This window comes from Tasmannia lanceolata, unplaced genomic scaffold, assembly GCF_043159265.1.
Source record: "Tasmannia lanceolata isolate RefF3 unplaced genomic scaffold, GAP_Taslan_0.1 ptg000005l, whole genome shotgun sequence".
Taxonomy (NCBI): Eukaryota; Viridiplantae; Streptophyta; class Magnoliopsida; order Canellales; family Winteraceae; genus Tasmannia; species Tasmannia lanceolata.
In genome coordinates this window covers 2,394,670-2,447,724 of record NW_027518682.1, presented here as the reverse complement: position 1 = coordinate 2,447,724, position 53,055 = coordinate 2,394,670, and the positions used below count along the sequence as shown (strand labels likewise).

The 53,055-nt window shown below is 38.9% G+C and overlaps 5 protein-coding genes and 1 pseudogene across 8 annotated transcripts; 2 read left to right on the top strand and 4 right to left on the bottom strand.

The window, feature by feature from the left end:
• Positions 1-3,605: 3,605 nt before the first annotated feature.
• On the bottom strand, positions 3,606-4,926 carry LOC143877078 (uncharacterized). The gene is made up of 3 exons (XM_077378826.1): positions 4,622-4,926; positions 4,445-4,489; positions 3,606-4,350 (listed from the first exon to the last, which is right to left on the bottom strand). Exons 1-3 carry the CDS (start codon positions 4,854-4,856, stop codon positions 4,199-4,201), a joined length of 432 nt encoding a protein of 143 aa, XP_077234941.1. The 5' UTR covers positions 4,857-4,926; the 3' UTR covers positions 3,606-4,198.
• A 9,594-nt stretch (positions 4,927-14,520) lies between these two features.
• On the top strand, positions 14,521-18,719 carry LOC143876891 (uncharacterized). Its single transcript, XM_077378571.1, has 5 exons — positions 14,521-14,576; positions 15,552-15,648; positions 15,760-15,880; positions 16,436-16,766; positions 17,857-18,719. The coding sequence occupies exons 1-5, from the start codon at positions 14,521-14,523 to the stop codon at positions 17,993-17,995; spliced, it is 744 nt and encodes a 247-aa protein (XP_077234686.1). The 3' UTR covers positions 17,996-18,719.
• A 1,478-nt stretch (positions 18,720-20,197) lies between these two features.
• Positions 20,198-21,276, bottom strand: LOC143876470 (putative calcium-binding protein CML18 pseudogene; annotated as a pseudogene).
• A 2,570-nt stretch (positions 21,277-23,846) lies between these two features.
• Positions 23,847-25,035, bottom strand: LOC143876469 (norbelladine synthase-like). Its single transcript, XM_077378178.1, has 2 exons — positions 24,581-25,035; positions 23,847-24,323 (listed from the first exon to the last, which is right to left on the bottom strand). Exons 1-2 carry the CDS (start codon positions 24,762-24,764, stop codon positions 24,031-24,033), a joined length of 477 nt encoding a protein of 158 aa, XP_077234293.1. The 5' UTR covers positions 24,765-25,035; the 3' UTR covers positions 23,847-24,030.
• A 3,485-nt stretch (positions 25,036-28,520) lies between these two features.
• On the bottom strand, positions 28,521-29,989 carry LOC143876468 (norbelladine synthase-like). The gene is made up of 2 exons (XM_077378177.1): positions 29,744-29,989; positions 28,521-28,985 (listed from the first exon to the last, which is right to left on the bottom strand). Exons 1-2 carry the CDS (start codon positions 29,967-29,969, stop codon positions 28,693-28,695), a joined length of 519 nt encoding a protein of 172 aa, XP_077234292.1. The 5' UTR covers positions 29,970-29,989; the 3' UTR covers positions 28,521-28,692.
• A 13,607-nt stretch (positions 29,990-43,596) lies between these two features.
• HB-7 (homeobox-7) lies at positions 43,597-51,744 on the top strand. Of its 4 annotated transcripts, none has more exons than XM_077378174.1 (12): positions 43,597-43,734; positions 44,357-44,506; positions 44,607-44,772; positions 44,871-44,988; positions 45,332-45,520; positions 45,979-46,443; positions 46,867-46,968; positions 47,114-47,326; positions 47,673-47,841; positions 48,617-48,885; positions 49,019-49,114; positions 50,556-51,744. In XM_077378174.1, the coding sequence occupies exons 2-12, from the start codon at positions 44,377-44,379 to the stop codon at positions 50,988-50,990; spliced, it is 2,352 nt and encodes a 783-aa protein (XP_077234289.1). In that variant the 5' UTR covers positions 43,597-43,734; positions 44,357-44,376; the 3' UTR covers positions 50,991-51,744. The 4 variants fall into 4 exon arrangements, with proteins under 4 accessions (XP_077234289.1, XP_077234291.1, XP_077234288.1 ...); XM_077378176.1 differs by having other exon boundaries at positions 43,661-43,734; positions 44,354-44,506; XM_077378173.1 differs by lacking the exon at positions 43,597-43,734 and adding an exon at positions 43,790-43,893.
• Positions 51,745-53,055: the final 1,311 nt, after the last annotated feature.

Below are 53,055 nucleotides of genomic sequence, written 5' to 3'. Positions count from 1 at the left end.
TGGCACCCCGTATTGTCGTTTTGCTTGGTTTGGGTCTGGTTTTTTGTTTGCGGTTTGCAACTTCGATAGGAATGTTAAGCTGTTTTAGTAAAATCATTGGGAAAGGTAAATGCGTAGAAGAAAGTCACTTTTAGGTTCCTATAAAGGCACTTGACTAGAATGATATCAGTAGGGGAAGCATGTTACGGTTCTGAGTGGGGGTGACTAGGTATGGGACTTGGTTAGGGACCCAGCCTGGTATGGGACAGGTTTAAAGGGTCTTGCCTAACGTGTTCCATTAGCTCTGGAGCATTTGGCTTATTGGTAAGATACCTAACATTTGGTATCAGAGCTGACGTGTTTGAGTCACGGAAGGGGTGATATGTGGAAAGGATTACCTGGAAAAAAAGGCCAGAGTGAAAGCCATCACAGAGTGGGCCGCCGAGGACTGCAGATGCGGAAGCGTGGTGGTTTGTTACGGTCCTGAGTTGTGGCCCGCCTAGTTATGGGACAGTTTTAAAGGGCCTTGCCTAACATGTTCCATCAGCTCTAGAGCTTTTAGCATATTGGTAAGGTACCAAATGCCGTTGAGAATACCTTGATCGGACGATCTTTTGGCTCAATCACGTCTCTGTCAAGAACAGGTAAGCCATTGATTTCTCTATTCTTTGATTTTATGTATGGAATGTCTGTTCTGAATCAGAGCAGGAACATATGGATCTCCTGATGATGTTTTACAAGATCAGAAGTCAGGATTTCCCGTACCTCCCTTCAAGGACCCAAAAATTGCCTTTTTTAATTGACCATAAAAGTGACTTTCTGAGCAAATACTGAGATTGAGAAAGTTATGCGTGGTGGGCATCGCATTTACTCATTAATTAGCTTGATCATGGCTCGGATAGTGATGGATCAGATTGGCTAACCAAATTATTATTGAATTTTTTACCTGTTTGGATGTTGCTATTGCTGTTAGATTTACCCTTAAAATGTAATCTTACTGGAGTTGGAGCTTGATTGCGGAGTCTGGATCGTCCAATCAAATCATCAAAAAATTATTTTTACTTGTACACAATCAAATATCCTAATAAAATATCAGCATATACTAACACGGCCCAAAGATATTTTATTTTTCTACCAAAAAATGTAAAAAACGAGAAAACGAAATTCTTATTACAGCCAGCTACCGGACTTAATATAATTTAATGTACTTACGACAAAAGGAAGGTAATTGCATGTGACTGGGGGGAGGGGCCCACTAGTGAATATGGAGCCCCACTTGGCAAATGCACCATTCAACTTGCACACATCCTTTTCCGGACTCAGATTATTCTTCATTTCTTTCTCAGACAAAGAAAAGTGAATTGATTAAAGCATTCTTTTTAAGATAAACGGAAGGTAGCTAGCTGTCTCCCCATGTAGTTCCACTTGGATGACACGTGTCGTGAGCCCTATAGAATAGTAGTGTTTGGTTGTCAATCTTGTAGAGTAGTGGTAGATATCATTACCAATACAATTAGAGAAAGAGAAAAATAATGAGGAGACAAGGAGTATTCAATGAGGAGAAATCCCTGGTGGGGATTTCATTCGTCTAATAACAACAAAAGTAAAACTAAAAAACCCAAGTAAAACCCTTGCAAAAGTTGGGTTTCTGTGCAATCAAACAGACCTAATTAATTGAGAGAATGGCTATGTAGTAAAATGCAAACAACCAATGCCAAAAGATAACTTTTTGAGTCCCTATGCTCTGTTTGGTTGCCGGGTTTTTTTTGTTCCTGGGAGTTATGTGGGAGAAAAAAATACCCTGGGAGATAGGTGGGAAAAAAAAGAAGTCCTAGAAGTATCCTGGTAAAATAAAAATCCCATGTTTGGTTGACCGGATTACGGTGGGAAAAAAAAAACCTTTGTTTGGTTGCTTGAACGGTTGGGTAGAAAAAAATTCTTCTCAAGCTTATTTTTGGTTCCTGAGTTTATTTTTGTTCCTGGGGTTATCTTGGGATGGGATGAAAAGGCAATCATTACAAAAGTGGTATTAAAAAATTCACCCCACAAGTAATCATTACAAGGGTGGAATTAAAATAAACCTAGTGCTAAAAGGCAACCAAACATGAGATGGGACCAAAATTTAACTAACTCTCCCACATAACTCCAACTCCCAGGAACAAAAAAAAAACCCGGCAACCAAACATAGCAATAATACCGGGTAGAAATAAAATTAAGACCCCTTTATCTTGTAGAATGTCATGAAGCGAGCCACATTGTCATGGTCTTATTGCAAAACATACATCCCGTGAAAAAAGTAACGGTTTTGCTTTTCTAAATTTTTTTGTTGGTATTCTAAAAGAGAATTGATGGTTCAAGGGCCTTGGATGATCAGATCAAGGAGTTCCAACGGCATTCAAGGATAAGGTTTGTCCTTGGGATCAATGGGGCTTGATCATGTGAACCAAGCAAAGGTGGACCCCAATAAGTGTCTTTTGGGAGGGTGATTGATGGATGATGACCTAGGATCATGGTTTTGTAAAAAAAAATATTGTCACAAAATTTTGGCCGAAATTTCAGAATTTCGGTCTGAAATGTGTAAGGTGATGATTAGGCGAATGAAGAGTTGAAAAGCGGTCCTCAATCAATGCACATAAGTCCACTAATTAGGGCACCAGATTGCGTAATTTTTGGACCACGGGTGACCACCTCACAAGATGAACTTTGTAGGGCACATGTAATCGCAATTATTATATAACCCAAATCATAGCCTGCCTGTTGGTCTTGCTATGGATGGGTCATGACTCATGACCCCAAAATCTCTCCCTGTCTCCCTTTCGGCCATGCCATTTATCTTAACCCACTAATCTGCCTAGACTCTACCCCGGCAAATGTGGAACCCTGCTTCCACGCATCTAAACTCTAAAGGGCATTGATCTGAGATTAGGATAATCGAGATGTACAGGAATTGTAGGTCCCGGATCATCCATATTAAGGGCGAATAGATGAACGGCTAGGAATATCCAACCATTGGCATCCCCACCTCTACTTTCTGCCCTCTAATGTATCCGGTAAGAATATAGCACAGCTCTTTTATGAAAGATGAAAAAAAGGTTTGTCGAATCGAAAACAAGGATCAAATTACACCTGTAAATCAAAAGATAACATTTATTTTCCTAACATCGAAACTATTTTAACGTTTAGTGCCATTCCAATGAGCTCCACTTTTTAATAGTTTAATGTAAACAAGCCATCTCCATGAAATTGCAGATTGACACAAGATTCACGGACCGATCAACATACACGTGGCAGTGGGCCCATGGGTTACATCTGATGAACTGTAGTTTGAGAGGGGAATTCGCTTACAGCTGTAATTTCTGAGGAACGGGGACGTGGCCCAGTCACAACCACGCATTTAGTGACTTGCTTCTCAAATATAGCTCCCCCTCTAATTATAAATACACTTAAGTGGGTAGCCCCGGGGAGAAATGCATCATTTCACCAAATTAATTTGTAATGACTTGCTAGGCAATTTTGCAGAGAGCCGGCTCACATTGTCAGGAGACTCAGGACGACCAGCCGCCTTATAGCAGATTTTGTCTTTTTGATTAATTCACTGACACATGTGACATGGCCACTCGCACCTGAAAAATTGAACCACGAAAATGGCTTTCTAGTTTCTGCGCAATTGCCTAACAAATCCCTCTATTACATTTACATAAAACCATGAAATTACAATTTAACAAAGAATTACCAGCGTCATTTTTTTTTTCACTCGATGCTAATTTTACTGAAAACATGCAGAAGGAAAAAAACAAAATCAGTAGCAGTTCGGACGGTGGAGTAAAAAATGTAAGGAGAAAACGGGAAGCAAACCGATACTCGTACGATTGCACTGACTAACCTGGCGCAATCATAATATCGCCAGCTGGCACACAACCACAATACTTTAAACCCTACTTTAAACCGTAACGGTCAGATCCAGCTGGATCGCAGACGAATGACGAATGGCGTCACTTACTAAAAAGCACTGACGGTGAGAATTAATGATCGTTTACTCCGCCGCGGAACGGCACCATCGTCTCTGTACTCTGTAGACGGAATTTCTTAATTTTCCAACGGAAAAGAAAGGACAAAAGATACATACCGAAAAATCGAATGTATAGTTTTTTTTTTTACACGTGCGGCCAAGATCCGCACGATTGGAGCAGGGAAAAAGCTTTCAATGCGGTCTAAGACTCTAGATATCCCCAAATTTTCTGTGAAGATTACTATTCCAAGGACGAGATTTCCGACCTCTCATTCCGACTACCTCCTGCAAGCTCCGGTGACCGTGAATCGCCAAAACCTCACTCTTTTCCAGCTCGAAGAATCGTCCGATTTCACTCGAGTCTGTTAAAAAAGCGAATACAGTAAAAATCAGCAACAAACGAGCTAAATATCACAAACAGACATCGGAATTTCGATCCTTTGACCTGCATTGTACCTTTTGTATGGAAAAACCGTTCGTGATCTCTGGCATATCCCGAATCTGGAAGAAAAACAGGAAAAAAAAAGGTAAAATTCGTTCAGAAGTTTTTATAAAAAAGGAAAGGCAGAGAGAAACAGAGCTACAGAGAGCGAAACAGAGAAATTCATATTTTTCGTTGATTAGTCTGTCTACCTTTTTGAGACGGATCATAGGAGGCGAGGTAAAGAATGAGGAAGCAGAGAATCATGAGAACCGGTATCAGATGTATGAATTTCTCTGGTCGAGAACTCGATCGGAGGAGCTTCTCCGTCTTCTTTTCCTCCTCTTGTTCGTTTTCTTTTCGCTTCTCTTCCTCTTCGAGCTTTTCATCTTTTCCGCCATGGATTTGGAGCTTCGAAGAAGGAGAACCTAGCGATTGCCTCTGCATGCTGTCCGAGAGAGAGAGAGAGAGAGGGTTTTTTTTTTCTTTTTTCTTTCTATTTCTATTAGCCACATTCCGCTTTATAACCCGGATATTTATCTTACACATTTATGGTATTGGCACCCACTTTTAGGTACTTGCCACCCATATCCATATCTTCTAAGAGAAGATATAACTTTTTTTTTGCCCAGCATATGCCACGTGGACTTGATCGAGTCAGTTTGTTCTAGTCGGCCAAAGTCAGTTGGATTAACCTTAAAAGGCCTTCGTTTTCAATAAAGGTTATTATTATTCTTTGGAGTTTGGAGGCTTAATGTAGTGGTTTAGGGAAGTGATATATTCGCCCCCTCTTTTCCCGGGCCAGCCCCCTCTAGTGTATCTATGACTAACATTTTACACTTCAAGCGATGTGGGGCGCCTCATGATGGTCCATCAGATTGATGTTCCCAACCCCATAATAGTTAAAAAAAAGATCGATGGTCCCATAATTACACGCATGTACCATTTGGGCCCCAATGAATTCAAATCCTAACAAGGGAATTATCTTCTCCAAAGTTAGACTAGAAATCTTAATATGTATAGTGCGAGAGAAGCTTTAGTTAGGCCCACCATTAAGCTTTAAATTATCGTCGGGAAATTTTAATTAATATTGGGATAAGGATTCGTAAATGGTATGCCTTTCCTTTAATAGCTGGATCTTTCTTTCTTTCTTGGAAAATCTCCAGCAAGCTCTTGCTTATGAATAGCCCCTGTGAAGCTCGACTTTGGTCAACCCAGATTATGTGACCAGTCAATGTGATGTTGATCCTTCATTTTTGGGCCCGTGACTTTTAGATGAGGTCATGTTACCCCAATTTTATGGCCCAGAGATGAAGGGTTCCGATCACTGGAATGTCATGTGAGGGGGCCCAGATTAGTCTCCAATCTAAATTTCAACTCTTTTTTTGTTAGTCTTAATTTTGCCGGTATTTTCGTGATGAATTTAAATTTCCCAATAACCAGTCTGATTTACGGGGAACTGTCGGTGGTGCATGTGTTGCTATTTTTTCGTTGTTAGGATGTGGACGGACCTTTTTTATTATGGATAAACATGCAGATATTTTACTTGTGGGTCCTACGTTGATTGAGCTATAAAAAAACAGGAAATGATATATTCGCCCTTTTATAACTTCGGACAACCCCTCTAATGCAAAAGAGTAGTTATAGCCATGGTTTTAAATTTCGACCGAAATCTGAAATTGACCGACACCGAAACCACCCAAAACCGAAATGGTCATTTATTTCGGCCGAAATTTTGGTTTTTCCAAAATTTGACCAAAAAAATCTGTTTTTTTTAAGAGGAAAAGGATTGTACGCTCGAGCGTACCAAGCTTATGGTAAGCTCGAGTGCCCAATCACATGGGTCCCACATTTTTTGTGGTGATCTAAAGCATTCATTTGCAAGGCCCTATCATAGATAGAGTGTGTACCAAAAATCAGCTCCATTGAATAATCCTAATCCCTCCAAAAGTGGAGGGCAAAAATGAGCAGATTTGTGGACACATTCTGTCCATTTTGACCTCAACAAATGGATGGGTTAGGATGATCATATGGAGCTGATTTTTGGTTCACACCCCATCTATGTAAGGGCCTTTCAAATGAATGCTTTGGATCATCCTAACAGAGTAGGCCACATGTGATTGCGCACTCGAGCGTACCATAAGCATCATTTTCCTCTTTTTTTAATTAATTTAATATTTCATCAAAATTTCGACCGAAATTTAATAATGAATAAAATATTAGTTTCGATTTTTGTACCAGATTTGGACCGAAAATTTGAAATTTCAAGGTCCGAAGCCGGTACAGAAACCGAAAATTTAAACCTTAGTTACCGCACCATTTTTTAACTTGGGACAATCCCCTCTAAGTGTAAAAGAGTAAACATAAATACACTGGACTACTGGTGCTGTCCCGACAAAAAAAAAACACGTGTCGAATATATCACTTCCCACATAAATACAAGGACTGCATGTCCCCCATCATGTACTCGCCTATTGACATGGGGGGACTATATGATTCTCATAGGCTGTGGTTCAGAAGGGAGTCACATTAATCGCACAATCTCATAATGGCCTGAAACAAATGTTCGAAATAGAAAATGCTTAGCTGTTAAATGTATATTAAATGAAACAACTAGGAACAACTAATCTATATATTTTTCTTCTTTCCTCTTTTATTTCGGGAAAAATACAGATACACCCCTTTAGTTTCTGACACATTCAACTCTAATACTGTCTTTCAAAATGTGACAAGTACACCCACTAAAGTTTTTTAACGTGATAGAGTAAACGGCAAGGCGGAAATGGCCAAAATGCCCTCGTCTTCCCCAACTGAAAAATTAGGGTTTTGAGACTTGAAAACTGAAAAATAGGATTTGAATCAAACCATTGCTTATTTATTAACATAAACTCTCGATTTAGGAGTTTTATTTGTCTTCATTCACACCATTATCATGATTTACACATAAACCCTAATATTTTAGGACTTTTTTGTTTTTTGTTTTTATCAATGTTTTTTTTCTTGAAATATGGATTTGATGTAGCTATGGGGTGGGTTTTTATTGTCTGTGGTGGAGGTGACGGTGATGGCCGGAGGTGCGACAACGGCGGTGGGAAATAGCGTAACCCTAATCTCCCTCTGCAAATGAGGGTATTTCTATCATCAAAATATTAATCATAGTTAGTTTCAGTCTTTCCGTCATGTTAAACTGACGGACCGTTGACGGAGGGGGTGTACATGTCACATTTTGAAACCTCAGGAGGTGTACTTGTCACGTTTTGAAAGTCAGGGTTAGAGAAACTAGAGGGGGTGTAAATGTAATTTTCCCCTTTATGTTATTCTACCATTTTCTCTAGGTTTCTTTTCAATTTTTACCTTTACTAGTCCGAACCATGTTAAAATCTGGCTCCTATATTTTGTTTTCTCTTTATTTTTATAAAGAAATTATATAACAAAGGGCCGTATAGAACCGTAAAGGTATTACGATAAAAGGTACCACCCTTGATATTTAATCCAACAGAAGCTCCTCATAAAGTGAGCAGAGCTGATGCTGGATCAAATATTAAGGATGGGATGATGAGTACGTGTACATAAATCTTACGGCCTATCATCATATAATTTATCCATATTTTTATATATCTCCTGACTTAAGACAAAACTCCTAAAAGGCTATTATTTGATAAAATCCTTGCCGACAAGGAAATTTGTACAAGTGGTGGCGGGACCCTTCAACTGTGAGTCTTAGTCTTAGACTCGAATCAGAGCTTCACAAGTCACTGGTTTGTTCTCATTATCAAAACGTTTTGGTGCGGATATCAGTCAGCTATTACAATGTTTATTGCCACAGGACATCCACACATGCTAACCTTTTAGCAGATTTTGTCTTATTCATTTAATTCATATAAGAAGGTTTAATGTCTTTCTGCGAAATTGCGTAGCAAATCCCTTGTCACAAATGAAAAATATTTCTTGGTGCTGCTCTAAGACACGCCCCATTTCAGACGTAAGACAACCCTCAATATTATATCATGTGTGGGTGCAATATTACATCAATAACCCTTCCCTGGCCATTATTTAATAAAATGACAAAAATAAACTTTGGTATACGTGGGTACACTATGATGCTATTTCATCTTCTGTCAATTTTTTTTTATTTTTTTATTTTTGTGCGTACGATTGTGATAGCATCATTGATTCGCATAGAAACGATTTCACAATAGGTTTTCTAAAACACTAATGCCCTGTTCGTTTAAGATTGTTGCAACCGATTATGACTCCAATACCGATTTTCGGACACTAAAATTAAACATAAATTTGAGTCCAATGATCAATATTGGAGTCACAATTGTTTGTCAAAATCTTAAACGAACAGCGTGTGGGTGTGATGCCTTGTTCCTTTAAGATTTTGACTACCAATTTTGAGTCCAAAACCAATTATCGCCCACTAAATGTTTTTGGACTAACAACCGGCTGTCATAATCTTATACGAATAGGGCTTAATTGGTTTTGGACTCACAATTAGTTGTCAAAATCTAAAACGAACGAGGCCTGAACCCTTAAAATAGAAAGATAACGTAGCGTCTCAAAAAAGAGAATGAGGAATGAGACAAGATGACACACATTCTCCTTATCCGTATCATTAGAAATCCATAGAAGATAAGGTATTCTTCTCTTTTTCTCTATTTTTTCTATTCTTCAATCACATATGCCGAGCCTGCTTGGGCCCCTCACAAGCTTTTGCCCTTGGTGGTTCATGGCAAGTGTATGAGCTTTTAAATATTAATTTTGAGAGATATCTAAAGACAACTGGTGATTCTTTATAAATTGGACTGATATCTACCGTATTTTGATAATGGCACTACTCTTACACCTTTTTAATTAACTTTCCATTACAATATATTCATGATGCTATCAACATCCATTCATAAAAAAAAGTGTAAACAAAAAGTGGGCAGTGAAATTATCAAAGTACGGAGAATTAATGGATGCAATCAAGCAAGGTACTCTTGCAACATCGTGTGTGTTGGTATTCAACTGATTAGAAGGGTTAATTTGTTACTTTTAAAACTTATGAATTGGAGAATTTCGCTCCACGCCTCAGGCTAGGTGAAAACTCTACTGTCTATATACTGTTAATTTGTTTGAATAAATAGACTAGGTGAAAGGTACCGTACATTTTGTCTTTGTTTGAAAACAAATAGTATATGTACGATACCTTTTCATCTAGCCTATTTAGATGAAAGAAGTTTGGGTTAAAGACTGTTTTGAGCACAGTGCAGCAGAGATAAGGTGGAGAATTTGTTGGGAGAAACCCCTTTTTCGTTTTGATCGAACATGTGAGGAAACGATTGAATACAAACAATGAAAATATGTGAACCACAAATAAAGTATCAACAAACAACCACAATCAACGGAAGAGAATTTTTACGTGGAAAACTCCTTCAACATGAAGGATAAAAATCACAGGATCTTTCTTCGAGTCCACCAAAATCTCCACTATAATACTTTAGGTACAAAACCTAATTCTCAACATCAACAATGAGATAAACATCCCCAATTCCAACAACAATAGAATCCACAAACATGAGTAAAGATAGAGCAACAATATTAACTCCAACTAAGAAGAAAAAAATAGAAGAAAGTAGTGGAGATCTCATCCAAAATCTGGTGTCCTTAAAAGACACAGAAACTTGATTTAGAGAACTCCAAATTACAATCCAACCGTTCAGAATGTAGATCAAGAAGTCACGAACCTGCTGTCTAAAAATCAGCTCAATCGGACCACGGATCGACCTCCGATCGTTAGTTTGATCACTGCTGTGTAGAAATCCTTATTTCCTGTGAATTTCTCCTCTTTTTTCTTCTATTTTGTGTCGTTCTACGGTTGCCAAAAATTAGGGCTGCACTTGGTGATATGCTTTAAGTATAGAAAGACCATAGTGCGCCTCTAGTTTAAACAAATTCCAAGTAAGCCCTTATTGGGCTGGACTTAAACCCAACAGAATTAGCCTCAGAAGGAATTTGTTTGATAGGGAAATGGGTAGAGTGGCATGGCTAATTCAGGTCATAGTTGCATGTTTTATTAAGAGATCGAGTGAAGATAGGATTTGGATCCAGTGTTCATCGGGTGTGTTCAGTATTAAATATTTCTATAATCTACTTGCATCCAATCTTGCAGTCTCACCAGTGGCTAAAGAATGGACAATCCCTGCGCTTCCGAGAGTTTTTGCCTTCACTTGGAATGTGATAATATGGTTGACAGGGATCGCATCTCCTCCTTGGCGGTTTGCTCGTTGGGTTGATGAAATATCCAATCGCGTGGCGAACTCATCTATATCTTATCATCATGTAAGGAGGTCGGTAATTTCTGTGGCCAATTGGTTAGCGAGGGACGATTGCTCTAGGTCGGATTTGGAAGTCTTTGATTTCCTTCTCCCTCAAGGTGTTTTATTCTTGTGGTGTTGTTTATGGCTCTTGTATTGCTTAATCATCTCGATCATTGTGGTTTTTCAGTCTTCTTTCTGTCTTTTATTAATGTGATTCTTTGCCATTCAAAAAAATATAATGTTTGTTTAAGGAGAGTGATATCCCCCCCCCCCCGGTATGGCTATTTTCCCTCCCTTTAACAATTTTCGTTAACTTTTATGCTTTTGGAGTTAACGGTTGCTTCTCCACCCATTCATAGAAGTTAAGGGGGGGGGGTCATTGCCCTAAAAAAAACCTAGAGGTTGCGACGATCCACGTCACCCAACTCCATTCATAATTCATTTAGGCCATGTTTGGCTGTGCTGATGTTACGTGACTGAATGGGTCCCATGTGGGCTGAATTGTTGATACGGGGATTTCGTGCTTTTAAATAAAATAGGAGTCTTTGACGATGCCCGACCGTCAAGTCACGTGAAGGTGGTACTTCAAAAGTACCACGCTTGATATTTGATCCAACAGCAGCATCTTAAAAAGTGCGCTGCTGTTGGATCAAATATCGAGGGCGGTACCGTTTTGACGGTTGGCCACCATATAAAAACTCGTCTTTGATTTATCAAAATAACGATGTGTTAGTGTTAGGTAGGAGTCCTTTATGTTTAATGTTTAGGAGTCTTTTGAAATTATCTATATTAGTTGTAATATGAATAGTTGAGTAATCATAGGAGTGAATCGTGAGTTACTTATTTGTATTTAAGAAGATAACAATGAGTAAAAAGCATGAAGAAATTTATCCCCAAATTTGTGTTTTTGCACAGAAAGGAGGAATGACCCTTCCCTCGAAGTGGGTCAAGAGACTGATCTTCCCTATGAGAAGATCAAATCCATTACGAACCGATTTAGGTTCGTAATAGCTGGAATTTTTTCCTTGGAATACTAGCTTACGAAGATTGAGAGAGGCGTAGCTAGAGAACCTGGCAGACGGGTGGGCTGGGCCGAGGTTCACCCGACCCGTACGGGGCCGGGTCAAACGGGCTGGGTAAAAAATGACCCGCAAATTTACGGGTCACTAATTGGTTGACTCGGACCCACCCATACGGGCTGGGTGGACCTGCAGGTCACCCATTTTTTTAATGAATTTTGTTGTTTTTTCTGTTTTTTTTCTACTTCACGCCCATCCTGCATGTGATGATAGCAATTTATGTTGGCTTTTTGTCAGATTTGTCTTATTCATTAGCGTGTCTGTCATCACATGCAAAGGATGGGCGTAAGGAGCTTTCTGCAAAGGTGGCTAGCAAATCCCTTCATGATAATCATGGGGTAAGGCATACGAGAAAAATTACGGGAAAAATGCTTCAAATTAGAAAAATACCCATAAAACTAAGGAAAAAAGGTGCCTTTACGGAAAAACTACGGAAAAATGTATGAAACTCTAAAAACTACGGGAAAAAAAAGTTATTTCACTTTTCTACTACGGGAACCCTCGAGTCAACCCGGACCGGCCCAGTTTTTATGAGCTGGGTGGACCTGCGGGTCATTTTTAAACGGGTCACAAATGAGTGACATGGACACAGAAAATACAGGCGGGCCGGATCAACCCGCAGGTCCTGGTCACTTCTTGCTAGGTGAGGGTGTGATAATTGAGAAATAAGGACCCACCGTGTCCAAACAAATTGATGGCATTTGGAAAAGGGAGATGATTTTTTCACCCCCACTGTATGATGGCACAGGCCCCTGTTACGTGAATTCTGAGGAGACTTTAAAGCTTTTTTACGTCAAATCATGTTACTAGGGGGCATTATCCATCATACCGGGGTGAAAAAAATCATTTCCCTTGCAAAACTCACTCAAGTGTGATGACTCTATTTGGTAAATGGGTTTTGCTAGCCATCTAGTCATAAAGCCATTTCGCGCCGATCCTTTGCATGTGTTGACAGCCACATCAATGAATAAAACAGAATCTGCCAAAAAGTCAACATAGGTGGCTGTCATCACATGCAAAGGAAAGGCGAAAAATGGCTTTCCGCAAAGGTGGCTAGCAAATCCATCTGTAAATTGTCAAACTAACTAGCAAATCCCTTTGTAAATTGTCAAACTAAAGGACTACGTTTGCAAAACTAAAGGACTACGTTTGCAAATAAAGTAAAGTAGAAGACTTCTTTTGCCAAACCCTTTTTTTTATCTCTTAATTACCTTTGATATTTATCAAGGAAACAAGGACCCTTGTAATTATCTTTATTAAAAACAAGGGCAGTGATATTCTCTCTCCCCCCCCCCCATCTTTTACCCTTTTTACCATTTACCAATCAATTTGCCCTATCATCCCTGTTAGTCGTTGCCTCCAAAATATCTGTCGCTATAGAAATCGAGCCATTTCTATACGCAGTGAGGGCTTCGGGTCACACGATAAAAGATAATTCCTTTATCTTTTAAAGCACACGTCGTGGGGTTTGGTGTTTGGAAATGAGTGATAGAGGAGGGTCTCAAGCTCTTTTCTTGTGAAATTCACTTAGAACTCGTTTGGATACCTCCCATTTTGTATTTGGATTTGGAATTAAGTTTTGAATACAAAATGAATAGATCCGGCAGCCCATGTTGAGGGAGACAGTGAGGGAAGGGGGTACTTCCTAGTGGAGGGAAGAGGGTGAAGGAAACTGCCAGATCTGTGGATTTCCAATTTTTTATTTCCACGGCAAATTTAGAAATCTGATTTTTTTCACTGTCAGCTGTTGAATTAGAAATCCAATAATTTGATCCGATCCAAATTACAATGCAAAAAGGGTTGCAAATGTGACAAATCCAAATCAAAATCTTCTCGGCATCCCAATGGGCCCTTAGTTAATTGGGAACCATGACCATTTTTCTTTTTCTTTTTGTTCGACATACATATTGTATTTGTTTTGAATTTTGAACCTTGGTATCACCATAGTGAATTGGATTTTTGTGTTGATCACTAGCTTAGGTTCGTAACATTATATTTTATCTGGAGTCAATGTGATGAGTGCTATCGTAGGGCCCTACTTAATTTTTACGTGTGTTTTATGTGTTTTCTTAAGTTCCTTAAGTTATAGGAGGGGTACCACAGTATTTTTGCTCCAATATCACATGGTTTATTTGAGTTATGAGGGTTTTAAATAGCCCTCACACATTTATTTCGTGAATTTTAAGCTGTAGAGAGAGTTTTTAAGTCATTAGGGGGTAATTTAAGTCCCAAAGTGTTGGGTTTGTTTAGGGTTTTAGAACTTTTTAGTTCTCTTCTTTTTCTTATTTACTGTAAGCCTAATGACACTTTTCTTGGAGATATGATGGATTGATGAATGAATGAAAATCAATTTTTCTTGCTTTCTTGCAAATGTGAAAATCAAGTTTCTTGTACTGACAAAATCATGTGATCATTCTTTCAGAAAGGACTTTTGTGCTTTCAATTGTGTATTTTCCATGCATTGGGGAATGCTTCACATTGGATAATTGAGAAGAACTATTATTGATAATCAGTATATGGAGATTGAAGATTGGGAAAGTTCTGATGGACTAACAGATTTAGAGACCAATTTGCACAACTCTAATGATGAAGAAGACCCCTAGAAGTCTGGATCCATCACAAAGTTGCAATTTAGGTGAAATTGAAAATATCTGTTTAATCTGCCCTGATGAGTGGCTTCCTTTACCCTTTTGAAAATTTGATGTATAACATTGTTTTCCAAGAAGGATGACTACAGGAATTATTCGAAGTGGCAAGCTTTACTGCTTGATTGAGGAGATCTTGTAGGTAATAGTGTCTTCAGGATGCTCTTAGTTCCATTATATTGCTCCGGTTGCTTATAGTTATACATATATTTTGTTATTAGTTTACTACAACACTATTGACTTTTGAGATTTTAGGTTTGTGGGTAGTGTAGAATCTTACAAATTGGTACTATTTCACCATAATGTCTCTGCAAATGATACTTTGCATATTTCTTACTAGTCAAATTGTATTAACATTTGGGTGAAGCTAGTTGGATTCTTTGACCGACCAGGTATTCATATTGTACAAATTTAAATCTGAATGGGTTTAGTATAAACCGTGATTTGTAAGGGCTTCAGCTGCAATCGTGCTTCTTGTCAATGTGGTGGGTATCCAGTGTCCACAACATTCACCCATTTGATGATGTCTTGAAATTTTGCTTGGATAACAAATAACCTCTAGTAGTGTGTACCACTTCTTGACAGGTCTTTCGTAAATATGGTGCAACTAGATTACAATATGCACAAGTAATAAGACTGATAGTACAAATCTCCTTGCCTAAGGGGCCATCAATAGTTAGCACTTGGTTTTTATATGGAAACTTCAAAACTGAATATACTTAGAGGACTCATAGTTGAGAGTGTAACTCATTGAGATTTCATAGATTCTGAGGTGAGCCACACATTTATGTTCCTTTTACCCTTGGAAATTCCAACTCTAAAATCTCTGGAAAAAGTTTGTTTAACCTTCAGATTAAGGAGTCAGCACATCCATAGCAGCTCTTGTTGATTCTTAGGTGAATGCTAGTATAGAATTCTTCGAACTGCCCTTTTTTTCCCTACCGTGGATCAGTAAAATTTAACAGATCACAATAATACTGTGATGGGGGAATAGAACAGATGTAACTAGTCTGGATTTTTTATATTTCATGACTCCATTTTGAGGGTGAGCTTTCTTAGAGGTTTATGTAATCACTGATGCTCTATTCTTATTTTGGGATGTGCCTTCTGTAGATTTATTGGTGCAATGATAGAGCTTTATCGTATCCTGAATCACGATATGACTGTTGATAAATGGCGAAAGGTTGGAATTCAAACCGAGAGATTTCAGGTTCTGAAGTAACAATGGAGACTTTAGTTTGATTTTCAGTAATGGCAGCACATGATGGTTCCTTTTGGGTCTTCACCATGGGGATAATAGCGATAAAAGTTCACTGTGAAGGGTATTCATAGAAATGGGGAGTCATCAGTACAAGGATGTCCAAAGATGGGTTCACGGTTTCAAAGATATGAACCTGATTTGGATGAAAATAATGCTAATGCTTCAGGTGGTCTTGGCTCAGGTTACTCGGACTAGTCACTCTGTATGGACTGACACCACCTAGCTCAAATCACTTTGGTATATTTCGGGTTCTGACATGCTTCTTGCTTGAACTGATGAATGTTGTACTACCTTGTTGGGTTTAGTTGAGGATGCCTTGCTTATTAATCATCAAATATTTGGTGTTAATTTGCCACCCTGTTTTCATATGGAAAGCATCTTGAGATCTTGATATGGATATTTATCTTTTCTCTACTACTGTTGCTCTTACAGGATGACTAATCCCTGTAAATAACTCTTTATCAAGCCAAGAGAGAGTTCTCTTTAGTAAATGCCAAACAATCAAAATCAGCTTTATTCTGAACTTATTTGGATATATTAATTCTTAACATCGGCATATCAGTAACATGCCAAATTTCCAACAAGCTGTAAGTTATGGTTTCCTTAATTAGGCATGGGTTGGGTTGTTGATTGTTTATTATGTTTGGCATCCAACAATGAACATTAAAATTCCCATATCTCCCTTGCTACTGCAGATTCTCAGATTTTCTGGTACCGTTTGCATCTTTGGGTGTAGGTTTTTTGCTGAAGGTTGCAGATGAGAAGAATGGATGTTCTTGGGAGTCTTTTGAAGCTTATAGACACTTAAAATTGCCGGGCTACATTGTTCGTCGCCATGATCTCCCTTGGACCATGAAGAGTGACAAGAGTGGCTGCAATTCTAGTTCTCCTCAAGACGCATTAGATAGCGAACCAAACGAGGAAGCAAAAGAAAATATTTCTGTCATCTGTATGCTGAAAGATATGCAAATCAATCAAGCAAAGCTGACTTTTGATGTGTATCTGCCCAATAGCAAGTTCAGAAAGTCTTCTCCTGGAGATCCTGATTTAATTGTCTGTCTGCTCAGGTAAGTCCCAGCTGAAGGGATTTCCATGTGAAGCGGATGCATTCTGTTCTAGCTTGGAGCTGAAATATAATATGGTTACTGTCTCCCCCCATCTTCAAACTATAGTTAAAAAAAATAGCTATACATTTTCCCCAAACCATCATCTGTGATGTCCTTTGATGTGTCAATGGTGCACACAATGAGACTGCACTAGACACCCTTTTGATGCATTTGGCAAAGGATGGGTGAAGGATGGCTTTGGAGGTTAATACGACCATTGATAATGTCTATATGACTATCTATATGGGCAAAATGTATCTTTTATAGGACTGAATCTTTTAAAATTTGTTTTCAACATTTCTTTCCGGTTTCTTTTTTGGGTGGGTTTTTTCCTGTTTCTTTTTTGGGTGGGTTGGGTGTTCTTCGTGCATGGTCTTCATATTCTACTATGTAGAGAATGGCTGAACTGTTAGGGTGTGTTCGGCAAGGGCTGAACTGTTAGGGTGTGTTCGGCAAGGCTTCTCATTTTTAGGCGGAATAATTGGGGAGAAACGGATTGATGAGATCTGGGGAGCGACTCTGAGTCGCTCCACAGAATCCCATCCCTTTAGGGTAGAAAACGCGCAAAAGTGAGAATATTTAGAATTGGGCTTGTGGTGGGTCGGGTGAGCCGGACACAATTTTAGGGATTCCGATTTTTTCTCATCCACCACCCCTTAAAAATAGGCGGAATTCATTATCTAGATGGTTGCCGAACACACCCTTAGTATCTATTGCCATTTATGCATGCATGGGTGGGCAGAGATGGGATTGAGGCTCTCAGCACCAATAGGGTTGTACATTTGGTTTTGTTTAAGTAATGATCTGTGTTAACCATGGATTTACCGAGAAATAGAAATGCGATTTTTTCCTCTCATTTAAGGGTAATTTAGTATTTAGTGAAAAATCGCATGCTATTATATTTCCTGTTTTTAATATTTTGAATAGAAATTAGGTTTCATTTTTTGTCCTTTTCAAGCATCATTGGACCTTGTCTTGTAACTGTAAGGTTTAGAACTTCCTCGTTGTATCCTGCCTCTAAATTTAATTTCTCTTTGATGTTTATATGCAGGGATAACCCACGGTCAATAGCAGAAGTAGAAAATATTGAGAGGGAGTGCAAGGGCATTCCCATGAAGTTTTGTTATTTAGAGCACGGGCGAGTCAGTTTCTTTTCCTATGACAAAGCAGAGCTTCCAATTCTACCATGATGATGCCCAACACAATTAGAGTTCAGTAGAAAGGGATGGAGCTAGACATACAATGTCCCATGGTAGAGCACAATTGGGTTCAACAGGGTAAACAACAATCCCTTCTAAATGGTTCATTATATGATTGGATTATTTGTGCAGAAATATAAATACTAGGGTAGTCTCATCCCTTTCTGAAAACTAGAATCGTTAATGCTTCAAATCATTTAGCTAAAGTCAAGTTCTAGCTCTGGGAATACCATTCAGTAAAACAGAATGCGTTTGATCTCTGGCTCAGTGTCAAGCCTCAGGCCATTGTCCCAAATCCAGAGTTCGGTTGCCATAACGGGGTCACGATGTTGAAGGCGTAAAGTCAATTGCAGCTTACCAACAAAAAGTTTAATTGACGAGGACACGAGTTGCTCCATGGAAGGCACAGGTTTGAATCCAGCTTTAACAGTTTAACTTAGAGGGAATATGTCATCGAGTGTTTTCTTGCCTTGATGGAAGTCTACAACTGACAATTGAGGATTTGGATGAGCCCGTTGCTTAAACTATACAGAGAAGAACACATGTTCTTAAATTATAGAAAAAAGTTGTGCATTCTGATTATAACTGCAATGATTTGTTGGTTCAAATTATAGTTTTTTTTCCGAGAGCCTGTGAGGTTAGATTATGATTTTGGGGACTTCGGCTAAAATCTTATACTTTTGTTCAATACTTAAATTGATTATGAAACGATATTTCTGGCGTCTTTTATTGAATTGCTTCTGTGTGGTTATTTGTTTGAAGTGTGAAACATACTAATATAGGAATTGAGTTGAATGGCCTTTACAGTTTGGGTGGTGGCCCACTAGATCAACATCTCTGGTAACTACTTACGGTCAGTAAATGGCAACTATGAATTTTTTTTCCATGGAATATTAGCTTATCAAGCGGTGAAAGGAGTAAGGAGGAGCGGTGAGAGTCCGCCTGACTCTCTGACACCATTAAGGAACATGATTTCAATACCCCCAGGGAGGGCTGCACATGCCCTATGTAGGCACACAAGGAGAGACAGTCCGGATGATGTCGCCATACACGGTGTCCTGCTTATACTATTTTTATATAGGTCTTTTGTTGTAAAAGAGGATTAGGCCTCTTCTTTTAGGCCCTATTTGGATTGTAGGATTTTTTTCTGGAGAAGTTGGGAAATGAAATATTTTTCAGAATTTCCAGCTTTTCCATTGTTCATGCAAGGAAAAAAGTAACTTGAACCAGCATGGTTAAAATTCCATTAGAAGAACCTTTAATTTATGATAATATTCATCTAAATAAGCCGTGAAATTATATCATTTCCCTCTAAATCATAGAATGCAAAAAAATTCCAAACGGGGCTTTGGCTTTTCAGCTCTCAATTTCTGTCCTATTTTATTAACCCTTTATTTTATGTTTATGTTTCTGAGTTGATGGATTTCATAAAACAAAAATAGCTGAGTTGATTGACAACCCGTGAGGTGTGAGCAAAGAGGAACTGGATTAGAACATAATCAACCGGAAGCCTTGAGTTTCTAGACCATTTATCTAGCTTCAGCTTATGTCTGTAACAGCTGAGTTAGTTGTCAATAGGTAGGTAAATGCAGATGAAAATATAAATTGATGACAGAGATCTTCCTCTCAAGACAGGGCTCCTACCAGAAATCATTTGCAGAAGAGGAATCGCATGGGTGACACTTATAAGAAGCTGGAAGAAGAATCCACTTGTATATCTTCTAACCATGGCGATTTGATATGGACTGATGGACCATAGAGGTTGAAAAGATGGTTTAATTTGGAAGAGGGGATAAGATAAATAGGGGTTTAGGAACGAGAGAAAATCTGTAACCTTCTCAGTTAAGATGAGAATGATTGGTAGTGTGTTCTTTAATATAACATGGGAGCCATTGTCAGAAAGAAGACTACATTTGGATGTGTAAGAGATAAATCCTGTTCTTAGAAAGCCCAAAGAGATAGGATAACATAGTCATGGAATGAACTTGCAACTCATCATCAAAGCTCTCAAAATCAACGTTCAATCAAATTGGAACGTACAACCGAATTCTATAATTGTAAATACATTCCAAATTGTTAAACAACCAATTAGTCCAAGAGTTTAAGCTATCAGAGACGGTGTTATTTATCATTTATACTTCAACAAAAGTAGTGTTAAGCAAACAGTGTATTCCAGACGTAGAAGAGAAATCATGGGCAGTCAAAAAGAAAATCTGTTATGAAGTGTTGATCCATCTTTTGTTTTTCCAGTGGAAAAAACGTCTGGTTCTGGTATTCAGGCCAATACCTTCTTCTGCATATATATGTACACAAATACGAAAAGCAACACCAAATCACAGACACCACAGAAGAGCATCCTCTTTCAATCTCTTCCCTACTATGAAAACAGAAATAGACAAAAAGAAAGGGAAAACAAATGGGAGAGAAGAAAAGCGCACCAGAGAAATCTCATTCTCAGCTCCAGGAATTATCGAATGCCGCAGAGGTAATGGCCTGAGAAAACTCCGAGAAATTGATACGACCATCGCCATCAGTGTCGGCCTCTCTGATCATCCCTGTCAGTTCTTCCACAGTCAGTGCATGCCCAAGCTTGGCCATTGAATGTGCCAATTCTGCTGCTGTAATATAACCTTTGCCATCACGGTCGAATAGCCTGAAAATTCGCTGGAGCTGCTCTTCAGTGTAAGGGGATTTTTCCGGTAGGAGTTCTGGCTCCACCAAACTTACAAACTCGGAGAATTCAATGAGGCCATTGCTATTTGTATCAGCCTTCTGGATTAGGGCATCGAGTTGCTCTGTGCTTGGTTTGATACCAACTGATCTGAGAAGTAACCCTAGCTCCAGCTCCGTCAAGCTACCGTCATTGTTTAGGTCAAATGATCGGAAGATCTCACGAAGCTCGGCGATCTGCTCGTTGTCGAGCTTCACAGGTTCATCACCACCGCTCATTTCTTCTCTTTGTGTCGGATCTATGTCTTTCTTGATAGGATCGGCTGGACTCTTTATGCTCTCTGTGCTCTTATATCCTTTTTCTTCCATGAATTTTCTGGATTTTGACTTTTGAATATACAGAATTCTTTGAAAATCCTCCGAATATGTATCTAGTCTTCTACTTGATTTTCGAGCTTTCTGTCCTCCTTTACACGGATCTGAGAAATTAGGTAGGCTTCTTTCTGCTTTACCTTGGTAGATCTCTGCTAAGTCTTGCTTCTCTAATTTCCTAATTCTTCCTCTCGCTAGATCTAATGTTTCGGATCTGTAAGTCCTTCCTTTTAATTAATCTTTCGGATTCCAATGGCGTCACGGTGGGATCGGGGTCGGATAGAAGAAGACGAAGAAAGAGGCTTTGGGTTGGGGTCTTGGTTTCTCCAACTTTGAATATTATTCTCTTCTTCCTTTAAATGCGCGGGAGATCCCCTGTGTACTCGGTTTTTATGCGTTTTGCCACGTAAGGAGACGAGACAAAGAGGCATTGTACTCGTCTTTGGCGTATGCTGTCACCGGTCGGTCAATTCGGTTCGGTTCGGTTCCGATTCGGTTCTGACAACATGAAATTTCGGTTTCGGTTTGCAAAGGAAAAACATTCTGTTTAACCGAAAACCTAAATTTCACTGTGAAGGTTTATATATCGGTTTTCGGTGTCGGTTTCTGTTTTACAAACTGAACTTACGTTCCACCCCTCCTTTTCATTTGGTACAGCCCCCACTACACTAGTCTCACTAGAGACAGAAGCCAAGAGGTTGTCCCAATTAAAAGTAGTAGTGTAAAACTTGAAAAAAAAACAACAAAAGTCACAAACCCTATCTATTTTCGATTATTTCTTTTCATTCAACACAGCCAGCAACCGAAGCTAGGGGTTTTTTTTCTTCTCTACTTTCTACCCTAGAATCCTAGATCCGCCACCTCTCCGAGACTCCGACTCCGGCGAGTGGCTCGAGCCACAATTCCTCCATCCTATTTCACGGATTTGAGTTGGATTTGAGAATAGAACTCAACTCTCTGCAGATTTATCTCCACTTTCTCCAAAGTCCAAACCCTGAAAATTATTCCGAGGTAATATTTAGGGTTTTCGTTGTTAGTTTTGTCTTTTCTGGATTTCATGGCTTGAAATTTCCGGATGGAGATGTGGATCTCAAATCATGTCGAGGAGTGTTTTGGTTTTTATTTGTCATGTGGGTTTCCTTGCAAAGTTGTTTTTTTCTATATTTTACTGGGGATTAAGTTGGTTGTTGTGATTGACCATTTTCATTTTCTTTTTTGTTCAATCCAGGGCCATTTCTTTACTTTCTTTACTGAATTCGGTTTCGGTTCGGTGGCTAACCCCATCGGTTTCGGTTCAACAAATATAGTAACCGAAATATGTTCGGTTTTACAATTTCGGTTAGGTTTAAACCGAATAACCAGAGTTTTTAGAATGGCTAACTGGAAAGTACGTACTACTCAAAATTGAAAGGTTTCCCCTCTTCAAGAGATTTAGTAGGCAATTCCACCAAAAACCATTTCGCTGCTCACTTTTGCATTTGAGAACAGCCACCTCAGATGAATTAAATAGATAAGACAAAATGAGCATGCGTGGCTGTTCTCTCCTGCAAAAGTGAGCCGCAAGTGGCTGTGGGCTAAATTGCCGAAACTAATCCCTCTTTTCTTTTAGCTCATTTTCTTGTTCCTCGTTTCACTGGTTAGGATTTGCGCTTTGGGCAAGAGAAGATGGTGGAGGAATGAAACTCGAGGGATGGATAGATAGATAGATAGAGTTGACTTGAAACTTCTTTATTAGTTCAAAAAGCGAGAATGATTTGATTATGGATTTTATATGATAAATCAAAAATTCCTTTAATAAACACTTTCGTTTATTTTTGGTTTGTAAGCTGAGTTTGAACCTCAACCTCAAAGTTAACAAAGCCTTGACCAAATGAGCTAGCAACTCAACCCATCCATTTATATGGATCCAAATCAGGTCTAATGGATCTAGCCTCCACAGGATGATCCAAACCGTCGATTTCTTGGGATATAACGTAAAATAGGTCTATTTACCTTGAAAATCATTTTCATAGGATGATACTAACCCTCCGATCTATAGAGGTTTCCATAATGTGGAGTCCATCTATAGATCCGAGGGTTATGATCATCCTATGGAAATGATTTTTATTTTCGTTGAGTCCCAATAAATGGACGGTTTGGATCATCCCATGGAGTGGGCTGTACAGTACTTTTTGAAAAATACTGGACTATACGGCCACACACCTTATAAAATCTCAACTGAATTGTAAGAATGCATTGGAATTTAACTGTGAGAATGTGTTGAAGCCCAAAAAAATACGGTTTCTTTGTCAAGGAATGATCATCAAGGGACTAGGATCAGTGGGACCCATCCATTTTATGACGTTACCATCGTGTACTGCCTCTAGGTCCTCATGTTCGATGATCAACCCTGTTCGTTTGTTGGGACACAGATCCGATGGACTATGCTGTGAAATCTCCCTCGTTGGATCTAAGCCCTTCGATTGTGATCGATCAGTGAATGGGTGGTTAGATTTGAAAAGATAATGGCCCCCATTCCAGGGGAAAAAAAACTCACACACCCTTACTTGTTTTTTCTTTGATAGGCTTAATTCGTAACTAAATGGGCTTTTAGGATCCAATCTATCTTAGGCTGGACCATGTATTTCAAGACTAATACATGTGCATATTTCATCAATCGCGTGGAAATATGGTCCAATCACATTTTTAAGCCCAATGCATGTTGGGCCCGGTCAGTCATGCAACTCATGCCAACATTGGATGGGGTTGGGACATGAACTTGCATCTACTACCCATATCAGTTATTATTTACACAAATTCATTAATTTAGAAACATAACTTTATTTAATAGTAAGAGGCAAGAGCAATGAAGTCTACTTTATTGGGCCACATAAGCATCTACTGTTGTCTGTTGAGCCCATGAATGAGATGTAATCACCATACTTGTAAGGCACAACATCTTTTTAAGTGCCTGACACATAAATTACATAGAAATTGACTGGATTCTAGGCCTTAGCTTTCTTCTCCATGAGATGCTCCGAGATGACTTGGGCAATTGTTGCAACTGCCTGCGTATTAACAAGAGAAGCTTCGGCGGAATGTTCATCGTCAAGTTCATAGAAGATTGTGGATCGGATGATAGACGAATCTGCATCTTTCTCAACGATCTCAAGGCGATATCGAAACAGGTTGAAACCCAGATCCAGAAATCCTCCCTCAAACATATCTACGTCCTTCACACGCCTTTCATCATCGATCATCACAAATTTGTATTTGCAAGAAGTTAGACCAGGTATTCCTAACAGGATGATCACAATAATAATCATATCATTAAACTGGAAAATCTTACTTAAGTTTGTATGAGTACCCCCATAAAAGGCACTATATTTTCATTTTGGGAAGTGATATATTTGCCCCTTTTCTTCCCCTAGCCACATCCTCTAGTGCATTTATGACTACTCTTTTTACACTATAATGGGTCGGCCCGGCGAAGAAAAGGGACGAACATATCATTTCCTTTTCAATTTTTGCACGTTACATTCAAAGATGACTCACCTCTGGGGAAGTTAACGTGGAGGACTGTGCCAACCTCACCATCGCCTTCCACAAGTTCTATCTTCTCGACGATGTTTGGGAGTAGTTTGCCCATGAGATTCGCCAATTCAAGCGTCCCATAGACTTCCCACACCACGCCGGCGGGCAAACCTACCTCCAACTCGTGTAAAAGTTCTCCATGCATCTTCTTCTTCTTCTTTTCTTATCAAAACTTCCTAGTCAGGGTTTCTTGGCTCATTGGCCAAGTATGTTCATACATTTATATATGTATGTTTTGGGGGTTTGCTAGGTACTTTCGCAGAAAGACACATTTCGCAGCTAGCTGTTGCATGAGAGAGTAGCCACCTTAGAATTACATGAATAGGCCAAAATCAGCTGAAAAAGTGAGTCTATGTGGCTGCTCTCTCATGCAACAGCCAGCCGCCGTGAAATTCCTTTCTCCAAAGGCACCTACAGTGTCTCTCCATTGATGATTCTCAAGGATATGAACCTACTTCAAAAGTTATTTGTATATAATAATTGGAATAGTTTTGAAATTAATTAAATGTCACACACACATATATAGGCATTTGGTAGGCAATTTTGCGGAAAGCCATTTGGCTGCTTACTTTTGAAGGAAAGAACAGCCACACATGCTCACTATGTGGCTGTGTGGTATTTGGTAGGCAATTTTGCGGAAAGCCATTTGGCTGCTTACTAGTATATTTTCCGTGAAGTTGCCGAGAAATGACTTTAGAAAGTGGGCCGCCAAATGACTTTCCATGAAATTGCCTAGCAAATACCTAATCCATAAGTTTAGGGGTTTGCTAGGGATCATTGCACGAGGCATTTTGCGGAGGTGTTGTTGCATGTGAGAGGAGCCATACATGCTCACTTTTCAGCAGATTTTGTCTTATTCATTTAATTCATCTGAGGTGCTGTCACATGCAATGGACCATCCGCAAAGTACCTTCTGCAAAGGTCCCTAGCAAATCCCATAAGTTTATATCGACATTAGAATTCTCCAAACATGTCGCGTACGGTTTTACAAATTAACTATCCTACTAAAACATTTTTACGTGAACGTCGGTCATTGGTGACTTTTGAACACTATTAACACACACAAGGGTACATCCCCAACAAAGGCCACGAGGGAAAAAGTTGTCTTGTCCTTTTCTTCTTTGGAGATGATAAATTCTCCCCCTTTTTTTATATTTTCGCCCCTCTTATTATTTCTTTCACCGGTTACAACACTCCTTTCACCTGTTACAACAGGTAGTGTGCTCAAAAGAATTTAAAAGTCAGTAAAAAAGAGTTGACTCTACTTATTTTGGTTGGTGTGCCCTTACGTTATTTTGACGCTCAAAGTTGTGGAACAAATGGTTAACGGGATTAGCTAAGTTCAGTTTGTATATCGATTGTCCCTGAACCTGAATAATTTTTCAATCTGGCCCTAAACCTATTATTGGACTCAAATTTAAATGTAATGTTGAGTCCAATAATAAGTTTTGGACTTACCATAGTAGGTTGTCACACTCTAAAACTAATGGGGCCTAAGCAAGATAAGAGAGAGACCACAATTTCCTCACATTCAATATTAAAAGTGATTACTTGTAATTTGTGAAAACAGTGAGAGGGGCGAATATGTAAGAACAGAGGGTGAGTTTTCATCTCCCATTCATTTTAGAATAATGATATGATAACAGAGTTGGGAACCGAATATGGAACCAAACAAATAGCCTTTTCACACATTATCAATCTTAGTTCTCTCTTGGCTTTTTTCCTTAAAAATGCAAAACTACCTCTCCCATGCCATGTGGCATGGAGGGATTTGTTCAGTTCCACGCCCGATTTCCGTAGCAGGCAGTACTCTTCTTATCATCTTGAGATCAGGAGGAGGAGCAATTATATGATGAATGGGCGTACAAACTGGAATAAATAAATAATGTTGAATAATTTCAATCACCTATTCTATGTGCAATGCCTTATATAGAAGCTTAAAAATTAAAATATCTTTGTTGCTGCTGCTGTTGTTTTGTGGGTGTTTTTTGTTTTCCCTTGTCGCAGGAGGGGGGGGGAGCAGACAATGAACGGAGGTAGACTTGGGATGGATATTGATCTAAGGATTTAGCTTGGGATTGATATTGGTCTTCTTCCTATCTTCATTATTATGATATTGTACATAAAGAAGAGGTGGCAGAGCCAGGATCTATACATAAGGGGGGCAGGCTTTAAATTTTAAAGGGCGTTGGGCCCATTTGAGTTGGGCCTATTAAGGAGTTCTGCCCAACTCAACAGGGGCAGCTGCCCCCTTATGCTACATGTAGCTCCACCCCTTTAGAGAAGCATATTAGAAGATATTGGTAAAGTTGCCTTATTTCCCACCCACCGTGAGTGGCTTGGGTCTGAGGCAAACGCAAAAAGGAAACAAGACGATTTTTTTTACGTTTCGGAAACCAAGGTATAAAACTCCTCTAACACACAACAGTGGATGTGAGGCAAGTCGGCTGCCTTGGGGGGGGGGGGGGGGAGAGAGAGTTTCTTCTTGGGCTTTCTCTTTGTAATTTTCTCTGGGTTCTCTTGTGTGTGTTGGAGTTCCACGCAAAAGCAAATAGTCCCACATCGGGAAAGTGATGGGGATGGGGCTGGGTTATAAGGGAAGGGGCACCCTCCCTCTAACAGCTAGCTTTTAGGGGTGAGTTCTACCCGGTTAAATTCCCTACAAATGGTATCAAAGCTGGGGCGTGGTAACTCCCGGGAAGACCTCGGTAACCCTGGTGTGCCTCCGAGGACGGTGGAATTCCCTTAGAGAAGATCTCATGGTTCCCACATTGCCGCCGTGTGGAGGGGCGAGATGGTTCACGTTGCTTCCGCGTGGAGGGGGAGATTGTTGGAGTTCCACGCAAAAGCAAATAGTCCCACATCGGAAAAGTGATGAGGATGGGGCTGGGTTATAAGGGAATGGGCACCCTCCCTCTAACATCTAGCTTTTAGGGGTGAGTTCTACCCAGTTAAATTCCCTACAGTGTGTACGGTCTTGGATTTGAGAGAAGCAAGGAAAGGGTTGCGGGTTTTTTCAGTTTGGGTTTAATCCTTGTAATTCTTGTATATTGTTTTTTTTTTTCAATTAGTGGAAGATTGTGTTTCTCGCCCCGAATCATGTAAAAATCGTGGTGTTCATCTTGTGGCTTGTTTGTATATTTTACTTTTCAGTTAATTTGTGCAAGACCGGATCAGATTTGGCCGGCAGATTTTCTCAACGGAAGAGATGCTGATATCATTATTGTAAGATGAAACTGCCAGGAAAATTTAACTAATAAAACAGAGTTTTTATATGGTGTAAGCCCTTATAGTCCTGTATTTTTCAAAAAGTACTGTACGGACACATCGTAGAATAGGTTGTGCCCAAAAAATCATTTCTATAGAATGATCCGAACCCTCCGATCTATAGTGGAAATTCATATTATGGAAACTTCTATATAGATCGGGCTAGGATCATCCTATGGAAATGACTTTTGGGGCACAACCTCTTTACGTTGTGTTCCATCACATGGATGGTTTGGATCATCCTATGATGTGGTCCATACATTACTTTTTGAAAAGACTATAAAGCCTTACACCATATAAAATCTCAATTATATATACATATATACATTTATTGTTTTTACCGTTACAAAAATCCTTTACAAACCGATATTCTTTTCTTTTCTTATATTTCTTCAGGAAAAATGCCCTAAAAGCATTGGATAAAAATCGTTGACAAGTTTTTCTCGTACTGACAAATCATTTGATCATTCTTGCAGAAAGGGTCCATTCAAGGAGGGAAAACTCACACAGGCTTTTTGACAACCCTGCTTACATTTTCTTAGATAGGCCTAGTAACTAAATGGGCTTTTAGGGATTAATCTATATTGGGCTGGGCCACATATTTCAAGACTAATAGAATTGTATATATCATCAATCACGTAGAAACAAAACTTTATTTAATAGAACAAGGCAAGAGCAATGATTCTACTTTATTGGGCCACAAGCATCTACTGTTGAGCTCATGAATGACATGGAATCGCGATACCTGTAAGCGAGAACATCTTTTAAGTACCAAACACATAAATTACATACAAATTGACTGAATTCTACGCATTATCTTTCTTGTCTGTGAGATGCTTCGCGATGACTTGGGCTACTGTTGCCAGTGCCCCTATATTAACAAGAGAAGCATTGGAAGCATGTTCATCGTCAAGTTCATAGAAGATTGTTGATCGGATGATAGACGAATCAACATCTTTCTCAATGATCTCCAAGCGAATTTGAAACAGGCTGAAACCCAGATCCAGATATCCTCCTTCAACCACATCTACGTCCTTCACACGCTTTTCATTATCGATCATTACAAATTTCTCTTTGTAAGAAGTTAGACCAGGTGTTCCTAACATGATAATCACAATAATAATCCAATCATTAAACAGGAAATTCTTGCTTAAGCATACAGCTAATACAATGGGGCTCAGCTGAAATTGGTTTCTAATCACTATTTGTATTTATTTTTTATTAGAAACAGGACTGCAAATCTTAAACAGCTATGCTTGGAAGACATAACTATCCTCTTTAATTTCTTTTCTTTGAAGTTTTATTTTCAGCCACCTAATACAAGAGGGTTTTTTTTTTCAGGATCCGAGTCATCCGATCATGGAGAGCATCGAACACTTGATTAGCAACTTCTCACTCTCCTCTCAGTCTTGCCCCTCTACTCTCTCTCTCTCCCCCTCTACTCTCTCAACTCTCTCTCTCTCCCCCTCTACTCTCTCGACTTTTTCCTGATTTTTAGCCACTTCTCGCTCTCCTCTCAGTCGTGCCCTCTCAAATCCCCCATGAAAACACTAGCTGCCGGACATGGCCTTAGTGTATTTATGATTACTCTTTTATCGGTACAAGGGTGCATCTGGTTGTCCTAAGTAAGAAAAGGGGGTGAATATAACATTTCCCTTTCGTTTTTTGGCAAGTTACATTCAAAGATGAAAGAACCATGCAAAAGGATAAGCGGTCTGTTCGGTGGAACGACCAGCAGAAGGATCTTGTAAGCTCCGCTCACGTCCCAACAGGTCTGGTGGCCAGGGGAAGAAAAGGGGGCGAATATATCATTTTCCTTTTGTTTTTTGCAAGTTAAATTATTCAAAGATGACTCACCTTTGGGAAAGGTAAGCAGGAGGACTGTGCCAACCCCGCCATCGCCTTCCACAAGTTCTATCTTCTCGATGATGTTTGGGAGTAGTTTGCCCACGAGATTCGCCAATTCAAGCGTCCCATAGACTTCCCACACCACACCGTCAGGCAAACCTACCTCCAACTCGTGTAAAAGTTCCCCGTGCATTTTCTCCTTCGTTTCTTCTCCTCGTGAAATTTCTTGGCTCATTGGCTAACTATGTTTATACATTTATGTAAGTATGTTTTGGACACTACTATGCTTGGAACCGTGCAGTGTCTCTCTATTGATGATTCCTAAAGATGGGGACCTCAGATGAATTAAATGAATAAGACAAAATGTAATGAACCTGTGAGGCCATTCTCTTGGGCATCAGTTAGCCACGGAATACCTTCCTGCGAAATTCCCTAGCAATTCCTTATGTATAAGTTTATATCAACATTATAAAAATCAATTATAGAAGGACCACTAAAGTCAGTAGTCCAGTGCTCTTCCAAATATCTCATGTACGGATTGTATTCACAATCGTAGCTGTCCAACTAACACACTTTTACACATTGAATCTAAGTCCTTGGCACCATCGATCGGATGCCAAGATTGGTCCCATTGGTGACCAACAAAGGCAGGAAGGAGACATCGAACGCCACAAGGGAAAAAGTTGTGTCGTCCTTTCCTTTTAGGAGATGATAAATTCGCCCCCTTCTTTTAGATCCCCCCCCCCCCCCCCCCCCCAAAAAAAAAAAAAAATTTGTCTTTTTAGGTTTTGGAAAACCTAGATATAAAATCTCTCTTCAGTAAGTAAGAGAGTGGCCCTACAGAAGCGCATGAAGGAGAGGGTTTCCTATAGTTTTCTCGGGCCGGTTTTTCTCTTGGGTTACTCTTTTATATGATCTTGGTTGGGAGGACAATGGAAAAGGGTTGCGGTTTGCAAGTTTGGGGATTAATCCCACTGTTCTGTTCCTTCTCGTAAGCATAGGCATTTTGGACGAACCATGTAATATCACAGTGTTCATCTTGTGGTTTGCTTTTATTTGTACATTTTTGTTTGCTTTTGCATGACCGGATCGCATTTGAAGATCTTGATTGCGTCGAATGGGACCTTTCCCAATGCAGTCCAGAAAATTCTCTTATAATGTCATTATATACTATGCTTAAAAGGTGATGCTTGTTAAGTAAAAACTAAAACATAACCAAATGAAATAGTGTTAATTGCAAACATACGATCCAACTAAAAGGATCCAATAAAGAACCATTTCATAGAGCAGTTTTAGCTGGCACTTACGACAGGTAGCAAACCGTTAGTGACTCTGGCCTTTCGATTAGCCACACCTAATCATATTAACCATATTCAAACAAAATGTGGTTAACTGCCTAACAACATATGTATAGGATTAGACTTAAGTCCCAGTCAAACAAGGTTGAATGTCCGGATGATATATCGGCCATACATCCTCCAATACTGATATTGGCTGATATTTTAGGAATAATCTACAATATTTGCTTATATTATCAATTTATGGCTATTCAACTTTGCTCCTTTTTCATTTTTTTCCTTTAAACCTATCAATTTACTAATTGCTCCTTTTTCCTCATTTTTGTTCTTTTATTTTATGTAATCACTGGTGACAGTGAACAAAATTAGAGAAATGATTATATTACTACCCATTTCTTTTAGGCCCTGTTTGTTTAAGATTATGACAACCGATTGTGAGTCCCAAACCGATTATTGTACTGAAAATTATGTTTAAATTTGAGTCCAATAATCAGTTTGGCACTCACAATCCGTAGTCATAATCTTAAACGAACAGGGCCTTAGTTATTTCCACCCATCAATGATTCATGATAGAGATTTGCATTTACCTTTGTGTGATGGTTACCTGTTTAGCAGAGGGCTTATCTTTAGGGCACCACTCAATATTCCTCTTTCTTTTGTTTATGAATTGCGAAAGTACTGTTTGACTTTCCTCTCAAATCATGAGGAAAGTAAAGAAATGGGAATCTGTTTTCTTTTCCTTCCACTTCTATGTTAGGTACATCCAAACGGACCCTAAAAATGTCTATGCGTACATTTCCCCACCCCATAGACAGTTTTGAATTTATTTAAAATTCCTTTGATCGTGTTAATTAATACAAAGGATGTGGCTTACCTAAAATCAAGTAATGCCGGTTTTGATGAATTTCAAACTGAATGCTTCAGTTTATGTTGTGGTCAGATTCTTGTAAGAGAATAATTTCCCACAACCTAATTTCATGTAGCGGATTACACTACATAGAACTGAATTAAAGAATGGAAAACTATCAAGAGTAGGATACTCATCAAACATAAGTCGAACTTTCGCATGTTCATGTTTTAAGTCATTGACCAAGCAAGTGGGCGTAAGGATCTAAATGTTTTAGTCATGTCTCATGTATAAGAAAAAATTTATATTTTTTCTTCATCTTGCTTTCTTCGCTTCTTCTTCCTTCCATCACGCATGGACTGGAGACGGGACAAATTCCAAAATTGAATAATCATATAGACAAAAGTTAAGTATAAAATTGAATATTTTATATAATCATATAGAGCAAAAATGAAGAAATTAAAGAATCGGAGTATAAAATTGAATATTTTGTTTCATTATGATTTATGACTCTCAAAGAGTGTGTCTGTACGTGTGTGTTTGTTTGGTAGAGAAAAGTTAAGTATGAAAAATCTCAAGGAGAATCATTTTGAAAGATTGCCTTTTAAGACATCCATACGTATGTTTTGGCATCAAAGAAATAAGAATTTTCACTAGCTAAGACCATCTCATCTGCAAAATACCCAACAATTAGTAAATTAGAACAAAATATATTAGCTTTACAATGGTTGAAAGAATTAAAAATTGTCTTCTTATGTTCCCATTTGGAAGGGGCAAATTGACATTGGTTCGGACACATTTGACAGGGAATGGTTTTTGAAGGGTGGAGAGAGAGAGGGGGGGAGAGAGAGAGTACTCCTGATCGACCGCCTCCATAGGGTACACCAAAGACAGCACTAAAAGCAGACATTCGACCGATGGCTATACGCCGGTATTCATTTTACTGGGGGATAGGGTCGTTTATAGAGGCGGTCTAGACAGCCTCTAAAACTCCTCGTTTGTTGTAGAGAGCCATTTTATTAGTAAACTCAAATTTTCAGCAAACATTTCATTCATCAACAACCATTGCATTACAATCATTTCATAGACTTGTTCCATTACAATCATTTCATAAACCGTTGCATCAACAATTAATCAATATGTCTGCGACCAATTTATAAACCATTATAACAACAACAATTATAATCATTACCTTAAATTCATGCACAAAATGTTTCCCGGTTAAATTTGGGGACCTCAAACAAAAAACACTACAGAGATATCTCTTACAAGAGTCACATAAAAGAGATATTTACATTAAGCATTAACTATTTAAATGTCAAAGCATGAATTGGCAATGATCATAAACACAATAGATATAATCTAAAACTAGAATATGAAAGAAAGATTAAGAAACTTATCTCGATTGATCATGATGGTGATTGACTCGGATGGATCTTCTACCACCTCTATGGCTTAATTGCCTTATCTGTGGTGGGGTAGATCTCCTTTTTTCAGTTAGATGGCAGCTGAGACTATCATTTTATTTATAGGAATTTCTTAGAGTTCCACCCACAATAGAACTTTAATTGGCTTAATCCATTTAACCAACTACAATATCCGAACCTACATGCTGTAGTTGATTGGGCTAAACTAATCATCCATGTTTCCATAAGGAATAGATACATTACTGTTCACTTTGATCAATAGGTATTCCTACTAATTTCACTCTTTATCTCATTCTTTAATCTAGATAGTCAATCTTAGATCAATGACTGCTCACATAAGATGTTACATGTAAAACCAACATGAAGAAGTCATTGTACCGGATTTCTTGAAAAGAAATAGGCTTTAATTTAGTCTCGGTTTACAGTGGTACACAGGGCAAAAATGCTCTAAATTCCATTTTAGAACCTCACAGCTGCAAAGCTTAAGGTTCCTGCTGCAGTAGCTCCAGGATAAATGCTCTAAATTCCTCAAGATACTTTGCTCGGAAACTGTAACCTTGTGTTCTGTTCATTGATGGCTATCTTTTTTTTCACCTTCATTGTATCTGTTATTGATTTATTTGTGTTTTAGGAAGATTGGGTTTTGTTGCTTTGGATTTCTTGAGTGATTTGAATAAAGAAGCTGTGGGTGCCATATAGTTCTAAATTAGAATCATTTCTTTAACTCCCGAATTTTGTATGTGCGTACTACTTAAATTGTAATCTACATTAGGAGGAGCCCGATTACTCCTTGTTTTGGTACAGTTTTGTCATGGGCCAGTAAGTTTCAAGCTGAAAATGAATCAGAGAAGTTTAAAATTAAGAGTTGTATTGTATTTGGTCACGTTTCCCACTAAGCTTTAGGTTATGAAAAATCATACAAATATATCAAGGATTCTAAACTAAAACCGCACGTAGAGATGGGAGAAACATAACATATAAGGAAATCTCACGAGAGAAGGGAGTGAAGTCTTTCTCTTGGTCATGAGTGGAGATAGGAAGGGGTTTAAGAGAGTAATTATTTTTTTAAAGTAAAATCCCAAAAAGAGAGTAATTGGGAGTAATTAATTATTTTCAAGATTAGGAAAGAGATGAGGAAAGGGAAAGGATTGCCGATGTAAAGGAGCTGGGTTAATCTCTTTTATAATCTTGTATTTTCTCGTACAGTGGAAAAGTAGCTAGTCCTCACCTGTAGAGGTAGGCTTCATGGTGTTGCAACCTCAACTTCTTAGATTCAACTGCAAAAACTACAAAGTGGTATCAGAACAACAAGGTTGAAGGATAATCATGGCTCCCAACACTTTGCCTAATCACATATGGCAATTGTGTACATATCTTGTGTACTTGTGTGTTGCTGGACTTTGATAATTTGCTTCTGTGCTTGCTATTTTCATTACTTTGCACATGAACAGGTCCGATTAGGCCTCTCAAATTTTCTAGAAGTTCCAATGATTTTGTTTGATATGTATTGCTTGTGTTATTTCTAGGGCTGGCCCATACATATCATGTTTTGCAGGCTAGTCCTTGCTATACATATAATACTCATTGTCCCCTATAAATTCACTCACTGCAATGGCAATAATATTACACGATACAACAAAGTCATGATGCTTGAGCTATAAATCCTCAGAGTTTCTATGTCCTCATGCACAAAACTTGAGTATCCATAAATAAACAGAAAAAGAAAAAGAGTTAAAATGAAATAATACCTTCTTCAGTACCAAAACAAGGGACCTCCAAGTAATCTCAGAAACAAAAAATGAGTAGTGTTGGACGACTCTCGGAGTTCCTCCAAACACTTCAGCAGAATCAAGTGGTAGCCAAGTAGTGCAGAAGTGGTTGAAGGAACTCCCAGGGACACCCAACTTGTAGTGAAATCCCAACTTTGTAGTGTCTCTTGTTTGGAAAAAAACTCCAACATCTCTATCATATTGGGATGAGATCTCTAAGGCTTATGAGATGGCTAGTGTTGAGCAACGCCCAGAGTTCCCCCAAACACTTCAGCAACACTGCAGAGAAATGATGAGGTGGTAAGAGTAACTCCAGGAATACACCCAACTTGTTGAGAGTCTTTGAGACTCTCTACACAGCAGAAACCTTGAATTAAAACCCACCAACAAAGCAGACTCCTTCACTTTCTTTAGCTCTCTTCAAGGTGGTTTGATGGGTGAAGCGATGAACTCCCTCTTCTCTATTTATACTGTGCATACCTTTGATTAGTAATAAACTTGGGATGAGATATCTGAGGTTTAAGGAAATCTACATACCAGGGTCTAAGTCCTGTTCATTGAACCTGGACGGTTTTGCACTCCACTCAAGTGGGTAAGGAATCCCAGCTTGTGGTCACAACCCTTGCCATCTCTTGGGCTATTTCATGTATGGCTTTCCTTTACAGGTCATTTTCTTGCTCTATCTTAAAAGTAAAAAAATTAGCCTTTTCAAAAAATTCTTTTGGAGTAAACCCTAGAAACCCAGTTTTATGTCTAGCGTGTTCATAAAGTTCCTTGTGTTTGCATGATTTGGGCTTAGGATTTTCTAAGGAAGAGTATAATAACACAACGAAACTGATATTTTATAGCTTGCTTCTTTTGATAATTACACCTTTTACTGTTTGTAAACTACTTTTCATGAGGTTATTACAAACATACAATTCAAATAAGTTGCCACCACGGTTTGTATCATTGTTATCAAGTTTGAAAACGAATTAGGGAAGCAAAATATGAAATGGAAGCAGAAATTTGAGAAGCCAATTGGTAACCGAAGTAGGGAAATGAAACGGGGGAGGGGGATTGATAGAGTACTTTGTGTAATCAACAAAGTAAAGAGTCTTTCCTGAGTTCGAGGCCAGGTCCTCCTAGAATTGTGTGGGAAAGAGATAAGGAACAAAGAATAATCATATTATATTCTCCTAGCTATTACATGCATCATTTAAATAACTACAAGAAATAACTGCAACCATCTACGTGGAGGACATGGAGAACATGGGAAACTGAAATCATCTACGTGCAGAACATGGAGAACATGGGAAGATAAAAGTAAAAGTTCCTATTCTACTGACTAGAGGTAGCACAACCGTAAGGATTTCACAAGTAGTCCTTCATGTTCGATGGTGGATGTCGAATCCTAGTGGAGGGTGGTCGTTGGGCAGTTGCAAGAGGAGTCGTGATATCTGCGGGAACTTCGGATGAAGTGGGAATGGATGACGGCACCGTATCAGGGATTCTAGCTCTAAACTGAAAATCCACGGAAATGCGAGGGGTGAGGAGAAAGCTAAGTTCGATTCCAATAACCAAACTCTTGGGCTATAGCGGCAGAGGGACTTCTCCTCCTGTCAGAAGGGGCTTTTTTGTTCCACGGATCAGAGGGTCAGGAACGTCCTATGGGGAAGATTTTTAAAGCACTGAATATCTATACATCGGGGCCCAGCAAATGAAGGGTTTAGACCACCCCAATGATATGAGCCCTGCTTTACTTTTTAAATTATACTTGCATGCACGAGAGTCTGTATGGTTGCCGGGTTTTTTTTGTTCTTGGGAGTTATGTGGGAGAAAAAAATACCCTGGGCGATAGGTGGGAAAAAAAAAGTCCTAGAAGTATCCTGGTAAAATAAAAATCCAATGTTTGGTTATGTGGGAGAAAAAAAACCTTTGTTTGGTTGCTTGAACTGTTGGGTAGAAAAAAATTCTTCTCAAGCTAATTTTTGGTTCCTGAGTTTATTTTTGTTCCTGGGGTTATCTTGGGATGGGATGAAAAGGCAATCATTACAAAAGTGGGATTAAAAAATTCACCCCACAAGTAATCATTACAAGAGTGGGATTAAAATAAACCTAGTGCTGAAAGGCAACCAAACATGGGATGGGACCAAAATTTAACTTACTCTCCCACAAAACTCCCAGGAACAAATATAAAGGGGGTTTTGTTATGTAAAAACCCATGTAAAATAACTGACCACATTGTGGGGCCCACAATTGAGGAGTAGCCATTGAATCAAATTAAGGGGTGCAACTTGGGTTGGGTTGACAACCCGACCCGACGCGAGGAACCCATTTTTCCAACCCAAACCCACCCCTATCTGATTTCCAACCAGACAAGGTTCAACCCAACCTGACCTGAGGAACTCATTTTTTAATTCGAACCCAACCCAACCCGACTTCAACCCATCCCGAGTTTTTAAGCTTAAAAAAATAAAAAATGTCGGGTTACACTCATGTCGGGTTGCCAAACCCTCAACCTGAACCTGACCTGAACTCAACCCAGGTTGGGAAAAGTCAACCTGAACTCAACTCGACCAGACCCAACCTTTTTTCGGGTTGAACCCAACCCGAGTTGCACCCCGACTCGTAGGGGTTCAACCCGAATTTTGGGCGGGTTGGGTTGAATTTTTTTTTTTTGGGGTTGGGTTGGGTTGTAGGTTGGGAATTTATAACCCGACTGAAAATCGGGTTGGGGTATCGGGCAACCCGACCCGAATTGTAACCCGACCATTTTCTACTAAGTTTTTTTTTATATATTTTTTTTCAAATTTTGAGTAGGGGATGCAAGATGTACAAGTAAGCTTCATAATGGTTGATACTTTGTGCATTATAAATTTATACACACATATTGACCTATGCACTGTTTCTAAAATTTTAAATTAAGGAATGCCACTTCGTACTTTCACTCTCAGTAGTGTTCACTCTACATTTGTGGACCTAATTTCTGACTTTCTATATTGGATCCATTAGTGTCCTAACTAGAAACTAGCGCATTACTATATGATTGGCCCTTCATTTCTGACTTTCTATATTGGATCCATTAGTCTCTTAATTAGATGAATTATATAACATCCGTGCATATTTTTTGGGAAATATACTGGCAGCAGAAGTACAAATGGGGCCAACATATTCAGACGGTCTAAACACGATTCAATATGAAAAATAGGGTAGGGTTGGGTTAGGTTAGGTTGGGTTGAGGAAATTGTTTCTCTAGTTGGGTCTGGTCGAACCCCGCCAGGTTGGAACTCGGGTTGGGTTGGAAAAATGGATTCCTCGGGTTGGGTCGGGAGTAGACCAACCTGACCCGAGTTGCACCCCTACGGCAACTTGTGTACCCCTGCTCATTCAGGTATTCGCTCATGGAACCCTAAACTAAACTTCCGATTAGAGATAAAGACAGACGCGTAGTGGGAAGACTTTGTGTGGATGAGGTAGAAAGTCTAAGTCCACGTCCCCGCTTCTGAGTTCTGACTAGGGCTGCAACTCGGGTCGGGCGGGTCGGGTTTTGGAGAACCCAACCCTACCCGAGAAATATCTCGGGTCGGGTCAGGTCGGGTTTTTTTCCAGAAAACCCACGATTCCCAAACCCGGCCCTACCCATGATAAATCTTGGGTCGGGTCGGGTTTTTTCACGTTGATGCATTTTTTTAAGGAAAATTCTTGTTTGGCAAGACAACTCAACTCATAGAAGCAGAAATTACACTTGAATCAAACAATGATGTAATTACACTCACATTACACTTGAATCAAACAATGCTGTAATCAAACAATGTTGTAATTACAGTCAAACACTTGAATCAACTCAACTCATAGAAGCAGAAATTACACTCACATACAATAACAGTGGGTGCGTGGGTTTTCACTTTTAACTTTTAACTAACAATAGAAAAAAATGTAGATACTATAACTTATGTAACTCGGGTCGGGTCGGGTCGGGCCCCTTCAAACCCGGCTCGACCCGAGATTCATGCGGGCTTTTGAATGCTCAACCCGGCTCGACCTGAAACCCATGAAACCTGAAACCTGAAACCCATGAATGAAACCTGAACCCAACCCAGGCTATTTTCGGGTCGGGTTGATGCGGGTCGGGTAAAACCCGGCTCGAGTTGCAGCCCTAGTTCTGACATAGTGAAAATTCAAAAGCAACCCCATGTTCGTTTCTTGGAACACATGTTAGACCAACCCTTCTCCCTTCTCTAAAAAAGTTTTCAGTGAATACTAATATCCTTCGCTCAACTGCCCTTCTCATCCATATCCAGGAACCTAGAATGCTAGCCTATGGCACGTGTATGGTGGAGATAGGAAAATTTATCGGGTGGGCCACCAAAATGTCCCGTACGTATATTTCTTTTTCAAAGTGAGATCCGGTTACCGGTTACTATGAGCACAAAAGGTATTCTCTATTGAGCGAACAAGATCTCCCGTGGACATTGTGTGATGTGGTGGCCCACAAGATGTATGATTCCAATTTTCCACTGACCGGAATGAGAAGGATGGTTGGGCAACTGATAGTAGCTATTGAGATTTTTTTCTTTAAGTTTGAAACCGATATCACACTGTGGATTCTAGCTCTAAACTGAAAATCCACGGAAATGCGAGGGGTGAGGAGAAAGCTAAGTTCGATTCCAATAACCAAACTCTTGGGCTATAGCGGCAGAGGGACTTCTCCTCCTGTCAGAAGGGGCTTTTTTGTTCCACGGATCAGAGGGTCAGGAACGTCCTATGGGGAAGATTTTTAAAGCACTGAATATCTATACATCGGGGGCCCAGCAAATGAAGGGTTTAGATCACCCCAATGATATGAGCCTGCTTTACTTTTTAAACTATACTTGCATGCACGAGAGTCCGCCACTTAAAAATTCTTTATGAGAAAAGAATATGGTACACTAAAGGGGGTTTTGTTATGTAAAAACCCATGTAAAATAACTGACCACATTGTGGGGCCCACAATTGAGGAGTAGCCATTGAATCAAATTAAGGGGTGCAACTTGGGTTGGGTTGACAACCCGACCCGACGCGAGGAACCCATTTTTCCAACCCAAACCCACCCCTACCTGATTTCCAACCCGACAAGGTTCAACCCAACCTGACCTGAGGAACTCATTTTTTAATTCGAACCCGACCCAACCCGACTTCAACCCATCCCGAGTTTTTAAGCTTAAAAAAATAAAAAAATGTCGGGTTACACTCATGTCGGGTTGCCAAACCCTCAACCTGAACCTTACCTGAACTCAACCCAAGTTGGGAAAAGTCAACCTGAACTCAACCCGACCAAACCCAACCTTTGTTCGGGTTCAACCCGATTTTTGGGTGGGTTGGGTTGAATTTTTTTTTTTGAGGTTGGGTTGGGTTGTGGGTTGGGAATTTATAACCCGGCTGAAAATCGGGTTGGGGTATCGGGCAACCCGACCCGAATTGTAACCCGACCATTTTCTACTAAGTTTTTTTATATTTTTTTCAAATTTTGAGTAGGGGATGCAAGATGTACAAGTAAGCTTCATAATGGTTGATACTTTGTGCATTATAAATTTATACACACACATTGACCTATGCACTGTTTCTAAAATTTTAAATTACGGAATGGCACTTCGTACTTTCACTCTCAGTAGTATTCACTGTACATTTGTGGACCTAATTTCTAACTTTCTATATTGGATCCATTAGTGTCTTAACTAGAAACTAGCGCATTACTATATGATCGGCCCTTCATTTCTGACTTTCTATATTGGATTCATTAGTCTCTTAATTAGATGAATTATATAACATCCGTGCATATTTTTTGGGAAAAATACTGGCAGCAGAAGTACAAATGGGGCCAACATATTCAGACGGTCTAAACACGATTCAATATGAAAAATAGGGTAGGGTTGGGTTGGGTTAGGTTAGGTCGGGTTGAGGAAATTGTTTCTCTAGTTGGGTCTAGTCGAACCCCGCCAGGTTGGAACTCGGGTTGGGTTGGAAAAATGGATTCCTCGGGTTGGGTCGGGAGTAGACCAACCTGACCCGAGTTGCACCCCTACGGCAACTCGTGTACCCCTGCTCATTCAGGTATTCACTCATGGAACCCTAAACTAAACTTCTGATTAGAGATAAAGCCAGACAAGCGTAGTGAGAAAACCTTTTTTTTTTTTTTTGGGTAGGGGTGTAAACGGATCGAATTCGAATCGGATATGGCTATATCCGAATTCGGATATTGTTCGGATTCGGATATTATCCGTATCCGTTTATCCTGTAAATTCGAACATTTTATTGCAACACTTTATCTTTCTTCTCCTTCTTACTCCTCAAATGAATTTTTCAAATCCTAAAACCAGACCTCTACTTTCTCTTCACAAAATTAACTCTCAAACCATAAAATATATGAGATCCTCTTCTTCCTTTTAAAACAAAGGCAGAAAGAGAGGCGGTCGGGATGGATGATGGTGTTCGTAGTGGTCTTTGGGTTTTTTCTTTCTTTTTTGTGTGTGTATATGATGGAATGGGTTGGGCTATTTTGAACAGGGGAAGTGGGGGTGCTGACTGTGAAAGATGAAGAGAAATGGGGATGGAGATGGGGCTTGGGTTAGAGATGAAGGTGACTGGCGGTGATGGAGGTGGCTGTGAGAAGGTAGAGACGGGCGACGGTGGATTTTTGTGGGGTTGGAGGCACCAAGAAATGCCGAAGATGGTGTCTCAGCCTCCTCATTTCTCCTCTCTCTTGTTTCTCCTTGCAAACCTTAGAAGTCCCATCTTTTAATTACATTTTGGGTTTTTATATAACCCTAAGTTGAAAAATTGATATGAGCCGTCCATTTACCATCAATGACCTAGATGGCCTTTTTGCTTTAGAATTCTCTGGAAACTATGATATTTTCTTTCAATCATCATCATCCATTTGTCTCTTTCATCCTACATGCCATATTTGTTGCTTCATAAAGAAGCCATGTCAAACTCCAAGAATGCCCTTAAAATGAGAGATTACTTCATTTCCTACCCAAAACACTTTTTTTTTGTTTTTTTCTAAAAAGAAAATTCACTTTTCTTTTAGAAACAAAAGATAGTGTGTTATTACTAAAAATAAATATTAATGATATTATTAATAATAAATAAAAATGATTTACTTCTCGGATTCGGATGTTAGTCGGAACAGATATACCATTTACCAGATTCGCATCCGCTAAGAGCCGGATATCTCATAAACGGATTCAGATAATATCCGCTTGAAACGGATCCGGATAATATTCGCTTTAAACGAATTCGGATGCGGACGGTAATTGAATTTTCGAATATCCATTTACTCCCCTAGGTGTGGGAAAACTTTGTGAGGATGAGGTAGAAAGTCTAAGTCCACGTCCCCGCTTCTGAGTTCTGACATAGTGAAAATTCAAAAGCAACCCCATGTTCGTTTCTTGGAACACATGTTAGACCAACCCTTCTCCCTTCTTTAAAAAAGTTTTCAATGAATACTAATATCCTTCGCTCAACTACCCTTCTCATCCATACCCAGGAACCTAGAATGCTAGCCTATGGCACGTGTATGGTGGAGATAGGAAAATTTATCGGGTGGGCCACCAAAATGTCCCGTACTTATATTTCTTTAAAAATTGAGATCCGATTACCGGTTACTATGAGCACACAAGGTATTCTCTATTGAGCGAACAAGATCTCCCGTGGACATTGTGTGATGTGGTGGCCCACAAGATGTAAGATTCCAATTTTCCACTGACCGGAATGAGAAGGATGGTTGGGCAACTGATAGTAGCTATTGAGATTTTTTTCTTTAAGTTTGAAACCGATATCACACTGTGGAACTTACCCTGCGTCCTTAACTAGTCCTTCAAAAACTGAATAAAAAATCATATCATGCACCAATCGCATGTGGCATGTTTAGAACGATTAGGGCAAGTCCTCTGAGTAGGGCCACAATGTTGATGGACCCCACAAAATCTCACCAATCGTACAACGCTAACATAATCGACGGTTAAAATCCTACGGGACAAGATGAAAATGACGGACTTGTTCAGATCATTTGATCCAATTTCCAATCATAAGTCATGTCAAATGCAGTTAAGAACATCTCGATCGTATGATCCAAGGTCCTTCATCCATTAACTCTCCTCTAGGATTCCACCAAGAAAAGTTAAATTGTTAATTTTTGAATTCCTTCATGGGATATCCATTTGGGAAGAGACGAAGATCATGATGGTCACCTCAAGATGTTCTACAATATCAACGGTCTCGATTACACCAACTTGCCTCCGTGGGGTCCAAAAACTGTCTTTCACCATTGATAGGTAAAACTCACTTTCTCCCTAGTCATTTTTCACTCAATTTGGTAACCATCCTTATGGCCCACCTGTTGCTTATGTACGGTGGAGACCGGAAACCGAAGAGAGTAGGGTTGACTTACGCGGAGAGAAACGGCAATTCTTCCTCTTAAAAATGAACAAGTGTCGGTGAAAAAGTAGAAATAGATTTACTCCCGGAATCAGTTTCTGCCGAGCGTAGTTAAAGTCTGCATTTATCCCGTACGGTCATGAATCATAGCGTAGTAAATGGTGAGGAGAGGGAAAATATAGAGAGAAAACGAAGTCGGTCTGAAAAAACTAGCAAACCAAGCTTTCACTGCTCTCTATTTCCAAAAATCACCGACACGGTATTTATTTTCACTCTTGTCTCATTTCTTCTCTCTCTTCTTTCTCTGTATTTTATTTCCTTTTCCCCTTCCTCTTATTTTCATCTATTTCGAGCTTTCATGGCGGTTTTTTGGATTCTAAGACCTTGACCTTTTTCTCTCTTCGCAAAAAAAAATCTGGTAAACTGTGTAAAACATCGCTTCTTATGAGAGGATTCTTCTTTTTCTCTCCTTTTGTTTTCAAGAAGTTTCCATTTTCTTTGTAGATCTGAGATTTTTGCACTTTGTTTGATTTTCTAGACTGTTTTCAGTAGATTCCGCTGCAGCATGTTGGATTTTGTCTGCAGGTTTTGAATCTGCTGCTCTTTTTACTTCTCTTATTTTTTTTTTTGGGATTCCATGATCTTCGGACGTTTTTCTGTCTTCTACTGCTTGCATTCCTCTCTATTTCATTTTCTGATCAGATTACGTTTTTCTCTGTCCATTTTCTCATACCTTTTTCTTAAATACTTTCTGTATTTTGCTTTCATTTTATGAGATCCATCAATCGATTTTCCTCAGTAACTTTCATTTTCATTTTCTCTTCTGAAAATTGAGGTCAGGTTCGAGGCATGAGAAACCTATAATTTTTCTTGTTTAGCAGTTTCTCACCAGCGCGCGAGAATGTATGGAGATTGCCAGGTTCTGTCTTCAATGGAAGTAGGAAATATGATTTCTTCAGAATCTCTCTTTTCGTCACCGATCCGAAGTCCAAACCTAAACTTCATGACCAACATGCCGTTCCATCATTCCGGTATCTTCTCTTTTTTCCCTATATCTTCTTTTAAATTATACTAGGACTATATATATTTTGTGAATAGCAGAGTAACTCTTTTTTTCTCCGTATAATAAAGAGGTAGGATTGGTAAGGGCAAAGGAAGAGGAGATGGAGAGTGGCTCTGGAAGTGGACACGTGGAAGGAGGAGGAGGAGCTTCTGGAGATGAACATGAAAACGAGGAACAGCCAAAGAAGAAGCGTTATCACAGACATACTGGTCGACAAATTCAAGAAATGGAAGCGTAGGGTTTCTCATTCTTCTCTTTTAATTTATTTTTTTTTTTTATGAAGAAAAATTCTTGCTTTTTTTAATCTTTCTTTTTTTTTTTAATGTTTTTAGTATGTTTAAGGAATGTCCGCACCCTGATGACAAACAAAGGATGAGACTTAGCCAAGATCTGGGCCTTAAACCTCGCCAAGTGAAGTTCTGGTTTCAAAACCGTAGGACACAGATGAAGGTGCACGTTAGCATTTTTTATTTTTTTATTTTTTTATGTTGCATTTCTCCATTCATGAAGAAATAGATAATTCCTAGAATGAGGTGGGTAAATGGGGAGATTTCTAAAATACGCGTTAGGGTAGGTGATGCTCATAAAATCACACCCTGTGCATTTATACAAACGAGCAGCATACCCTATGTTCTAGGGCTTACGTAACGCTTTTGGACATAAATACGGAGAGAGAATGTATTCTACGCACCACGCGCATTTTAGAAAGCGCTCCATATATTCTTGTATAAGGCATAAACTCGAGAATAACTGATACAAGAAATCCTAATTTACCATTTTTTTTTCCTTGAAGGCACAACAAGACCGAGCTGATAACGTGATACTTAGAGCAGAAAATGAGAACCTAAAGAACGAGAATTTTCGATTGCAAGCTGCAATGCGCAATTTGATCTGCCCGTCATGTGGAGGGCCGGCGATGCTCGGAGAGATGTCGTATGACGAGCAGCACCTCCGCCTCGAAAATGCGAGGCTCAAGGATGAGGTAGCTTTCATTTTCTTCTCTGTGTAAAATTATATTTCTAGTATAATTGTTTTCTCAAAGTTATTCTTCACACTGGGAAGCTTTTAGTTTTTACTGATTTGATTGTGTCATTTCAACCTGATAAGGTGCAATTTTCCCTTCTGCTCCTTTTATAATATTTGCCATTTCAAAAAAAAAAAAAAAAAGGTTCAATTTGGTGGACTACTATGAGTCAATGGGTTGTATCAATAATTTCTCAAAAGATTTCATCAATAGTCTTTTCTTTTTATTTTGATAAATGGGTAACAAGGCATTTAATCAATAATTAATCGTTGCCTTTTCTTTTGATAAACATGGTTTTCTTTTCATTTAATTCTGCTATATTCATTTATTTTTTGAGTTTGATTCCCTCTTTTTTAGCTTAAATAATTCTTGATAGATTTCAATCGGAGAAAATGAAATTTTACATATTTTTGCAGCTGGATCGTATTTCCTGTGTAGCTGCGCGATACACCAACAGATCACTGCAGGCATTAGGACCAACGCCACCTTTGTTGCTGCCTTCATTAGATCTCGACATGGGTATCTACTCCAGGAATTTCCATGAACCTTTGGGGAGTTGCACTGACATAATTCCAGTTCCTCCCATGTCTGAGAATCCACCTTTCTCCAATGGCCTGATGGAACATGAGAAGCCTCTGGCGCTGGAGCTCGCCATGACTGCGATGGATGAGCTGGTCAGGATGTGCCAAACAAACGAGCCCCTCTGGATGAGAAGTGGAAATGGCATGAAGGAAACACTTGATGTCGAAGAGCATGTGAGGATGTTTCCGTGGCCACTGAATATCAAATACCATCACAGTGAATTCAGGACTGAAGCTTCAAGGAACAGTGCTCTGGTTATAATGAACAGCGTTACGTTGGTTGATGCCTTCTTAGATGCTGTAAGTGCCTATATATGTATAGTTATTTGTTTGGTATCTTCACTTCATTCACCTTTCACTTTTGTTGCACCTCTGCCAGCTTGCAATCAATTTTGGTAGTGGGTATACACCATTCTGAGCTCCAAAACATGACACCAGTAATTGATTCTTTTTAGTTAGTGTTCCCTTTTAACTTGAATATTAGTATTAATTTTACCTCTTTGGATACCTCTAAAAGCTATTTGAATATACTCTCAAAATGTAAAGTGGGTTGAAGCTAAATAAATTAAAATATGTTAAAAGAGGCCCTTAGACTTCTTGCGTAGATCTCCTCATACTATTTCTCCTTTATCCATTTCTATCATTAGTTTTCAAATCGGACAACCCTAAACGATCTACAAGGCACTTGCACTGGGGATTTATTTTTCCATCTGAATTTTGCAGAGCAAATGGATGGAACTGTTTCCATCAATTGTCTCTAGAGCAAGAACTATTCAAATTATAACTCCGGGTGTTTCAGGGCGTGGAAATGGCTCCCTTCAACTGGTAATTCAATCTCTCATTCTCTATTCTCCAATAACATTTTCATTGAACCTTGAGATCATGCCCCAGACTTGAGGAACCATGGCTTTGGTTCTAGAGGCTTATAATTCCTTGATTTTTTTTTTAAGTTCATATACTTTGTGGGCAGATGTATGCAGAGTTGCAGGTTCTCTCACCTTTGGTTCCCACGCGTGAGGCTCATTTCCTTCGGTATTGCCAACAAAATGTAGAAGAGGGGACATGGGCAATTGTAGATTTCCCCGTTGATAGCTTCCATGACAGCCTTCAACCTTCCTTCCCCAAATACAGGAGGAGACCCTCTGGCTGCGTTATTCAAGATATGCCCAATGGGTATTCCAGGGTGATGTCCGAATTTCCATTTTCCTGCTTTTCCAATCAGGTTTTCTAGCTAAAGGGTAAACCTTGTTTGTGGATCTAATATTTTTAATGCTATATATGTATTCATAAGCTATTTTTTATGGGAAATGATATTCCGACCCCTTTCTCACATTTCTAAAGGTTTTTTCTTGTCCATGCAGTTAAATTTATCATTTACATCTCTGTGTAGTGTAAAAAGAATCGAAAAATGTATTTATGTTTGTGTATCATTTGTGTATATTGGATTTTGCTGTTTTAGAGTAAAGAAGATGGTGAAGGGGAAAGTAATTTCTTTCTAGTTTCTAATTTTAATGATTTTTCTTATATAGGTAACATGGGTGGAACATGCTGAGATAGAGGATAAACCAGTGCATCAGATATTTAATAATTATGTAAACAGTAAAATGGCGTTTGGAGCACATCGCTGGCTAGCAGTCTTACAAAGCCAATGCGAAAGGCTCGCAAGCCTCATGGCAAGAAATATTTCTGATCTAGGAGGTATTTAATCATTCTGAGCATGATTTTTTTTTTTTACTATAATCCGATGATTTTACTAGCTACTACGTGCAGTTACTAAAATGTAATTAAAAAATTACATCAATCCATATCAAACTACTCGTCTAAGTCACAAATGTCGATCTCGGAAATTCCTCCACAAGGGAAATTCTACCGAGAAAAAAAACTATAAGAATAAAATTATTTAAAAATATATAATTTATGAAAAGATATAAAATAAATATATCCTAAAAATACTGCAATACATTATTAAAATTAAAATATCACCATACTTTTTAAAATCTCAAGATTATTTTGGGATTTTGTTGTTTTATCAAATTATCGTGTTAAAATCGCGACATTTTAAAAATGTCGGAGATATTTGTGGCATTGCAGTCGTAGATCGATTATTACATGTGTTTAAAATTTAAAGGGAAAATGATCGTATGTGAATTTCATATGATGAGAAGTAAATGAAAATATTGACCTGTGTGTAAAACGTTAAAAACCAATCCATTTGATCATATATAATCATTCATTTTTTGAAACTTGAATAGAGACTATCTAACTAGAAAAATATCTATTTTTTCTTCAAAATTTTACCAAACACTTCCCAATTATTTCATTAATTCGAACAAATTTTTTACTAGATGAGTTTTTGGAGATCTGAACATTGTAATTATGCATGTGTTGATGTAGATATGCATGTATTATTTTTTTAGTGCATGTATTCACATTTACTGTTATCCCATATTTGACCTGAACTGCACTTTTACAGTTATCCCCTCTCCGGAAGCAAGAAAGAATATGATGAAGCTGTCCCAGAGAATGATAAGGACTTTCTGTGTTAACATCAGCACTTCCGGTGGTCAATCATGGACAGCTCTCTCTGATTCCTTCGATGACACTGTGAGAATAACTACTAGGAAGAACATGGACCCTGGCCAACCCCACGGCATCATCTTAAGTGCGGTCTCCACCACTTGGCTTCCATTTTCTCACCACCAAGTTTTCGATTTCCTCAGGGATGAGCGCCGAAGATCACAGGTAAGCCTGAATTGCTTAACCTCCACTTGTCTTCGTACCACACTTCCAGAACATCATGCTTCTTCAAGTAGAATTTGAAACTATTGAAAGGAAAACATCCATTTCAACAAATATTTATGTCTTCATCCCGCAGCTAGATGTCCTCTCTAGTGGAAACACACTGCATGAAGTGGCACACATAGCAAATGGATCGCATCCAGGGAACTGCATCTCCCTCCTTCGCATAAATGTAAGTATTCCCTAACGGTGCATATGGGTGTGCAGCAAATTTCAATCATATTTCTTTCAAATTACAGATTAGTCACGCCAGAAACTCCGTGGGTGGGTGGGAAACATATTTCTCCTAAATCATTCACATTTATGAAATGTTATAAAAAAAAATTGGAAAACATTTCGAAATGCAGGAGAAACGTATGAGAAACTTATGTGATACATATGTGAAACAAGTGTGAAACGTGTGAGAACTGTACGGAAAACTTGTACAAAAAACATATGAAATTGCCGAGTGAGAAACATGTGTGAAACTTACTAAAATTGTTTTACAAAGAAACAAACCAAAAATATTTAAAACGCAAACAATTGCATGAATTGTAATAAAAATAAAAATAAGAATTATTTAAATAGAAAATTGAAATTAATAAATTTTAAAGCTACAAAACTGTATATTTTGTGTCTTCCTTATGTTTAGAATGCGTTTTCATTGATGTTTATCTATCGTTTTTGAAACATTTCTAATGAATTTCTTAAGATGTTTCTCATATGATTTTCTATCGTTTTCTCTTTTCTTTTTTCTCCGCTATTTTTTGCCACATTTCCCATTTTTTGTTATATTTAAAATTAAATGAATTAAAAAAATCTATAAACAAATCCTTTTGGTGAAGAAGAAACTTTCCTCAACCATTGTTAATTGGTAGTCTACCATGATCTCCATTGAACATGAAACATGTAGCCAAATGTGAATGCATTTTATCTTTTGTTTCGGGCGCTGCTGATTTGATTAGATGGTATTTATGATCATACTAGGGATATTTTTGAAGTGGAACGGACTACCCATTCACGTAATGAGTGTTAGAGATTAAGATCAGAACTCAGATCGAAATCACAAGATCTGACGGTTGGATGATTGGTCATTTATGAATTATACTTGATTAGGTAACTAGATTAGATTAGTAATTATGTTAGATTAAGATATGCTATTCTTATCTCTTTCCCTTATTTTAATCTTTCTATGTTTATCCATTTACATCTTAAAGGCCTAATTGTAATCATCAAGATCAATAGAAAATCTCTTATTTTACATGATATCAAAGCTATTTCCTCACCTTACATGATATTAGAGCTATTCCATCATGGTTTCTAAACCTCTCTTGGTATAAAAAATCGATGTGTACGGCCAACCCAAAACAAAGAGGGGACACACATGAGGGGGAGTGTTCAAGTATAAATGATTAAATAACACCAACGCTATTATAAAGCTTAGTCTTTCTATCTTTATTCCTTTGATTAAATAACACCAACGCTATTAGAAAGCTTAGTCTTTCTATCTTTATTCCTTTGAGTGTTTTATATAAACACTCGTCAAGGGTAACTGTATTCATCAAGATCAATTGAAAATTTCTTATTAAACTTACCCTACTATTTAATAATCCGCAACTATTTTTTGCATGCAGGCTGCAAGTAACTCCTCCCAGAACGTAGAACTAATGCTGCAAGAGAGCAGCACCGACCCCGCTGGAAGCCTCGTCATCTACACAACCATCGACGTTGATGCCGTCCAGGTGGCAATGAGCGGTGAGGATCCATCCTACATTCCTCTCCTCCCAATTGGCTTTGTTATAATTCCAGCAGGGGCCTCCAATGATAATGGCACCATTAACGGCGGCAATGATATGTCACCTTCCGACGAGAACAATGGAGGAGCCGCCTCCGGGTGTCTGCTAACAGTGGGGCTTCAGGTGTTGGCGAGCACCGTTCCCTCCGCTAAGCTCAACCTCTCAAGTGTCAATGGCATCAACAACCACTTATGCAATGCAGTGCACCAAATCAATGCTGCTCTAACCGGTGGGGCTCTCTACGCCGAGCCTGCCGGTTTGTCCGGGCAATAGCCTTGAAATGGTGGGATTACCCAAAACCTCCCTCTTCCTCACTCACCCAAAGCTACTAAAATACTCTTGCCAGTTCGAAATTTGACATGGTTGCTCAGCCCCTACACTGACTAAAACACCCATTGAAGCATTCATGAAAATTACCCACTTAAAGTGAATTACAATGCCCCCTTCATTTGTTTGTTGATTCACTGTTTGAAGGCATTTGTGTCATTTTAAATGGGTCTTCTTCATCAATTAAATGGGAGAAAACTCCTTGCTTCAAGGGTATTTTCGTCATTTTGGGCAACTAGGTCAAATTTTCAACTTCCGGTCATTTTTTTTCTCTTCATACGAGTAAGTTAATTGGAAAGTGAGGAGGGAGGATTTGGGTAATTTAGAGCCTAAGAAAGGAAAGGATTGCCGCGTAGGAGTTTAGCAAATAACCAAAAAAAAAACAGTGAAAGAGATTTACTAGGGGTATTTTGGAATTTTGATTATATGTGGTTAGTAAGAGAAAAAGACAATATATGGTAGAGGGAGTCAAGAGCGCACCAGGTGTGATCCTTGCTTCCTGGTAAATGCTAACGTGCGCATTGATGGAGGATGCGCAGGCTTCACCAGTCTGCAAGGGTGGTGGTTCGGGTATTGACTTTCTGCTTTATTCAAACTCTTCTCTTCTTTTTTTCCGTTTTGTTGCGTAGTGAGAGAGTTTTATGTTTACTATCAGTTGTCAGAGACATCTCATAAAAAAAAACAAAGAGTCGTCTCATCATTTATTCGTGTTAATGCTTACCTGCCACATTTTCTTATATCTCTTCCATCTTTTTACTGCACGTTTTTGTGGGGAAGTGAGGAAGCAAATCCGCTCCCACTGGTAGGGCACTGATATTGGCAATACCATCTTTTGATAATTGCACAAACTCACTTTGTCTTTTCTTATTTAATTACATTCTCTTAGCTTTTTGGGAATTATAGTCGCATTTGACATCTGGATTTGTGCAATTTTCAAAACATGGTAGTGCCGATATCGGTGAGGTGGCACCCTATGAAAAAGCTTCTACCGACTCCGTATATTAATAATTTTTCTTTTCCAAAAATTCTTACAACCCAATCAGGGCCTAAGGATTGGTTCAATAGAGCCCTGGACCTCATTGTAATGCATAGGAATACACTTGTAGGGCTCACCTTACTCTAATTTGGCCCATTTTTTATCCTTTTGCAGATGCAAAAACCATTTTTCTAAAGCCCACTTTTTGGGCTCCACTCGTGCAATGTGGACATGGTTAGGTCCGTTGATTTGATTAGCACACATGTACCCGTGCCATTGATCCATACTTATTGCATGATCTTAGCTATGGAAATACTTGGAAATTATAAAGCTCAAGAGTATAAAATTGTCAATAGTACAAAGTAATTCTAAATGAACTGTGGAGACGTTTGTCTAATGTCGCCAGCGTACAGATGGGAGGGTCACGATAAACCTATGAAGATGATTTATGGGGAAAGGCCTGTTTACGTTGGGACCCAACAAATAAGCAGCTTTGACCTTCTAACAAAATGGGCCCTAGTGAACTTTCTAAAAAATACGTGTTATGTAATGTGTAAGTTTTAAAAAAAATTAGAAAGGATTTCACATTGTTCAAAAGTCTAAACCATTCAATTTTTGGACCCCAACGTAAATAGGCCATTGCCACAAAAATCATTTCCTAACTTTCCGATATGTAGAGATTTTGTTATGGTGTAGTTCATCTACATATTAGAGGGTTAGGATCACCCGATAGAGTTGATTTAGAGGCCACAACCTATTTACATTGAAGCCAGATGGCTGAATGGTTTGGATCTTTGAACAATGTGGGCTACGTTGTATTTTTTTATAAAAAAAAGTATGTGGTGGGCCATATATTTGGTGGGCCCCACTATATATGGCATCGAAGTGTAGTTGCAGGTGTGCGTAATTTTTTTTTTTTTAAACACTCTAAGTACCTTCCTCATTTGAAGATCCAAACCGTTCATTTGTTGAGCACCCAATGTCGATAGGCCGTGCCCCCAAAATCATCTCCATAGGATGATCCTAACCCTCTAA

Bases quoted from the DNA above. Each gene is read 5' to 3' on its own strand.
- LOC143876468 (XM_077378177.1), bottom strand. From the start codon at position 29,969: ATGAGCCAAGAAATTTCACGAGGAGAAGAAACGAAGGAGAAAATGCAC. The intron at 28,986-29,743 runs GTGAGTCATCTT...TTATCATGTTAG, and splicing joins CCTGCTTACCTTTCCCAAAG to GAACACCTGGTCTAACTTCT.
- HB-7 (XM_077378174.1), top strand. From the start codon at position 44,377: ATGTATGGAGATTGCCAGGTTCTGTCTTCAATGGAAGTAGGAAATATG. The intron at 46,969-47,113 runs GTAATTCAATCT...CTTTGTGGGCAG, and splicing joins GAAATGGCTCCCTTCAACTG to ATGTATGCAGAGTTGCAGGT. The intron at 47,842-48,616 runs GTATTTAATCAT...GCACTTTTACAG, and splicing joins AAATATTTCTGATCTAGGAG to TTATCCCCTCTCCGGAAGCA.
- LOC143877078 (XM_077378826.1), bottom strand. From the start codon at position 4,856: ATGCAGAGGCAATCGCTAGGTTCTCCTTCTTCGAAGCTCCAAATCCAT. The intron at 4,490-4,621 runs GTAGACAGACTA...TTTTTCTTCCAG, and splicing joins CTATGATCCGTCTCAAAAAG to ATTCGGGATATGCCAGAGAT. The intron at 4,351-4,444 runs GTACAATGCAGG...CTTTTTTAACAG, and splicing joins ACGGTTTTTCCATACAAAAG to ACTCGAGTGAAATCGGACGA.
- LOC143876469 (XM_077378178.1), bottom strand. From the start codon at position 24,764: ATGCATGGAGAACTTTTACACGAGTTGGAGGTAGGTTTGCCCGCCGGC. The intron at 24,324-24,580 runs GTGAGTCATCTT...TCATCCTGTTAG, and splicing joins CCACGTTAACTTCCCCAGAG to GAATACCTGGTCTAACTTCT.
- LOC143876891 (XM_077378571.1), top strand. From the start codon at position 14,521: ATGACTACAGGAATTATTCGAAGTGGCAAGCTTTACTGCTTGATTGAG. The intron at 15,649-15,759 runs GTTCTGAAGTAA...TTCACTGTGAAG, and splicing joins TTCAAACCGAGAGATTTCAG to GGTATTCATAGAAATGGGGA. The intron at 16,767-17,856 runs GTAAGTCCCAGC...GTTTATATGCAG, and splicing joins TTAATTGTCTGTCTGCTCAG to GGATAACCCACGGTCAATAG.